Here is a 52,048-nt window from a genome sequence, read left to right as displayed (position 1 = left end):
GCCTACTGATTGACCCTCTGCCACTGATCTTGAGAGCCCAACTAAGAACCCTTGGCATCATTGTCCGACGCTCCCATTTTACCAAAGTGGACATTGAGGCCCAGAGTGGGCAAAGGCCCTGGTCAAGGTCACGTCAGCACCAGACCTGCTGCAGGGGCTCTGAGGCTAAACCTGATGAGCCCAGGCTCGGTAGAGGTAGGTGATGCCCGGCGGCGAGGCGACCGGCTAGGCGGTGGGCGGGGCTCGCCGAGGCCCCGCCCCGCCTCCGGGCTGGGGGCGGGCCTTGCTCCAACCTGCGCCGCTCCAACATGGCTCCGCGGCTGTGCAGCATCTCTGCGGCGGCGCGGCGGCTGCTGGGGAGCCCGAAGCCCCGCGCCGGGGATGTCGCGGCTGCTGCGCGGTGAGAGCCGGGTCGGGGGCCGAGGAGTGGCGCGAGCGCGGGGGGCGCAGGGCCGGCGGCCACGGTCTGGGGCTGGGGGACCGGCGGACTCCCGCTTAGAATCTCTGGGTTGGAGGCGGGGCAAGATCTAGGCCTGGGGAGGGGCTCTCGGCGAAGAATGGGGGAGATGGGGAAAATATGCGCAGGGTCTTTGTCCTAGTAGGTACCTGGCTCTGGACGGAGAACGAAAGATGGGGTGAAGGGGAGGGGCTTGTCCTGCGCCCTGGAGAGTGGCAGAGGGCAGGAGTGGCCCCTTCTCTAGAAGGGATGATTGTGAAATAGTACCCGCTGGGGGCTTCTAGGAGAGGCAGCTCCTCCCTTCGGAAGTTCTGGGGGAAGAGGTACGGGGAGCAGTGCGGGACTCCTAAGGGCCATGGCTGCACAGACCCTTTGCTCCCCAATCCTGAACAGTACAAGTGGGGCAAAGGAGGCCTGGGAAGGGATGGGAGTTGCCCAAGGTCATTCCCTCTGGTGTCTCCATGTCTCCTGACAACCAGTGCTCTTTGCACCACAATTGGTGGCCTCCAGGGAGAAGGAGGCTGGCTTGGCCTTGCGCTCAGCCTGGGCTTTTGTTTGGGCCCCGCTCTGGAGTGAGGCAGGTCTTGGACTTCTTGACCCGGTCTGGGCACCCCCTCCCCCCTCCATCTCCAGGGTCCTGTACTTTCCCCATACCCTCACCCTCTAGACACATTTGCCTTTCTCCCCGACTGACTGACGTGTCATGTCATTTATCTGTTAATCCAGCCCCTACCACAGGGTTCAGGACAGTATACTCGAGAACGAATTACTAAAGAAGTGAAGACACTTCTCTCCCCACCTGTGGAAAGGAAGCAGCCCAGGCATGAAGCTGCAGAGTTCGGTTAGACCTTGCCATGGGATCCACTGTGGCTCTTGGCCATTGGGAAAGAGGAACCAGGCCTGTGCCCCTTCCCCAACTGCCCAATATTGGGGAGAACCCTCCTCTCACGGGAAGATCCTGGAGTTTGTCTGGGACCGGCAAATTTAACTCAGCCTTTCTCAATGGAGTGACCTTGGGCAAGTCATTTGGCCTCTTGAAGTCTCAGATTCCTCAGCTGTAAAATAGGATTGATAAAATAGTATGTATCTTATAAGAGTGGAGGGTTAAAAAAGACATGTCACGTATGTGAGGCTTCTAGCCCCTGGTGAACTTGCAACAGATGTTGCCCTTGTTCAAAAAGTTTCTGAATGAACCCCTTATAATATTAGGGCTCAAATGGCCTTGGGAAAATCATCTTTTTTTTTTTTTTAAGATTTTATTTATTTATTCACGAGAGACACACACATGCATAGGCAGAGACATAGGCAGAGGAAGAAGTAAGATTCCCTGCAAGGAGCGTGATGCGGGACTCGATCCCAGGACCCTGGGATCAGGACATGAGCCAAAGGCAGACACTCAGTGGCTGAGGCACCCATTCGTCCCTGGGAGATCATCTTCTGTGACCTCCTTGCTATCCAGATGAGGAAATTGAAGCTCGGGGTGGGACTTCACTTTCCCAGGGTAACAAAATCAGTAGAGGGAAAAGCCATTTGTGTGACAAATATGCAGAGGCCACAAAAGGAGCATGGAACAAACAGGCAACCTGATGCTCCTCACTCACTTGGATGAGGCGCTGAACCTCTGTGAACCTTGGTTTCCTTTTCTGTAATTGGGGATGATAAACCCTATGGCGGATTTTTGCAGGATTAATGTGAAGGCACTTGAATTAATACCAGTTCACTCAAGAACTGCTTCATAGTTACTTCTATTGTGGTCTCACTTTGGATACCTGCGAACATACCCTCCTGCTGACATTTAGCCTGTCCCATATCTCTCTGGAGTCCGTAGAGGGGTGGGCAGCAGCCTTTCTGTCCTCTTAGGTTTAGGGGCTGCTGGGGCGGAGACAGAGTGTGGGCTTTCAAGTCAGATGGATGTGGATTGCAATCATCTTGATCATTAATTAACCATCTGTGAGGGATCCCTGGGTGGCGCAGCGGTTTGGCGCCTGCCTTTGGCCCAGGGCGCGATCCTGGAGACCCGGGATCGAATCCCACATCAGGCTCCCGGTGCATGGAGCCTGCTTCTCTCTCTGCCTGTGTCTCTGCCGCGCTCTCTCTCTGTGACTATCATAAATAAAAAAAAAAAAAAAAAAAAAAAAAATTAAAACCATCTGTGAATAAGGCATGGAACACCTCTGAGCCTCATTTTTTCTCAAAAACATATTGTGAGGATTAGTTCTTAGCACATAGTAATTGCTCAATAAATAGTGGCTGTTATTGTTGCACCAGTAATCCTGTTAACAGGACTTTAGTTGTTTTATTTTTATTATTAGTAAGTAAGTTCTGCGCCCAGCATGGGGCTTGAACTCACTACCTTGAGATCAAGAATCACATGCTCTACCAACTGAGCCAGAGAGGCACTCCAGAACTTCAGCTATTTTAGTTCTCCTGGAAATCTAGAGAATCTAGAGAACATTCTGGAGTGGTTTCATGTTGGGGGCGTCAGACTGTTGATCCCTATCGAGAGTGCAAATGTGACATTTACTGAAAAGTTCTCATCCAGGACAAATAGTTGTTGAGCAACTCCCATGCCCAAAGCACTGTGCTATGTACCATGGGGGGATGGGAGGACATTAGCTAGTGACTTCCAGTGTGACTGGGGAGTCAAGACATGAAAATGATAAAAAGGCTGATGGGGAAATGTGAGACATGTTTTTGTGGAAGGGGCTAAACTGGTCCATCTGGAGCAGCTCCTTCCCATAGATTGCACAAAGCTGCATTGTGTTTTTCTAGGTCTAGAAGCTTTCTTAATATAGTTTAGATACAGAATCTTTGACATTTCTGAAATGGCATGGGGTGGGGAAGAAAAGAAATTGGGGCTACTCTAGAGCAGTGATTCTTCAACTTGAGCAGGAGCCAGAATCCCTTGGTGGGCTTGCTAAAACCCAGATGCTAGGCCCATCCCCAGGATTTCTGTTGCCATGGGTCTAGGATGGGGCCTGAGAATTTCTCTGGTGACATTAACACTGTGGGTTTCAGAATTGCTGGGATAATGAACCCTGGCTCTATGGAGAGCTTGGCAAAGTACGTAAGAGATAGAATTCCAAGTGGAGACATCCAGCCTTTGGTACACAGTGGGGAGCCATAGAACACTTTGAGCAGAGCAATAGCATCACCAAAATGGTGCCTTACAAAGATGGATGGGCAGATTAGGAAAAGTAGGGAAAGAGTGGGAACCAGGATATCAGGAAGTTTGGTAAGAACAGTGATATTAGCTGCACTGCCGTGTCAGGCAGACCCTTTCTCTAGAAGACCCATCCTAATGTCCCTATTTTACAGATGAGGAATATAAAGCTCAGAGAGATGAAGCTCATCTGAGATTAGAACCTGGATTCATCCAGAACCTGTGCTCTTAAGCACTAATTCTGCTGGTGATGGTGGGGAGCATAAGGGGTCCTGAACCCTATGTCCATATTCTGAGCCACTCTTTCTCTAATTTCTTACCTTCCAACATTTATCGTATATAAGCAGCTCTGTCTTAGCTCCCCCGCCCCCCCCCTTCATTTACTTCCCAGATGTAGACTGAGCACATGCCAGGAGCCCAGCCAGCACTGTTCCAGGCACTGGGACACATGGGACAGACAAGATCCCTTTCTTTGGGGCTGCTTCTAGTGGGAAGACAATAAATGAGGCACATAAAAAAAAACAAATACAAGGAGCTATGGAAAAATAGAGGTAGGGTAAGAGCGGTGGGGAGTTCAAGGGTAGGAGAAATGTTGTGATTTCACTGAGAAAGCGAAATTTGAATTCTTGAGAATGTAAGCCTGTGGACACTGCTTGAGTTCAGACCCTGACCTGGGATCTTGGATAGGTCCTGTCTGGGGTTCTACCTGTAGAAAAACTCTGTAGAGATAGGCTACTCCAGCTTGCTCATTTGACACACGGGGGAACTGAGGACTGTAGGCATGAAAGATTAGAGTTGGGGAAAGAGATGGGAGCTCATCAGAGCTCCTGGATTCCCTTGCTATTACCCCAGAGTGGAGAGCATTCTAGCCCCCCTGCTCTCTCTCCAAGGCTGGTTTCCTGGCTGTTTATCTTGGTCAGTACTGATGTTAATAAATTACTCAAAGCCCAGTCCTGGAGCAAAGGTCTTGGCTACAAGTAAGTAGGAGCCACTGTTTTCCCTGCCACCACCCCTTGCAAGGGAAGCATCCCCTCTACATTCAAACCAAAGGTCAGATCTCTTGGCCAGTGGCTTTGTTGAAATACGTAATTCTTCACAGTATCTCCCTAATGTTCCCCAAGTCAGTGCTCAAACCCAAGGAGGAGGCTGGCTTTGAAGCAAAGAGTTCTGGGTTGGTTCTTGCCTCAGCTCTGCCCCTGATTTACTATGTCACCTTGGGCAAGTTCCTTAAACCCCCTATTTGCTCATCTCAAAAATGAGGATGCTAATAGTATCACACTGTATCAACATTATGTAGATGTAGGATCATGCTTCTGCAGAGCTGATCAGAGATCCCTGACACAGGATGTCCTCAGATGCAGTATCTATAGCAAAATCCCCTTATTCTGGTTACCAAATTTCGTAGAACCACACTGGTGATCTGACAATAATCGTCTTTTTGGTTTTTGCTAATGATACAAATAGATGCACAACAGAAAGCCTGTGAATTCAGAAACACTTAAAGCAATTTTTTTTTTAGCTTTACAAAAAGCTATAATGAATAAATAAAAATTTAACCATCTCTCTCCCCTATCCCAGGTAAGCAGCATTAGGTTTGGGACAAATCGTTACTCATCTTTCTCTGTGTTCATACAAATGTTTTACTACTTTAAGATGCTTTTATGATTTCATTAGTCCCAGTGGCCACTCCATATTTTGGAAAAAAATAATACTTTGATTTACAAGACAATTATTTTTATTTTAGCCATAGAAAAGAATTGAAAAAGGAGAGGACTTACTGGCACTTAAGACTCCCACTGCCAGGCTCCCTGGCTAGCAATCATCCAGCAAGAGACTAGCTTTTCAGGCCTGACTACAAATTGTATCACTGCTGCTAAGCAAAAAAATTTATAGCTTCTGGCAGCCTAAAAAGAAGTCCCACCCCTGCTGGGACCTTGTGTAGGAAGTATAGTTAGGTCTGGCAAGATGCAGTGGCAGGTCCTCTGCTCTGAACAGAACATTTCATTCATCCAGTCAGTCATTTTCAAGGCACCTTAGTCAGATGCACAGGGTAGATATTTGTCAATTAAGTGTTGCCTGGATGAATGAATGAATCTTGCCTTGCAATGCCTTTTTACCTCCTCTATCTGCTGTTACCTGCTAAATCAGCTCTGGAGATTCAGAGACTGGTCAGACCACCTCCTCTGAGAGTTTGCCCAGACTGCCAAAGACTTGTTCACCTAGGCTCTCCCAGATACCTCTGGCTACAATTATATTCCAAAGCCTGCTTCTTCCAGTAGACTGTGACTTCCTCCAGGACAAAGTTTAGTTTTCCTTGGCTTTCTATTTGTGGGGGCTGGGAAGGGGCACAGGCCGAGTGTAATGTGAGCACTGGAGAGGACGATGAGTATAGGCTTTTGTCATAAGGGACAGAAATTGCAAATAAAGCACTGAGTAAAAGAGCCTGGCATGTTCAGGGAGGAGCAGATCTGGAGAGTGGAATACATAGGTTGGGGGTGAGGGGACAGCAAGGAAGGCTAGCAAGATAGGTTGGGCTGTTAGGGGTTTCAGACATCAGGCAAGGTGGGTTTGGGGATGATCCTCTTGGCAAAGGGCTGCAGATATGTGCCCCAAGTAGAGCAGATGTGTGCCCCAAGGAGACTGTTGGAAGGGGGATAAGTAGAAGCAGGGAGGCTGGAGAGAGGTGGGAAGTGGGCTGCTTCTCCTGGCCTCTTGAGGCCCTGCAAAGGTTAAAGAATCTCTAAAAGAGACCGAGTCTGCTCAGCTGGCTCCAGTGATGTTTTATACTCCAGAGCCACCACTGGATACCATGGCCCCATTCCTAGAAATGTGGGTCATCAGGCTATCTGAGGGATGGGGGAGCAGGACATCTGAGCAGATGGAAGAGGCAGAGCTATCTCCACCTCTTTTTGTCCTCCTGAACTCCTCTGTCCTGCAGCTTCTATTCCAAGGACAATGAAGGGAGCTGGTTCCGCTCCCTCTTTGTGCACAAGGTGGATCCCCGGAAGGATGCCCACTCCACCCTGCTATCCAAGAAGGAAACCAGCAACCTCTACAAGATCCAGTGTGAGTGGCTGCTGACCTAGCCCACCTGCCTGCCTGCCCGCCCTGCCGCAGCCTCTGGGGGGGCCTGTGAGGCTTGGGCTGGGACACCCTGAGCTGTCCTGGGAGCCCTGGTCCCTCTAACCCAGCTCCCCACAGACACGCACACCCCTTGTTTCACCTCCCACTCTCTGTTCTCTATTGCAGTTCACAATGTGAAGCCTGAATGTCTGGATGCCTACAACAGCCTGACGTGAGCCTCCTCCTCCATCTGCTTGTCCCATTCCCTGCCTGGGTGTGAGACTCCATCCCAGCCCCATTCTCCTTGCAGAAACCTAGGAGATGTAGATATCAGAGCCAAAAGTCCTAGGGATTAATTGTCCAGCCTCTGCATCTTAGAGATGGGGAGACTAAGGCCCAGCCCTGAGGGCCTGAGTTGGAACCCTGATCTCAGGGGCCCTGGTGGCTGGTGTGAGCATTCCCCCCCCCTTTCTGTCCCCCTCTCCCCACCCCAGGGAGGCTGTGCTGCCCAAGCTGCACCTGGATGAGGACTACCCCTGCTCGCTCGTGGGCAACTGGAACACATGGTACGGGGAGCAGGACCAGGCAGGTGAGGTGCCCACCTCCCCAGTGCCGTTGCCACGCAGCCCAGGTCTCTGGCACCTCTCATGCCTGGCCACCCTCCACTCCCTCTCTGCATCGGCACCCAGAGGGATTTTTTTTTTTTAAGATTTTATTTATTTATTCATGAGAGAGAGACACACACAGAGAGGCAGAGACATAGGCAGAGGGAAAAGCAGGCTCCATGCAGGGACCCCAATGCGGGACTCGATCCTGGGACTCCAGGATCACTCCCTGGGCTGAAGGCAGGCACTAAACCACTGAGCCACTCAGGGATCAGAGGGATCTTTCTAAATGCAGTCTTCATTGGTTCACTCTGTTGCTCTTTCTTCTCATGGGCCTAGAGTGCCCTCTCCTATTGGTCCTCATATGAGGTTTATCCCTCTTCTACCCGCCAGCATTCCTGGTGTTGGCAGACTTCCATCCATACAGTATTTTTGCTGTTTCCCTTGGGAAAGAGGCCTTTAAACTCTAGGGTCAGACTATTTTGCAGACAAAAAAATCAAGACACAGATGGAGTCAGAAGGCAAGTAAGGGATAGGCTAAGAGTGGGAAGGAACAAAAGTCTGAGCTTCCAAATTGCTGTTCAGCCAACTGCCCTCAGCTCTAGCCTGCCTGCCTGGCCCTTTGGAGACCCTCCCTCAGCCCCAGCCATGCTCCCAAGGATGGCAAGATTGTTTGCTTTCTTCCTTCCCACCTTTATTATTGGAAGGTGTAGTAGTTTCCTATGGCTGCCTTAACAAAGTGCCAACTTCTGGTGGCTTAAAACAACAGAAATTTATTCTCTCAAGTTCTGGAGCCCAGAAGTCTGAAATCCAGGTGTTGGCAGGACCACACTCTCTCCACAGGCTCTAAGGGAGAATCTTTTATTGTCTTTTTCCGGCTTCTGGTAGTTGCTGGAAATCTTGGCTCTTCTGGGCTTGTAGATGCATCACTCCTGTCTCTGCCTCTGTTGTCACATAGCATTCTCCCGGTGTACCTGTGTTAACATGTTACCTTCTTTGTGTCTGTGTCCAAGTCTCCTTCTTCATATGAGGACACCAGTCATTGAATTTAGGGCTTACCCAGTGTGCTGGCATCTTAGCCTGACTGCATCTACAAAGATCCTATTTCCAAATAAGGTCATATTCTGAGGTTCTGGATAGGTATGAACTTCAGGGAAGAGGGACACCATTTGATTAAAGGGGCTATAATAATTCAAACAGTACAAAGAGTTTTTGGTGAAAAGCAAGCCTCCTTGCCCACTATCCCCAGGCCTGTTCTCTGCCCCAGGGGCACCTCCTGTCACAATCTCTTGGATCTCCGTTAAGAGATGATCCATAGACCAGCATCTCTGGATATGTGCCCCTACCACTAAACACATGTGCTAACATACTGTGCATACTGCTCTGGTCCTTATTGTTGTTGTTGTTAGTGTTTTTTTTTTGTTTTGTTTTTTTAATTCACTGTCTTGGAATGTTCCATCTCAGCCCATCAGATCTACTTTCCTTTTGTCCAGCCTATCCGTCATAGGCCTGGTGGTCAGCTTCATGTGTGTTGTTACGCCTTGGGTACAAGAAGACATCTGATCCTCTTGTGCTATTTAAGGAAAGTTGGGTGGAACTATTATTCCCATTTTCAAGATAAGAACATTGAGGCCCAGTGGGGTCTAAAGCCACCCAGCAGACCTGGAGCTCAAACCTCGGCCTCCTGGGCTTATGTCTGGGGCTATCCTCCACCAAGGTAAAGGGAACTCAGAGAGTCGTGGTGCTAAGGGGATGCAGCTGGAGACTGCCTCGTTTCATATACACTTAACTAGTCTTGGGGTAAGCAGGCTCTGACCTGTACCTCCTGTTTTCTCCCCTGTGCAACAGTACACCTGTGGCGATTCTCAGGTGGCTATCCAGCCCTCATGGACTGCATGAATAAGCTCAAAAGCAACAAGGTATGTGGGCATCTACTCCACAAACTTCTCTGAATGTTGGCTCTGGCTCTACCTTGTGTTGGGGGGCTGCCACGGCTATCCCACGGGGACATACCACCAAGGTGGGCAGCTCTTCATGGCCATCATGCCCAAACTGCCATGCCCACAGGAGTACCTGGAGTTCCGAAAGGAGCGGAGCCAGATGCTACTGTCGAGGAGAAACCAGATGCTTCTTGAGTTCAGCTTCTGGAATGAGCCACAGCCCAGAGCAGGCCCCAACATCTATGAGCTGAGGACATACAAGCTCAAGGTACGTCCCTGCCACCAGATCCCTGCCCGCCTCCCTCTTTCTCTGCTGTGGTGCGGCTCTACAGATACCCTGACATGGGGCAAAGGATGGTGGGGCGGTCCTGTGCTCCAACACTAGGCTGGGTCTTCTGGCCTCTCCCTCCCTCTGGGCTCAGAACAGAGGTGTGTACATACAAGTGTATACATGCACACCCAGGTGTGAGTCAGGGCTCCTGAATGAGGCCAAATGGCCCCTGGGGCTGGGGAGACATGACAATTTCCTATCTCCACCTAGCTGTGACATTTGGAATCTGAGATGGAATCTGAAAATAAAAATCATTTTATTTATTTATTTATTTATTTATTAAAATATTTTATTTATTTATTCATGAGAGACACACAGAGAGAGAGGCAGAGACATAGGCAGAGGGAGAAGCAGGCTCCACATAGGGAGCCTGATGTGAGACTTGATCGCGGGACTCCAGGATCATGCCCTGCCAAAGGCAGGCGCTAAACTGTTGAGCCACCCAGGTGTCCCTGGAGGCTCATTTTAGTTCTTTCCTCTCGTTCTTTTTCAGCCAGGAACCATGATTGAGTGGGGAAACAACTGGTGAGTGGCAGTGCCAGGGGTTGGGGGGGGGTCCCTGCCTGCCTGCCCTGCCTAGTTCCTGGCATGCCACCTTTCCCAGGGCCATATGGTGGGGGGCCTGGCATCCTCTGCCCCTCATGGATCCAGGAGAAGGATCCAGCCAGGAGGTGAGGGTCTCCTAGAGGGTCATCAGGCCTCCCTCAGTAGAATACCGAGCCCCCTGCTATACCTCTGTCACCCCCTTGCCTGATAATCTCTGAGAGCTAAGGGTCCTACCTCTGGCTCCTCCCTTGAGGTGTGGCTGAGAAATCAGCCTGAGGACACCTCAGAGGGCCTTTTGCACTGGCCCTGGCCTCTCTTCCACACTCTTCTGCCATCCCTAGGGCTCGGGCAATCAAGTACCGGCAAGAGAACCAGGAGGCAGTAGGTGGCTTCTTCTCGCAGATTGGAGAGCTCTACGTTGTACACCATCTCTGGGGTAGGCTGGGGACCCTCCAGGGGCCCTCTGCTAGTTCTCTTTCTCCATTGTCACTCTGTATAGACCATGTGAATAAATTAGTGGCCTTTTGGAGCTTACATTCTAGCAGAGAGAGACAACCTCAGACATAGACTAATTAATGCAAAAACATAATTTCAGATTATTACAAATAATGAGGCAGGGGAAAATGATGAAGAAACACATGGGAATGGATCACCTAGACAAAAAATTCCTCTCTGAGGAGATAAAATATTAGCTAAGCTAAAGGATGAGAAAGAGCCAGCTTCTGAATGGGCAGGGAAGGGCATTCTAAGTACAGGGAACAACATGTGCAAAGGCCCTGTGGTGGGGAAAAGGCCTTCAATATTTTGAAGCGTACAGAGGAGGCCAGTATGGAGAGAGGAGTGTGAGGAGACAGGGACATGCCAGATCAGGCCGGGCCTTGGAAGCTATGAGGATAAATTGGGATTTATTCTAAATGCCACAGGAGGCTGCTGCAGCATTTTAAGCAGCATGACACGACCTGATTTGTGTTGCAGTATGACTCTTCTGGTTGCCATGTGCTTTGCCGAGAATGCTTTGTTGGGGAAGAAGAGAGGAAGTGGGGCATCAGAAGATTGTCCTACTAGTTTGCTCAGGAGACTGGCGGCCTGGCAGTGAGGATGCTGAAGGCTACAGAGAGATTCATTGGTCTGGAGGTGGAGCCAATTGTTTGTGTGGGGAGAGGCAGGGAGGGGAGAACTCCAGATTGTTATTTGAGCAGCTGTTGTGTCTTACTGAGACCCTAGGCAGAGCAGGTTGAAGGGGTCAGGAGTGTAATTTTGGCCCTTGGAAATGTTGCATTTAAGATGCTGACACATCCAAGTGGAGATGTCAAGTGAGCACCGATACATGGGTGTGGAGCCTGAGGGAGAGTTCTGGGCTAGAAATAGAAGGTTGGGAGTTGTCAACAAATATACTGATTGGATGAGATTGTCAAAGCAGACAGTGTTTGCTAACAGTACGCGACACTGGGAACAGACAGCAGGACAGGATTTGGGGCAATGACAGGAGGGCCCTGTGCTAGGCATAGGATCAAATCCTTTGTGCCCACGGAATGAGCCAATGCCTTTCCCACAGCCTATAAAGACCTGCAATCTCGGGAAGAGACTCGAAATGCTGCTTGGAGAAAGAGAGGCTGGGACGAAAATGTCTACTACACAGGTGGGTGCTGCCTCTTGAGGGTCAGCCTAGCCTTTGGAGGTCATCTGCCAAGAGCCCAATCTGAGGATGGAATCCCTTCTGCAAGGAGATCAAGCCACACTTGATTACCTCCAGTGACAGGGCATTTACTCTTAAGACAGTGAGTGGGTTTCTCCCCTGGTGGCACACTCCACATGATCTAGGCAGTGGCTGAGTGTTTCTGGTGATGAAAACACAGGTGGTCCCTATGCACTGTGACCTCAGGCATGGTTCTTTACCACACTGAGGCTGTTTCCTCATCTCTAAGATGGTGATTCTTCCCTCAGAAGGTTGGAGGGAAGATTCCAGGAGCTAAGTTATGAAAAGTGCTTCACTCAGACTGGCACAAAGCAAAATTTTTTTTTAAAATCTTTTTTTTTTATGTTTATTTATTTATGATAGTCACAGAGAGAGAGAGAGAGAGAGAGAGAGGCAGAGACATAGGCAGAGGGAGAAGCAGGCTCCATGCACCAGGAGCCCGATGTGGGATTCGATCCCGGGTCTCCAGGATCGCGCCCTGGGCCAAAGGCAGGCGCTAAACCCCTGCGCCACCCAGGGATCCCATAAAGCAAAATTTTTGAGCAAGTTTTTTTTCTCTGCATTTGCCACCTTGCTGAGACCCCTGGAGAACCACTTGGGGTCAGCAGTTGAGCCCTCACTGTGTGCCAGGGACTGCACTTGGTGGGTAGCTAGGGGACACAGAATAAACAGGATCCTGTCCCTCTCCTGAGGAGTTTCCAGTTAAGTGTCCACATTTACCAGCTGGTATGGGGAAGAATGTGCCTCCTGAAGGAGTTAGTGGAAACCTCACTCATAAAAGTGTAACATTGAATGACAGTATCAGTATTTCCTGGAATCTTGTTAGAAATGCCAAATCTCAACTCCCACCCCCATCTGCTGAATCAGAATCTGCACTTTATCAAGAACTGCAGGTAATTTGTATGCATGATGAAGTTTGAACAGCTCTGAGCAAGAGTAAAGAGTTTGACCGCCTGGGTGACCTTGAGCTGACTTCCTGGGGGCTGCAGCCTCCCTAGCTGAAAAATGAATTAGTTGAACTAAAATAGTGTTTTTCAAATCTTAGCCACTTGAGGACACCCTCAGAGCTTTTGTCCTACCGGTATACTATGGCTATGATTATTTTCTTGATATTTTTCTTTGAATCCCCCTACTTTTTTTTACACCTAGCTTTGTCCTAAACAGTATTATCTATGCAATCACTTTTTGCTCTGCCACTTACTCTTTCACATCACAGGAATGTAAATATATAATTATGAAAATAAAAAAATGTTGTGTCTTTGCACCACCCCAATCCCCTCTTATCCCACAATTGGGTGCTCTCTATTCCAGGAGGCAGTGGGGCTTTCCCTGTCTCAGCATCCCAGGCCGCCTCCTCCTTCAAAGTCCAGTTTTGGGGTGGGCTTGCCTCTGCTCCCTCTGTGACCTCTGCCTCTCTCTCCACAGTCCCATTGGTGCGACACATGGAGTCTCGGATCATGATCCCGTTGAAGATCTCGCCTCTCCAGTGATGCTGCCTCTGCCTCCGCCTCCTTCCCCTTTTCCCTCAGGGCAGCCATGGACAGAGGACCTCCCGTCCTGCTGTCTTGGTTTTCTCTCAGATCTGGGAGGACTCTGGGGGTTCGTGCTTAGCTCAGACAAGGGGAAGCTGAAGGATGACAGTGTTCTGAGGTCTTGTTGCTCTGCCCAGACCCTTCCCACCTTCCCTGTTCACCCCATCCCTTGTGCTGGAAGCAATTTTTAGTTTCTCTGAATGAAGAACAGCAACCTTCTATGTCTTCTCACATTTCCCCCTAAGATTCTTCATCTCAAGGCCACCAGTCTCCAGTTATCACCATGGAAGGCCTCAGTTAAGCTTTAGTTGCACAAAATGTAATGTGTCCAGTGGTTAGAGATGAGCTAGCCAGGCCTGGCTCTCTGGAATTCCCTGGTCTCCACTGGGCCACCTACTGGTTGTAAAGTCTGAGCCAAGTCCCTCCTGTCAGGGAAAAGCCTAAAACTGCCTCAAGAAGTAAAAGGGAAAACCTTCAATTTAGCACCGTCAGGACGAGGTCCTTCATATTCCACTTAGAAAGGCTGGGAAAGAGGATGGGAGCTGGGAATAATCTGGGTCACAAAATTGGACATGTACCTAGAAGGTAGAACAGAATTCAGAATTTGGATTTGAACTGCAGAATTTGGAAAACGGAAACAGGAAAATAGAATAGAGGTTACAGAAGACCACCAGAGGAGAGGTTCCTAAAACAAGGACAGTTGGAAAGAGGCCCATCTCTCCCAATATAAGATTGAGAACTTGACTGTGTAGTTTCAGCCCTTCTGTGTAGGGAGTCTCCTGCCCTTTTTTTTTTCATTCCTGCAGGTGAAGGAAAAGGCTGGGGCCTATTTCCTTCACCATGCATTCCTTTCTCTCCTCATATTCTATCAGCCCAACCCGCATTCTACTGGGCCACTGGGTATGTGGCATGGGGTCAGTGACTTTGGGAGCCTCCTTGGTGATCCCTACACCTCATGAACCTCTAGGTCGCTTGATTCTGTTTCCCTTTCAGGAAAACTTGTAGTGGAGTCACTGATGGAACCAATTAAATATTTACTATAAACCATGATGTCTTTTCTTCATCTGCAAGGAATTCTATCAGGTGCTAGAGGCAGGGCCCGTTTCCTGGTTCCACCTGATTTACTCTGCCCATCCCCACTCTACCCCTGAGGGTAGAGTGTTCCCTGAGGATCTGGGAGGGCCTACCCCCATGGCAGAAGGCATTCAGGACATCGGTGTTACTACCTCCAGATAAGTGGAATTTACACCAAAAGTCTTGAACTCTACCTGTAGAAGTCATACCAGGGGTGGAAGAACACTTGAAGCTGTCAAATGCCGCATAAGAGTTGTGACTCTGCCCATGGCAAATCGAATAGAAACTATTGATGTGGAAAGAAACGAGTTTAGGAGAATGAATGCCTTTCCCAGACTTGCTGCCCTCCGAAGTGTGGGATGTTTGGGTGATTATGACATTGGTTAAGAATACAGGTTATGAAGACAAATCCACAAGGGTTCATATCTTGGCACTACCACTCTCTCGGGTTACCTCGGGCACACGACGAACCCATTCACTCGGCTAACGCTAGGCAGAGCGCTTGTTGGCTGCTGAATGTAGCTGTAGGCGCTGAGGAAAGACTAAACGAGGCTAATCTGCCCTTCCAGCCTCGGTTTCTTGGTGTTGGAGGACAGCCTGAGGGTGTTGGCAGCTGGGACCCGCCCTGAGAACCCCGGAGCCACAGCAGCTGTTCCCGCGCCGCCCAGCTGTTGCCGGGACCACGCGTCAGCCGCCGTCTCGGACCTCCGCGTCTCGCTTCCGGCCTCCGCGCCTCGCTTCCGGCCAGCCGCTCTATTCTTCCGCTTCTCTATGGTGTACAGGAAGAAGTCTGTCTGCCGCCGGAAGCGGCTCGCTGCCACCGCGGGTTCGGGACTCCGAGCTGTGAGTAGGGCGCCGGGGATGCGGGGCTTGCCGGAGGGGCGGGGCGGGGCTGGGCGTTCCGGGGTCGAGGTGCAGACGTCCCCAAGCTGGGGGCCGAGTCGAGTTCTCGGTGCTCACGCTCCGGGGTCTCCAGCCGCTCGGCGCCGCCTGATTAATCTCTTCAGGTGAAAATGTCGGGCTGCAGCTGCGTCGGGCCCGGCATGGGAGCCTGTAGGTGCCGATGATGTCGATGTCGGAGGTGGTGGTGGTAACAGCTCACATTTATTGTGTGCTTGCTTACGTGTGCCAGGCTCTCTCTACTGGGTTTCCGAAGTCAGGATTTCCCACATTTCAGCCTTTCGCGTCCCACCTTCGTGGATTTTGCCCAGTCAATTTACTGTTTAAGACTCTGCTAAAGGTTTTTTTTTTTTTTTTTTTTTTTTTTTTTATTTATGATAGTCACACAGAGAGAGAGAGAGAGAGGCAGAGGGAGAAGCAGGTTCCATGCACCGGGAGCCTGATGTGGGATTCGATCCCGGGTCTCCAGGATCACGCCCTGGGCCAAAGGCAGGCGCCAAACCACTGCGCCACCCAGGGATCCCTCTGCTAAAGGTTTTTAATCGAGTCGCCTTTTACTTCTTAAACGTGAATTTCCTTTAAGAGAAATTTTAATGTTTCTCCCCTAAATGGAGACTTGTCCTATGCAGAAGGTAATGATAAAATTAATATGTTTAACATGAAAACATTGTTGATTTTGGCTAGATTTCATTGTCTAAGGCTCTGAGAGTCCTTTTGTTAACAAAGGAACATTGGTGTTCATAGACGTTAAAGACAAACTAGGGAAATGAAATGTTCTCCTTGAAGCAATTGGAGGTTTCTCAAAAGAATTGAAAAGGGATTAACTTTCTCCATAGGTGTTCAGCATTATTTCAGATCGCCCATGTACCATCTAAAGCCCCACGCCTAGGTCATCTTCATCACCTTCCCCAGTAGAGTGCCTCCTGTGTCAATGTCCACAGCAACCCCTGAGGTAAGGACTGTTATTCTCATTTGATCTGTGCGGAAGCAGGCCCAGGACTCCCAGCGGTAGAATGGTAGAGTGGAGACTCCAACTGGGCTTCTGTAACTACCATGAGCCATTGGTTCCTTCAGTAAATCTTGGGGAGAGATTTGTTGGGCTACGGGGGATTGTGCTGCCACCTCGGGGCTGTGGTGACAACCAGAAAACGTAGCAGGGGGAGGATGCTTTGTGACCCTAAAGCCCCATGAAAAGTAGGTTTTATTCTTTTAAATCTTAGGGCCATCTGGAGAGTTGATGGCATTGCCGGGTAAGGTGGTAGCAAGACACACTGGTGTCACAATAATATAGTTGTTGAGAGCACTATTGTGGCATTAGATGGACCCAAGCTTAAGCATACTAGCTGTGTGACTTTCGGCACCTCATTCACCTTTCTAAACTTCAGTGTTCTCAACCATAAAATGGTACTTGTTCTATCTGAAAGGTTTCTTACAAGGATTAAGTGAGAACATACCCTTAAAGTACTTAAATCAGGTCCAGCACACAGTGATCGATCGATAGTATTGGGACCAGGTATATATGCTAGGCTGAGGAGTTTAGTCAGGGATGTGGTTGTGGTGCCTTTAAAGCGGATGGAGCTGGAGAAGATGAGTTTGTTTGGGTCAGGCTGAGGGATGATTCCTCCCTTTTCTTTGAGAGGGACAGCTCCGAGTGTGGATGGGGGGAGGGTGGTGCAGAGGAAGAGAATCAACTCCACTCCTAGCACAGAACCCAATGCAGGGCTTGAACTTAGAACCCTGAGATCAAGTGTCAGCCACTTAACCAGCTGAGCCTGGGCATCTCATTCTCCTTTTTAATTTTTTTTAAAGATTATATACATTCATTGGAGAGGGAGAGTGCATGAGCGGGGAGGAGGGGCAGAGGGAGAGGGAGAAGCAGATTCCCCACTGAGTAGGGAGCCCAGTGTGGGGCTCCATCCCAGGACCTGGGAACCCTGGGACCATGACCTGAGCTGAAGGCAGGGCCTTAACTGACTGAGCCACCCAGGCAGCCCTCCCCATTTTTACAGAGGATTAAACAGGCTTTGGAGGGTTCAGTGACTTTTTTTTTTTTTTTTTTTTTTTTTTGAGTTACCAAGGGCGTAAGTAACCAGAACTACTAGTTAGATTTCAGTATTCTGACTCCAGGAAAATCTTTAACTCTAAAAAATCTTAAGTTTCCTCTTTTTAACAGGTCTTTGCTGTTTCCTTCTGACCTCACCAAACAACCATGTCATCAGAATCGAGCAAAAAACGGAAGCCCAAAGTGATCCGAAGTGATGGAGCTCCAGCTGAGGGGAAGCGTAACCGATCTGACACAGAGCAGGTGAGATCAGCCAGGGCTGCCACACTGCTAAGAAATTACAGCTTGTGGCCAGGCACCTGTCTATGAGTTTGCAGCAGCTGAGGATCACAGGGACAGCCTCCCAGGTAACCTGTGCTTGACCAGGTGCCTGGAATTCCCTTGGTTCTGCAAACCTGAGTATTCACATCTGGTTTAGTTATAGCATCCCAAGAACCAACAAGCCTATATTAGGCATGAACAGTCCTGAACAGAGAATGCATTCTTGTATGGTGTATGTCTCTAATTTTCCTGATGGTCAGAAGAAGCCAGTATCTGTAGCATACCACTGGGATTGGGATCCCTCGTCTGCTGCTAAGACAGTACCAAAACAACATCCCCACAAAATCTCTTCTGTAGCCTGAGAGCACATGTGGTCAGCAGATGAAGACCTACTGTCTTAGAGACTTTCAAATGTACAATATAGTATCGTTAGCCATAGGAGACTCTGTCTTCAAGAGAAGTGTTCTGTTCATTCCAAAGGCTGGACAACCAATTATGATACTTTAGTCTCTGCTAAAGCTTGATTTGACTAAACACTCATCAGTAGGAATTTGGTTAAATGAATTCTGATTCATCTATTTAGTGAATCATGTGGCCATTTTGATGAATATTTAAATTTATTGGGATGAGAAATTGCACTAAATAGCATGGGCAGTATGATCCCGTCATGTTTAAAATTTGTGTTTATCCATAGTATTAAAAATAGTTATTTGAGGCTGGGACATGAGATTACAGGCAACTTTTCAATTTGTTTTTGTTCTCACTTCTCACTATTTCTGAATCTCTGACACGAAATATGCATTACTTTATAATTAGAAGAAGAGAGGAATTCTTCTCCATTTTGAAAAGAAGAAAAACATTTGATTTAAGGACCAGATTTTTTAGAGATCTGATGTGGGGTTTCATTGTTCCTGATTCCAGCCAGGTGTCCTGATCCCAACAGGGAAACTTTTATTCCCCACTCAAGGCCTGTCTTCTTGCCTCCACAGGAGGGTAAATACTACAGTGAGGAGGCTGAAGTGGACCTGCGGGACCCTGGCAGAGACTATGAGCTGTACAAGTACACGTGCCAGGAGTTGCAGAGGCTCATGGCTGAGATCCAGGACCTGAAGAGCAGAGGAGGCAAGGATGTGGTAAGGAATGGGACTGGGATTGGGCAGACATCAGCCTGGTGGGTTTGCATGGATGGACTTGTTTTGCACCCGTCAGAGAGCCCTTCCTCATCTTGGTTGTCGTCATCGTCGTCGTCTCCTTTTTTTTTTTTTTAAGATTTTATTTATTTATTCATGAGAGGCCAAGACAGGCAGAGGGAGAAGCACACTCCATGCAAGGATCCCGATGTGGGACTTGATCCCGGGACTCCGGAATCATGCCCTGAGCCAAAAGCAGATGCTCAACTGCTGAGCCACCCAGGCATCCCTCATCTTGATCTTCTGTACTAGTCATGATCGGGTGGTTGGAGTTTGGGGGCTCCAGAGTCATGCCCATTAATTTATTGGAATTTATTTCATCACCACCCAACCACCAATTACAGTAACAAACGTACAGGACAATTAATTTTTCTCATAACTGCAGTTTGATAATTCATCCAACTGGTGTTTATTACTTGCTGGGCACTTTGCTAGGTGTTGAGAAATGATAATACGTGTAAATTTCTTTGCTGCTTTAAGAATGGATATGCATAAGTATATCATAGAAACTAGAAATGAGGGACCCCTGGGTGGCTCAGCGGTTGAGCATCTGCCTTTGGCTCAGGGCTTGATCCCGGGGTCCTGGGATTGAGTTGACATCGGGCTTTCTGCATGGAGCCTGCTTCTCCCTCTGCCAGTGTCTCTCTCATGAATAAATAAATAAATCTTAAAAAAAGAAAAGAAAAGAAACCGGAAATGAAGTTATTAACATTAAATGAATGGGATAAACACAAAACATGTTTCCAAGAACCTCATTTAGTTGTGCCTACACTGGCCAATATTATTATGATTATTATGCCATAGTTATAGTTTACAACTATAATCCAGGGTTTATAGCTATAATCTTAATATTTTCACTTAAGTTATTCTGTGATGTTATTCACAGAGGTTAAATTATATGGCAGGGTGTTGCTATAATCTTCAATCCCTATTACTTCAGTCCGAGCAGAAATTATTATTTATTTGTCTGGTAACCTTAAGCATTTCCCTTACAGTCGTTTTTCCATTTCCCACTGACACTTTTCTTGGTTCTGAGCTTCTTCCAGTATCTCTTTTTGGCCCTGGATAGGGATGGGTCAGCAGTGAGGTGCCAAAGGAAGCTCAGCCAGCACCTGTTGACAAGATTTTTACCAGTTTTCTTTGCCTACAGGCAGTTGAGATTGAAGATCGGAGGATCCAGAGCTGTGTGCACTTCATGACTCTAAAGAAGCTTAATCGATTAGCCCACATCAGGTTGAAGAAAGGAAGAGATCAGACACATGAGGTAGAAATTAAGAGGTTTAGTCTTCCTTCTTTCTCTTTCCCACGTTCCCTTCTTAATCCCCTTTACCTCTTCCTTAAGTTTGCTACTGCTCTATCTGACCTGACTTGCCCTACTCACCTCTGACCTTGTCTTCCTTTCAGGCCAAGCAGAAAGTAGACGCCTATCACCTGCAGCTCCAGAACCTGCTGTATGAGGTGATGCACCTGCAGAAAGAGATCACCAAATGTCTGGAGTTTAAGTGAGTTTTGGAGACTTTAGCAAAATTGTCTATTGGTAACTGCTTTTTTCCTATATAGCTCAGTGTGCACTAGTCTCCTTAAAAGGAAACCAGATAGGCTTGGAAGCTGCAGGATCTGGGACAGGGTGAATAGATCACTTTGAGTGGGACAACTGGAAGCAGTGTTTTCAGGCTGCACAAAGAACCTTGGAAACATGTCTGACTTTTTTAGGTCTTGAGCTCTGCACCTGGTCAAAAGCAGTTGTCTTTCTCTAGCTGGGGCTTATACATTACCATTTCAATTCCTGGGCACCTTGCATGGGAGTAACTCCCTTCTAGTCAAATCCTTTTAACCTTCTGGCCCAGTTTTCCTCTCCAAAAGTTCCAACCATTTATTTTTGCACCTAGATTTTATTCCTTAGAATCTGAACTTCTAAAAAAAAAGAATCTGAACTTCTTGCTACGTGGCTGCCTTCAGGTGACCAAACTGTAGTTTATCAGTGTCCATCTTTAAGTGTAATGCCTCTTGGCAAATCTAAGCTGAGAGATGAGGAAAGCGTAGACAGAGGAAGAGAAGGGAGTGTATGGTTGCTTGGCCAGACCTATTTGTGCAAACTGAAAAGTCAGGTTTTATTTGTAATAAACTTGGAATGAGAGGGGCACATCAGTAATTGAGTCTGGTGCATTTTTTGATAATTCTGCTGATTTTTAAGAGGCATCTTTATCTGCTTTACAAATTCATCGTGTAATAATAGTTAAATACTAATAGAGGTGAAATTCACATCAAACTTGCACCTGATGGGATGCCTGGGTTGCTCATTGGTTGGGCATGACCTGCCTTCAGCTCAGGTCATGATCCCGGGGTCCGGGATAGAGTCCTGCATCGGGCTTCTTATGGGGAGCTTGCTTCTCCCTCTGCCTGTGTCTCTGCCTCTCTTTCTCTCTATCTGTGTCTCTCATGAATAAATAAATAAATCTTAAAAAAAAAAAACTAGCACCTGAATTAATAGTATCGCATCATCATCGTTTCCTGGTTTTGATAGCATACTACGTATAGGTAAGATATTATTATTGGGGGAACCCAGGGGAAGAGTACAGAGGAAATATATGCTCAGTACTATTTTTAAAACTTCTTGTGTATCTTAAACTGTTTAAAAATATTAAAAAAAAGAATGTGATGCCCCAAGCTATAATCATCACTCAGATGAAAGCTGACAAATGTAGAATTCAATAGAATCCTGGCCTATGGAGAGACAGATGACCACCCTTGGCCTTAGCCTGGGTTCAAATCCCAGCTCTACCACTCACTAGCTGTGTGACCTTGGGCAAACTACTCAACTGTGGAAGTCTCTATCTCACTTGAAATATGGCGATAGAAATCCCCATATGTAAGTTTTCATGAGAATTAGGTGGGGTGAAGTTGGCGTATCGTAGGTGCTTACTCCCTCATAGCTGCTGTTATTACCGTCATCTGTCCACAACTTGTGCACTACTGTGTTAGTGCAGGAAGGAGCATTGTATTTTCTTTTCTTTTCTTTTCTTTTTCTTTTTATTTTTTTAATTTTTTTTTTTAAATTTTTATTTATTTATGATAGTCACAGAGAGAGAGAGAGGGGCAGAGACACAGGCAGAGGGAGAAGCAGGCTCCATGCACCGGGAGCCTGATGTGGGATTCGATCCCAGGTCTCCAGGATCGCGCTCTGGGCCAAAGGCAGGCGCCAAACTGCTGCGCCACCCAGGGATCCCCTCTTTTCTTTTATATACATGCATCACTCTACATAAAATAGTTGAAGCCTCTAGATATGCTGGATCTTCCCTGTCCCATGCTTAGGCAGTTAATGTTTTGAACTAAGCACAGACCCTTATGTTTTTTCCTGTTAAATGTCCAAGAATTTCAACCTGGCAGTCTAGGCCTAGACTGTAATGTTTTTATTGACTCTTTCAGATCTTAGTTCTTGCTAAACTTGGGACATCTGTAAATTTGATAAGCATCCCTTCCAGGTCTTCAGCTAATTCATGGATAAAACAGTTGGACACCATGGATAAGGATCCTGTGGTATGTCACCAACTACCTCTCTTCAAAGTGAAACGTTTACTAATGAACGTTTGCTGGGAAGACTGGATTCTGTGTTCCTATTGTAGACCAGGGCTAAGTGAGCATACATGGAGGGAACTGTGGGCCCACTTAATCCATGGTTTGGGATCCTGAGAACAGCAACTTGACATCTAGTTTTTGCTTGCAGGTCAAAGCATGAAGAAATTGATCTGGTCAGTTTAGAGGAGTTTTATAAGGAGGCTCCTCCAGATATTAGCAAGGCTGAAGTCACGATGGGAGACCCTCACCAGCAAACCCTTGCACGTCTGGACTGGGAGCTGGAACAGCGGAAAAGGTTGTGTACCCTCCTTCCTGACCTCATTAATCTGTGCAGACACAGACCTTTAGCCATGGAGTGTTTTGGTATGACCCACAATCAGACAGCAAAGCTCTGTGGAACCAGCAGAATGATTTATTACCAAATCCCATTTTGTAATTCACACCTAGACCAACAGGATTGTGGATGGGGATGGAATTGCTTAAGGCTGTTAATTTTTGGAATAACTTTTTTTTTTTTAATTTTAACACTTGAGACCTAAATACCTTTTGTATTTTAAATCTTTTTTTTTTTTTTTTTTTTTTGCATTTTCCCCTGCCTCTAATACTGTCCATGTGGTATTTTAAAGGTCTGCAGACATCATTTTAGAAGGTTAGAGAACATTCCCGTGTATAGACAAATTATAATTTATATAATGTTTTCTCTGTTGAAGTTACCACTTTTTGCTCTCATAAATTATGCTTTAAGGCACACCTTTGTGACGCCTGGCTGGCTCACAAAGGACGTGATTCTGGAGTTCCGGAATTGAGTCCTGTATTGAGCTCCTGCATGGAGCCTGCTTCTCCTCCTCCTGCCTATGTCTCTGTCTCTCTCTGTGTCTCTCATGAATAAATAAATAAAATCTTAAAAAAAAAAAACAATAAAACACATCTTTACATATAAAAAGTTTCTTGTACTAATAAAGATATTGTTTATTAATGTAAATACAACATTTATGCTGTATAATTTAATCTAGGTCTTTTTAAGAACATTATGTATTTTTCATAATGGATTTTTCATGGCTGCATCCCTTTCGTTATAGTAACTTTCTTCCCCTATATTTGTATGAGAATGCTAGAGCTTTTCGTTGACACATCTACTCTGTTTTCCATTGGAGAAGCAGGTGTTTTTGTTCCTTTTTTTTTTTTTTTTTTTAAATAGAATGTATTTTATGCCTTCAGTCCATGTTATGAATTCAATAAACACTAAGTGTGGTTCTTATGGAATTGGTGTTAGGTTTTTAACAGATGGGGTGGTCCCATCCCTCCCCTGTCTGGTATAATGCTTGTGTTGACACAGGCCAAACCATGAGTGTTGTATTCCTGTGGTGCAGAATCCATCCCCACCCTGCCCCACTCAGGCCAGTGTGTGGGCCTCATTTGTGTCCTCTGGTTGCTAGATCCATGTGTTTGTGTAAGTTTTGGCTCTACACCCTAGAGGCAAGAAAGGGAACAGGAAATGACATGACTATATCCCCTAGTGGCTAATGGGCAGAGCCTCTGGAAATGGACAAGCATGGATTCAGAGCCCAGCTTTATACGTGCTCTTAGCTGAGTTACCTTGGCAAGTTACCTACCTCCTTTAGCCTTTGTTTCTTCCTTTGGGGAAAAGAAGAGTTCCCATCTTCCAGGATTTTTTTTTTTTAAGATTTTATTTATTCATGAAACACAGAGAGTGGCAGAGACATAGAGGGAGAAGCAGGCTCCCTGTGGGGAGCTCAATTCAGGACTCGATCCCAGGAGCCCAGAATCACACCCTCAGCGGGAGGCAGACATTCAACTGCTGAGCCACCCAGGCATCCCTCTTTCAGGATTTTTATAAGGATTAAATGCAGTAATGCTTATGAAGAGTTCTCTAAGTACTTGGTACATAATAAGTGCTAGGTAAACAATTAATCATAACTGCTACATGGAGACAGGTAGGTGGATTAGGTAGATTGTGACAGTCCATAGGTATGTCGGGAGATCTCAGGAGTTTGATTGATTGATTGATTGATTGATTTATTATTTATTTATTTTTAAGATTTATTTATTTATTCATGATAGACACACACAGAGAGAGAGAGAGAGGCAGAGACATAGGCAGAGGGAGGAGAAGCAGGCTCCATGCCGGGAGCCTGATGCGGGACTCGATCCTGGAACTCCAGGATCGCGCCCTGGGCCAAAGGCAGGCGCTAAACCACTGAGCCACCCAAGGATCCCCCATCTCAGGAGCTTTAAGTGACAGTGGTCTGTCCTCTCCCAATAGACTGGCGGAGAAGTACCGAGAGTGCCTGTCCAACAAGGAGAAGATCCTCAAGGAGATTGAAGTGAAGAAGGAATACCTGAGCAGTCTCCAGCCTCGCCTCAATAGCATAATGCAGGTGAGAATCTCCCCTATACTCTCTAGCATTGGCCTTTGCTTTGCCTTCAGCACCCAAGTAAGACCTTGCTGACCTGTAAGACCTTGCTGACCTGTGGCCTCCAGCAGCCATGTCTCCCTTGGGTTTTGCCAAGTCTGTTACCCTAATGGATGTCAGAGCCCAGTGCAAGGATGGTCCTGTTGGCAGTTTCTGCCCAGCCAGTATAATAAGGTGTCCTGGGAGGAAGAGATGCTGCTGGGTGGGCTCAGGAACACATTTACCTGGGATATTTTCTTTTCACCCAGAGTTTCTTCCAGGTAAAATACTTTTGCAAACTCTAGGTTTAGTTTACCCCCAGAATGGTTTTAACCAGCCCCACAGTCTCCAGGCATCTAAGCCTGCTTCTGTGGATATCTGTTACAGTCCCTAACTGATTTTGGGAGAAGATGTTCACCAGATGTCCTCTGAAAAGAACTTTACTCATATTCGAAAGGCATTAGGTACCATCAGAGGAAAAAGTCCCCACTTTAAAATGTAATATAAACGGGATCCCTGGGTGGCGCAGCGGTTTGGCGCCTGCCTTTGGCCCAGGGCGCAATCTTGGAGACCCGGGATCGAATCCCACGTCGGGCTCTCAGTGCATGGAGCCTGCTTCTCCCTCTGCCTATGTCTCTGCCTCTCTCTCTCTCTCTCTGTGACTATCATAAATAAATAAAAATTTTTTAAAAAATCATTTAAAAAAATAAATAAAAAATAAAATGTAATATAAACTGTAATATTTCTACACTTTCTACGTAGGAAACCTGATTTTTGTTTGCTCTGTGAGGCCAGATTTGCTCTAAATCTTTTACAGTATTTTTTTGTTTTGGTTGTTGTTGTTTTAAAGATTTTATGTATTTTTTTTTTTTTAGAGAAAGGAAGCACAAGCAGGGGGAGGGGCTGAGGAAGAGGGACAAGCAGACTGTGCTGAGCAGGGAACCTGATGGGCTCGATTCCCAGAATCCTGGGATCATGACCTGAGCCACAGGCAGACACTTAACCAACTGAGTCACCTATGCACCCCTGTTTGTTTTTGTTTTAAATAAACACTATGCCCAGCATGGGGTTTGAGCTCAAGACCCCAAGATCAGGAGTCCAGCCCGGCACCCCTCTAAATTCTCATAGTTTTACATAGCAGAGTAAATGGTAAAATATGGAGGAACTTTGCAAAAAGACCCTAGAGAAAATAAAAATTCCCTTTCCTGGGATTTGGAAAGATCTGCATTTCCTCCCTTCAATTCTAGGCATAGAATTAGAATTGTTAACAAATATTCTCAGTAGCACTTCATAGTAGGACAATAAGAAAACAAACTAAAAGTTTGAGTTGTACTTTATTCTGGTTTTTTTTTTGTTTTTTTGTTTTTTTGTTTTTTTTAGATTTCATGTATGTATGTATCCTGTTTATTTTTTTTAAGATTTTATTTATGTATGTAGGTATGAATGAATGAATGAATGAATGAATGAATGAGAGGGTGTAGGAGGAGGAGCAGAGGGAGTGGGACAAGCAGGCTCCATGCCCAGTGCAGAACTTGATCTCGGTCCTGAGATCATGACCTGAGCCCAAATCAAGAGTCACATGCTTAATGTATTGAGCCACCCAGGCATCCCTTAATTTTTCCTATTAACTTGGAATCTCTAAATGTGCCTGAATAGGGTACTGGTTAAATAAATTATTGTATGGTACAGCCTTACAGCTGTGATAGAAATATAAAGCATCCTATCACTGATAATTGGATAATTGGACAGAACAAAGACTTATCATGTAATTAAAACAATGCCCATTGTAAAACAAAGTATAATTTCATTGTATATCTTCGTTGATAAAGTATCCATATGGGTATGTACATGTGTGAGTCCAGTATATGCTTAGAGGAATCACTAAGTCATTAACAATTACTTTTGAGTTTGGGGACTGGGAGGTTTGTTTATTTTATTTTTAAAGTAGTCTTCGTCCAATGTGGGTGTCAACTCATGACCATGAGATCAGGAGTCCTATGTTCTACTAACTGAGCCAGTGAGGTGCCCCTGGAAGTTTTTGCTTTATAAACTTGAATACAACTTTTTATTTTTATTATTTTTATTTTTTAGTTTTATTTTTATTTTTTTAAGATTTTATTTATTTATTCATGAGAGGCACACAGAGAGGCTCCATGCAGGGAGCCCGACGTGGGACTCGATCCCGGGACTCCAGGATCAAGCCCTGGGCTGAAGGCGGCACTAAACCGCTTCAGCTTTTTATTTTGCTGAATAATAAAAAGTGCCCCAACTTTTTATTTTTATGTAGGCTCCACACCCAGTGTGGAGCCCAGTGTGGAGCTTAAACTTATGACCCTGGGATCAAGACCTGAGCTGAGGGGCACCTGGGTGGCTCAGCCGGTTAAGCATCTGCCTTCAGCTCAGGTCACAGTCTTGGGGTCCTGGGATCAAGCTGTGTGTTAGGCTCCCTGCTCAGCGGGGAGTCTGCTTCTCTCTCTCCTGCTGTTCCTCCCCGCTGCTTGTGCACTCTCTTTCTCTCTTAAGTAAATAAAATCTTTAAAAAAAAAAAAAAAAAAAAAAAGACAGTATCAAGTGTTGGTGAAGATGTAGGAACAATTAGAACTTCCAAAAAAAAAAAAAAAACAACATAGAACTTTCATATGGTGCTGGGGGGGAATTTTGTAAATCAGTGCAATCCCTTTAGAAAACTGTGTTTCAAAAAAAAAACAAAACAAAACTGTGTTTCAGTTTTATTTAGTTTTTATTTATTATTTAGCCAAAGCTAAATAATATGCCTACCATATTTATTCCCAACAGTTTCATCCCTGGGAATATATTTAACAGAAATATGTACACAAGGGCAACAAAGGACAAAGAATGCTTGTAGCAGCATTATTCATAATAGCCCCAAACTGGAAGTACTCATATAATCAAATACTAAGTATCAATGAAAATAAATGAACTCCTGGTGCTCACAACAGTATAGACGAATCCCACGAACATAATGTTGAGCAAAAAAGCCAGACACAAGAATATATATTATATGATTCCATTTGTGTAAGTTCAAAAATGAGCCAAACTAATCTTATGATGTTAGAAGTCAAGATAACAGTCACTGGGGATGCGGGGGTGGGAGGAGTTAGTGACTGAGAGGGGAAATAAAATAGCTTCTGGAAAATTGGTAATGGTCATTTTCTTGATTTGGGTGCCAGTTAAATAGATGTGTTCACTGAGCTATATGCTTATGAACCGTATGCTTTCTTTCCTATACATAAAATTATTTTTTAAAATATAATATATGTGCATTGTTTTAAAAAGTTATATTAGAAGGAAAAAAGTTATATTAGAGATGCTTGGGTGGCTCAGTTGGTTAAGTGTCCAATTTTTTTTTTATTAACTCTTGGATTACCTCGTTTATAAAAGGCTTCTTCAAGTCTTTTGCTCATTTTTCTGTTGAATTACTTGGTCTTTATATTTTCTGGACATGAGTCTTTTGCAGATATTTTTTCCATTTTGTGACTTTCTTTTTCACTCTCAATGTTACCTTTTAATGAGTAGATGTTCTTAATTTTCATATGATCTAATTATCAATGGTCTCCTTTAAGGTTAGTGTTTTCGTGTCCTTTTTAAGAAATCTATCTCTAGGGGCACCTAGGTGGCTCAATGGTTGAGCGACTGCCTTTGGCTCAGGTCGTGATCCTGTGGTCCAGGAATTGAGTCCCGCATTGGGCTCCCCACAGGGAGCCTGCTTGACCCTCTACCTATTTCTGTGTCTTTCATGAATAAATAAATGAAATCTTAAAAAAAAAAAAAAAATCTGTCTCTGACCCAAGGTCATGGAGATATTCTCTTTTTTTTTATTAAATAAAATGTTTAAAGATTTTATTAATTTATTCATGAGACACAGAGAGAGAGAGAGAGAGAGAGAGAGGCAAAGACACAGGCAGAGGGAGAAGCAGGCACCATGCAGGGAGCCTGATGTGGGACTCGATCCCAGGATCGATCCCTGATCCTAGGATCAGGCCCTAGGCTGAAGGCAGGTGCCAAACCACTAAGCCACCCAGGGATCCCTTTCTTGTTTTTTTTAAATAGAAGCTCTTTTGTATGTCTTTCACATTTAGATCTCTAGGTTTCCTGGAAGGAAATGTTGTATGTAGTATGAGGTAAGAGTCAGATTCATTTTTTTTTCCCCATGTTAGGTATTCAGGTGGGCCATTTATTGAAAAGCTCATTCTTTCCCCACTGCTGCAGTACCACTTTTGTCATAAATCAAATGTCCATGTAGGTTTGTGTATGGTTTATTTGTCTATCCAGGCATCAATACCACACTGGCTTATTTACCGTAGCTTTATCAGAAGTCTTGATGCCCAGTAGCATATATCCTCTAGCTGAATTTTTCAGGATCATCTTGGTTATTCTTGGCCCTTTGCATTTAACAAAATAAATTTTAGAATTAGCCAGTCAATTTTCACCTGCTGGGATTTAGAGTGGGATTGCATTGAATCTGTAGATTGATTTGGAGTGAAATGATTTCAAGACAATATTGAGTCTTCCAGGCCATTAACACGGCATATATCTCCATTCATTTAGATCTTTGATTTCTCAGGCCTTTGTGTAGAGACTTACATACCTTTCACTTATATATGTTTAGGTTAGTTGAGGGTTGGTTTTTTTTTTTTTAAGATTTTATTTATTTATTCATGAGAGACAGAGAGAGGCAGAGACATAGGCAAAGGGAGAAGCAGGCTCCCTGTGGGGAGCCTGATTCAGGACCTGATTCCAGGACCCTGGGATCACGCCCTGAGCCAAAGGCAGATGCTTAACCACTGAGCCACCCAGGTGCCCCTAATTGATGTTTTCTTGATGCTGTTGAAAATGGATCTTTTTTTAAGTTCATTTTCTTACTGTTCACTGCTTGTATAAATAGAATTTTTTGTATTGACCTTTTATCTACCTATTTTGTTAGCTTATCATGTATTTTTAGTAATTAAAAAGCTATTTTGGTAATTCAGCAGCCACCTCTTCACATGTGTACTGCCTAAAAAGAGAAAACAAAAATCCTTCTTTTCTTGCACACAGGCTTCCCTCCCAGTGCAAGAGTACCTGTTCATGCCGTTCGACCAGGCTCACAAGCAGTATGAGACAGCTAGACACCTGCCACCTCCCCTCTATGTCCTCTTTGTCCAAGCCACTGCATATGGGCAGGCCTGTGGTGAGTACGGGGCTTGGTGAGGAAGAGGGGCTGTGGGAGCAGCAGCCTTGGCCGTTTGAGTCATTTGGAAGCCCTGCCTGCTGAGGAAAGCTCCCTGGTCCTGCTCAGAAGCCCACAGGTGACAGATGCTACATCCCTGCCGCACCACCCAGCATGGCTGCTTTGACCAGCTGGCCTGAGGCTAGACTAACCTGGTAGGCATTTCAGAATGGATGGCTTTGAACCTTTGATGAGCCTGGCTGGTCACCTGTTAGGTGCAGTGCCCAGGCAGCCTGTCTGGGCTCCCAGACACTCAGCCCATCAAGGCACAATTGGCAGGTGGATCGGCACCTCTTGCCCCTCTTCAGAGAAAGGACTTCGTAAACACAGATCCCAGGCAGCTTTCCTAGGCTTTCACCACGCCCGAACCAGCTGCATGTCACTACAGTGAATTACTAAGTGGGAAGATGTCTCTGCTTTAAGCTTAAGGGCAGTCTTTACTTCATTAGGATTTTGAAAAGTTTTTGGAGACCTTAACTTTTGCCCTACTGCAGCTTTCACCCAGCATCTAAAGTTTTCTTCTTCACCCCATCGCATCAGACAGACATGTTTCGCACCAGCGCATGCTTCTCCCAGCCATGGGCACCGACACATTACTGTCTCTCTTCTTGTGTCTTCCTGGTCCTTCTGGTCCTCTCCCTCCCTTTTGTTCTCCTTCTTGTTTCCATCATCAGCTCATATGAAATCCTCCCAGCCCCCTAGACAGGGTGAGTAATTTTATTTTCTTTTGTGTTTAAACCCATCCTGTTTCCTTTCCCATTTTACTGTAGAATTTCAGGATTAAGCTACCCAAAAGAATAGTTTGGTATTTGCCAGTGGTTGGTGGGGGCAGCCAGTGTGTTTGGGGTGAGGTATGTTGGGTCATGCAGAGCATTCAGAGACCAGTGGCCAGCCACCTGGGAGTATTATCTCAGTGGTAGAGGAAGTTTGCCACCCCTCCTTAGTGCAGTTGATCAAACCATTTCTGGCTCCTGTGACTACCTGTAATCTGTATATACCCTTTTGAATGGAGCAGGAGGAGTGGTGGTTTGTCTTGACCTTCCAACACTAGACGTATGGAGTTCTATAAAGGCAGGACAGGTGTGACCTAGGGAAGTCAGTCCTGGTGCATGAAACAGCCCACTTACATTTGTGCTTGAGACACTGGGCTCAAGTTGAGTAGACTTGGTCTTGAATCCTAGCCTAGCTATACTTCTGGCTATTGTATCTAACTTCTCTGAGCCTTAATTTTCTCAGTTCGTGGCTATAATAATGGTATGGCTCTCATAGGGTTGTTGTGAAAGTTAAACATGAATTTGAAAGAAACAATTTTTTATAATTTTAAGCATCAGCTCATTTGGTCTTCACCACCCACTGGGCAGCTACCATTTGTCAAGGCAGAATTACACAGATGCAGAAAGTGGGGCTCAGAGCAGTGACATAAATTTCCAGATGTTTAGGAATTGATGGGGCAGGAACTCAGATCTGGGACTAGACTACAGAGTCCAAGTTCTGTCCAGTGCCCTGCCTCCCCAGTTAAATGTGACCATGCTGGCCAGATGCTAGGTGTAGTACAGAACAGAGAATAAGCCCTTAGAGCCACTGTTTCCAGGATAATTATGGGCTTCTGGATCAGAACCTTTAAGACAGTTGGCAGAAGGTATTTTGTGGCTTTAGGCCCTAGATTGGGATTGGGCATTTGTGTAAGCCTAAAAGAGAGGCGTTCACTGTAGTCTCGGGTGGCGCTTGTCCCAAAAATCTGCACTTGGGTTTTTTTTTCTCAGTAAACAATGGAAAAAAGACTTAAGTTTGCTACCTTGTTCCTCTTCATCTAAAGAAAGGGCTTTTGCCCTCCTAACTCCCAGTCAGTAAGTTCCTGTGACAAAGGCAGAAGAAATGTAGTCCTAGAGATAGCCTGTTTATGTAGCTTAGCTCCTTCTCTCAGCAGCTGTCATATGAAGCTTTTTCTTGCTCACAGATAAGACGTTGTCTGTGGCAATTGAAGGCAGTGTGGATGAAGCCAAGGCTTTATTTAAGCCTCCTGAAGACTCCCAAGGTAATTTAGTTGGTATCCTCTCCCAAGTCTTCCATAGCTGATTCTAGGAGCACTGGGTCATCACCCAAGGGCATAGTGCTAGTCCTTTGGAAATTAGCTGTACTGGTTCTGAGTATGAGAGAGCTTGACTTTAATGACTTAATGCTCAAGGGTAGACAGAGAGAAACCCTGCTTGTGGATTTCATCCCTGTCACTCACTAGCTCACTGGTCCTGGGAAAGCTCCTTGACATTTCTGAGACTCAGTTTACTCACCTGTCAAAACAAGATAGTAATACCTCATATAGACTATCGTGGATTAAGTTTGGTCATGTGTGCAAAGTCTTTAGCATCATTCTGGGCTCATAGCAACTCCTCAAATTGCATGAGCTGCTACTGTTGTTATTATTTATATAACTGTTGCTGCAGCCACCACCATTACCAGTGGAGGGGCTTGTGGTCCATAGGATGACATTAAAAAGTATTTTCAGAAATGAGGGGTTGGGGTGGAATTATCAGGCATTTCTCTGTTTTTTCCTTGCATCACCGTGTCTTCCATACTGAATAAGCAGCAGCAAATTCATTTATTATGTATTCTAAAGAAACCCATTTACAAATGACACAGAGTCTTGGCCCCTTTATGCTTCGTGGGTTGAGGCACTTTAGGGAGCATTGGGACCCCCCTCCCCATCTCTAGATGCTTTTTTGTGGTTGCAGATGATGAGAGCGACTCGGATGCTGAGGAGGAGCAGACTACGGTGAGAGCCGTGTCCCCCACGAGTATGCTAAGCAACTGCCTGCTAGTTGGCAGGTGCCATTCTCCCCAGAAGCAGAAGAGAAAGGTTGGAAAGAAAGGGCTGCTGGGGGCCTGGCAGCCAGATACCTGAAGCAGCAGGTCCCAGGCAGCAGTACCGTGGCCCTGACCTGTAGGGAGAAGGAAGGGGAGATTCATGTGACCGGTGCTTATCTGCTTTGATCTTTCCTTTGTCCAGAAACGCCGGCGACCCACACTGGGAGTTCAGTTGGATGACAAACGCAAGGAGATGCTGAAGAGGCACCCGCTATCAGTCATGCTGGACCTGAAATGCAAAGGTCTGGTTTTCCTTGTTCTGGGGGACCCCATAGCATCTAAAAGTTTGGCTAGCTGCAGGTGTACAAAGTCCAGCAAACCAAAGTCCTCTTTGACCAAGAAAAGATTCTAGTTTCATATTTCTGTTTTTCCTCATTGTTTTGCTTAGAGTTTGTTTCATTTTTTTGAAGTCGTAACCATAACAACAAAACCAGGCACATAATGAATGATTGGTAGAATTACACCAATTTCTGAATTTGTTAAGTCAGATACACAGAACAAGTTGCAAGAGTATGCAGGTTTTAGTTTAGTTTTGTTTTTTTTTTTTTTTTTTTAAGATTTTATTTATTTATTTGAGAGAACGATAGCACAGGCCAGGGGGAGGGTCAGAGGGAACAGGAGAAGCAGGCTCCCCGCTGAGCAGGGAACCCAGTGTGGAGCTTGATCCCAGGACACTGAGATCATGACCTGAGCCAAAGGCAGATACTTAACTGACTAAGCCATTCAGGCACCTTGAGTATGTATATTTTTGAGTAATATGACCATTGTGCTTAATATAACAGACATAAGTAGAGGTTTGTATTCTGTAGAGAATATATGTTTTTTTTTTTTTTTTTTTTTTTGATAGAGAATATATGTTTTGAAACTAGTTTTGTATGGATAAAAAAGCAAATGATAAAGCATTCTAGGAGTATAAGAGTTAACAGTTACATGCTAGTTTTTCTCTCACCTGAGACTCTCAGACTCTGATCCTTGGTCTTACCTCCAAGGACAACCATTATGACACATTTCTTATGTATTTTCTAGAACTCTTCTATGCATTGAGAAGCTTTTATACAAGTGTGTATTCTCTTTTCCTTTTAGTTTTTATACAAATGGAAACATACTGTACACACTGGTCCTCTCTATACTTTTTTTAAAAACTTATTATTTTTAGGTAATTTTAGACTCCATAATAGAGTTCTCATGCTCTTCACCCAGCTTCTCCTGATTGTCAGCATTTTACCTAACCACAGTACAATGATCCACAGTACAATGACTGAGATTATGGATTTTGGGGAGGAATACCATAGATGTGTCATCATCACATCACATCAAATCAGGGGTAAATGGTGTCACTGTGTCTTATTACTGGTTACGCAGACCTGGATCCACTTGGTGATCACTTGAGATTACTTGAGCAAAGGCCTCTGGGCTGGGAGTCTGGAGCTTGTTAGAAGGAGCTAAGTCCAGCCCACACTCAAGAGGAAGGAAATAAAGTTCCCCCTGTTGGAGAGAGGAGTTACTAAGAATTTGTAGACATTCTTCTTTTTTTAAATCAATATAAAATTGACGTTGAGTTTTGTTTTTATAGTAAAAGTTTTTAAAGGCCTTGCTGACTTTTCTGTTCCATTACACCATAAACTGTTCTCATGTTCACCTTGTACTTGCTTTTCTTTTCCTCCTCCCCCTCCAGATGACAGTGTACTTCACTTGACTTTCTACTACCTCATGAACCTCAACATCATGACAGTAAAAGCCAAAGTGACGACCGCCACGGAGCTGATCACCCCCATCAGTGCAGGGTATTGGGCAAGCGCTATGAAAAGTGGGGGTGGCTGTGAGAAGAGCCTCAGTGTGGGCTGCTCCTGGTTCCTCACGCTCTGAGGAGGTGCATGACTATGTTGATTTCTGTTGTCACATCCACATGGCCTAGAAGTCTTGGCGCATAACTGATATTTAGGAAGCACTTACTGACTTTAGTTGGTCCTTTTACTACATAGTAGATGATAAAATGACTACAGTGTATGGCAAATTGAGTAGGCAGGGCAGAGCACTGTTTTTATAAACAGTGGAAAGGCATGAATGGAGTTTGGCAGACATTATTAGGTTGACAAATTTAAATTTAGGCCATCCTCTTCCTTTACCTTTTCTCTCCCAAGGTGCTGGGATTTTTGTTCCACAGCTCAACTGGTACCAGGTTGTCCTTACCTGGTGGTGAGAAGAGGTTTTGAGGAAAGTGAGCAGAGGCATAGTAATCATTGCCACAGGTCGAGTATCCCCAGGAAGCCCCTGACTGTGGTGGTCTTGTTCCACAGCTAGGAATAGGAAGAAGGCAAGCGGACCCAAGAGAGCCTGGATGTTAAATAGCCTCACTTACAAGAGCACTAGCCTGGCCTAGCAGTCCTGCACACTGAGTCCTCGAGTTGGCTGTCCAAAGACCACTGAGTGTGGCAGGAGTCTAGCTCCTGCTGGGTTGTGGCTCTTCCTGTGGCGGCTACCTGATGGTGTGGTGTCCTTGGGTTTTCTACCCTGTACTTAGCGTTCACATCCCCTTCAGGCTGCAGTCTCAGTCCCTGTGTTTGAGAGTGGTGTTTGGTCACCTTTGGGTACTCGGGATGAATTGACCCTGTTCTCACCTGGCCCCAGCAGAGGGAGCCCAGGGCTGGCTTCTTCGGGCTACACTGCCCAGCCAGAGCTCTCTATCTAGGAGCTTGAGGCAGTGGTGGAGCTTCTACATTGTGCAATGATGGGAGCAGTGCTGCTGACTGCTTACCAGCTGGACTCAGAACCCCTGTGTGTCCCCAGTCTGCCACTTACAGCTGTGGGTGCACCTACTGAGTTTCCTGTCCACTGAGTCTGCTTTCTCGCTCTGGTCATTAATTGTGATATCCCCTTTGAGGGTGTTCATGAAGGATCGGGTTCAGTGCTTAGTGTAGGTGAAGCACTTGGTAAATAACAGTTGTGTTTATCATCATGAATTTGCTTAACTCTTCACAACAATTTTATAAGGGGAGGAAACTGAGGCCTGTGTACCTCTGTACTGTATGCCTGTCATTGAGAGGTGGGCTGTGGCCCCAGAAGAGAACCAGGATTATAGCAATTGCATCTTTATGGGCCTTCAGGTATGTCTAGTTCATCCCCCTCTTTTCCAGATGGAGAAACTGAAGTTCAAAGGGTATATGATCAATTATGGAAGCCCCTAGCCTAGGGCTCCAGACTCCCAGCCCAGAGGCCTTTGCTCAAGTACCTCTGCTTTGGCCCCTGGAGATACCAGCCTGGTATATGGTTCTATTTGTTTATCCACTAAACATAAGGATACTTTTTTCTCCCTAGTATAATCACAGTCTCACACTAATTCTTTAATATCATCCAATATCCAGTCAGAGTTCTGATTTCCCTGATTTTCTCACAACTGTTTGTTTTTACGTTGGGTTTTGTTTTTTTTTGTTTTTTTTTTCTTTTTTTGTTTTTTTTTCTTTTTTTTAATTTTTATTTATTTACTTATGATAGAGAGAGAGAGAGAGAGAGAGGCAGAGACACAGGCAGAGGGAGAAGCAGGCTCCATGCATCGGGAGCCTGATATGGGATTCGATCCCGGGTCTCCAGGATCACGCCCTGGGCCAAAGGCAGGCGCCAAACCGCTGCGCCACCCAGGGATCCCTTACGTTGGGTTTTGAATCTGGATCTCTGTAAGGTCCAGATGTTACAATCGGGTGAAGCTTCTCTCAAGCTTCTTTTCATCTGAATGTTGCTGCCATGTGTTTATTTGTTGAGGGGAATGGGTTGTTTGTATGTTTCTCCAGTCTGGATTTTGATTGCATCCCTACAGTGCAATTTAATGAGTAATAGAATCTTTCATGTAAAATTTTAGTCAGATTTAGAGGCTTGATCAGATTTGGTTTTTTGTTTGGTTTGGGTTGGGTTGGGTTGGGTTGGGTTTTTTGTAGGGGACAGGAGCAGGACAGTATCATAGATGCTGAGTACTTTGATCAGGAGGCACAGGTGGTTTATTTTTGTAGCATTAGCATTGACAACCATTGCCAGGATCTATTCTTTATGGAATTGATGTTTTTTTTTTTTTGGTTTTTTTTTTTTTTTCAAAGATTTTATTCATTTATTCATGAGAGACACACACACACACACAGAGAGAGAGAGAGAGAGAGAGAGGCAGAGATAGAGGCAGAGGGAGAAGCAGGCTCCACGCAGGGAGCCCGACGTGGGACTCAATCCCGGGTCCCCAGGATCAGGCCCTGGGCTGAAGGCGGCGCTAAACTGCTGAGCCACCTGGGCTGCCCCAAGTTTGTTGGGTTTTTTTAAGATTTTATTTATTTATTCATGAGAGACATGGAGAGGGAGGCAGAGACATAGGCAGAGGGAGAAGTAGGGAGCTTCTGATGCTGCACTCGATCCCTGGACCCAGGATCACGCCATGAGCTGAAGGCAGACGCTCACCACTGAGCCACCCAGACGTCCCACAGAATTGATGTTCTTAATACAAATGATTTAATGTTTAACCAACCTTGCTAAATATTCTTCAAGAAATTATTTTCCAGAGGTGCCTGGGCATGATCCCAGGGTCCTGGGATGGAGTCCCATGTTGGGCTCCCTACTTGACAGAGAGTCTGCTTCTCCCTCTGTCTCTTCCCCCTGCTTGTGATCTATCTCATACTCTCTCTCTTTTTCAAATAAAAGATAAAACCTTTAAAAAACAAAAGAAAGAAAAAAATTATTTTCCAGATGATCTCCATTAGGGCATTTTAACTAATCAGTTCTTCCACTTTTAATTATTTTCCACTTTTACTTTACCAAATTTTTAATCTTTTAAAGTTTATTATTATTTTATATCAAAGATTTGAGTAATGGGGCAGTTTTTGTTTTGGTGTTTTTTTGTTGTTGTTTTTTAAAGATTTTATTTATTTACTCATGAGAGACACAGAGTGAGAGGCACAGACACAGGCAGAGGGAGAAGCAGGCTCCATGCAGGGAGCCCGACGTGGGACTCGATCCGGGGTCTCCAGGATCACGCCTTGGGCCGAAGGTGGAGCTAAACCGCTGAGCCACCTGGGCTGCCCTTTGTTGTTGTTTTTAAAGTAGGCTCCGCAACTAGTGTGGAGCCAAGTGCAGGACATAAACTCACTACCCTGAGATTGAGACCTGAGCCAAGATCAAGAGTTGGATGCCTAACTGAGCCACCCAGGAGCCCGTTGGTGTATTTTTATGACTATATATAACTCTCCTTTTACATCCATTATTTTAACCAAATTCATTTGTCCTGAACCACGCTTATATTTATGGATATAAATTTTGTCAAGAAGATTTAATTCTTCCATCGTGTTTTGTTAATTAGGAATACTTTATTATGCAACTTTAGCTGTTCTGCTCTGTTTTTGTTGATTCGTTCTATTAGTGATAGTCACTAAATATTGGCCAAAAGACTGACAGGTTTGTTTGTTTGTTTTAAGTTTTATTTATTTATTTATTTATTTATTTATTTATTTATTTATTATTTATTTATTTATTATTTATTTATTTATTGGAAGGGGAAGGGGCAGAGGGTGAAGGAGAGAGAAAAGTCTCAGACTATGTGCTGAGCAGGGAGCCCAACTCAGGGCTCAGTCTCAGGACCACAAGATCATCATGACCTGAACTGAAGTCAGACACTTAAAACACTTGAGCCACCCAGGATCCCCTAAAAGACTGATAGTTCTTATTTATTTTTTAGCCAATTCTCCATGAAAGGCAGTAAAGGGGCAGAGACCTTGAGGAGGGGAGAGAATGTAGGAGAGACAGAACAGGGAAGAGTCCAAAGCTGCCACTGCCCCGTTGCTAAGTTCTTAAAGGCATGCGGGGGTCTGAGCAGCAGGATTAGTCCGTTCTGCCTGAGTTGCTCCTGATGCCTTACCTGAAAAGGTGAAGGAGAATCCCCTGCTGGTTGAGGGAAAGAATGATCCTTGTCCTTTGAGGTCAGCTTATTCCTCTCCCCTCCCATCCCTTCTCCACTTGTCATGTTTATTACAGGCTATGCCCTAACCATTCCAGGTGGGTGGCAATGGTGCTGTCTCTCTGCTTATAGCTCTGGGTCACCTTGTCTCCGCATGTGATAATGTCTTTTTCTGGGAACATAAAGGGGACCTTTCTCTGTGAGTAGCATCAGATTTGGTCAAAGTGAGATACACGTACCATCAAAGCTCTGCACTTGTTCTTTTAGAATAGAAAGGAATCTCTTATGCCCTTATGAAAATTGTGATTATTTTATCTCCAGTGTCATAGCGGTTTGCTGCCTCGAGGAAAGGCCCTGGTCACCATAAACCTCTTGAAGGGATAGGATTTTCAAAAATTTGGCAGTTAGGACTACTACTGTCTTTGATCAGACAGTGCAAATCCCAGTTGTAGCACTTACTAGTAGTGTGATCTTAGACAAGCCATATCTTTCAAAGCCTTGAGTTTCTTCTCTGTAAAATGGAAATGGTTATACTCCTTCAAAGGGTTGTGAGGATCTGGGGACCTTAAGTATAAAGGGTCTGGTCCACAAGAAGATTCTGGAAATGGTAGCATGATCATCACAGTAGGTGGCATTATCATCCCCAGATGACCAAGTCTGCCTTAAGGTGTTGGCCAGCGTTTTCACTGCAGTCTTTTCCCTTTTCCAGTGACTTGCTATCTCCTGACTCAGTCCTGAGCTGTTTGTATCCGGGGGATCACGGAAAAAAAACTCCAAATCCAGCCAATCAGTATCAGTTTGATAAAGTTGGGTGAGTCAGCAGTGTTTTCTCCTCTCCCAGCCTCTCTGCTTTGGAGTTTCTCTGGCAGCTCAAGCCCAGCGTTGGGGAGCTGTTAGAGCCAGAGGCCTGTCAGCAGGGAGTGGAGACCATATGGAAGGGTGGGTGGAAGGATCAAACTTGAAGGACATGATAACATGTGATACAAAAATATGGTTTAACATTTTAATTTTCTAAAAAAAAAAAAAAAAAATTTAATTTTCTGAGTATTAAAAACTTTTAAAATGTTTTAAAAATTGGTAGGCTAGTGAAGAGATCAAGGGCACTGCCTTTTTATTGAGATTTGTTTCTAAGTTGGGGTGGAAAGAGAAAAGCAAACTTGGGAGAGGTGAAATTCACAATAGGGAGATTATGAAGTTTGGAGGCTTTGCTGGCAACCTGGCTTTAAGTGTTGCTGAGCCTATAGGACCAGCCCATTTGTGAGTAGAGGGGGATAGGAGGAAGGCTACCCTGGGACCACTGAAGAAAGGACATAAAATCATTTTATGCTGTGTTCTTTTCTGTAGCATCCTGACTTTGAGAGACTATGTACTTGACCTAGGTCACCCCTATTTGTGGGTACAGAAGTTGGGTGGCCTCCACTTCCCCAAAGAGCAGCCCCAGGTGTGTACACTGATCCATTCTCCTTGGCTAAAGATCTTTACTTCCTCACCTCCTGTACAGACTCCAGAAAAGCTTCTGATGGCCTCTGGGGGCTTTGAATTATTAGAATGCTTTCCCTCCAAGCTATGATTTGTCCTCCCTCCACTCAGGATACTAAAATGTCTGAGGCCTACAAGTGTTCAGGTATCTTTTGCCTTCTCCCTGAGCCCAGTAGCTGTCTTGATCAAAGTAACTTGGGTCCTTGCTCTGGGTGCAGCATAGCTCCAGGCTCTGCCACCCCTCAGTCTTGGGTACAAAGATGCCAAAAATGAGGTGTCAACAGAATCCCAGGGGATCTGGCATCTTAGCAGAAGTCTTTCTTTCTCAGGAGCTGGCCAGTCCTCTTAAGAACCCAGTAGCTTGTATTGTTCCTCCTGGAACTAAGCATCAGGCCTGTCATAGCAGGCAAACCCTGCCATTCCCATAAGATACCCATCTCAGGGTGTGGGTGGTACTGGCTACCACAGGCAAGCAGGGCCTAGGAGAGAGGCAGTGCCTGGAGGAAGGGATGGAGCACTCAGGCATGCTGCTCACTGTCATCCACAGCACACAGTGATTGCTGACCACTCGCTGAGTGCCAGCCACATGGAGACAACCATGAAACTGCTGAAGACCAGGGTACAGTCCCGCCTGGCCCTCCACAAACAGTTTGCATCCCTGGGTAAGCTAATGTTAGGGCTGTGGTTTAAGGACCACTTGGACAACACAGAAACTAAGATGACTTTTCCTTTGCTCTGATGTCTTAAATCCTGGTGACACATCAAAGAAGCCTTGGTTCCTGGCTCTTTCTGAGCAGAGGTGTTGGCGGGACCCCTGGGGGAGAGCTACCAGCCCATCTAGACAGAGATCTGAGCTCCTCTCAGGGCCGTGAAGGCTGTCCTAGCTCACAAAAGAGGCCCAAAGCCTTCTGGGTGGTCCAAGTTAGTGGACTGGTCAGGAACAGCTTATTCTAGGTTAGTGCATGTCAGACTTTGGTATACATTCTACAGATATTAATAGCCTAGGTCATGCTTTGTAGAGCTTACATTTAGCTTATTTGAGTATAGCTGTTCAGGGAACCACCCCCTCATTCCTCCCCTAAGACCTATTGAGCTAGCATCCTCCATGGTGAGGCTGAACCTTAGTGTTTTTCATAAGCTCCCAGGTGATTGTGATGAGCCATTAACTAAGGTGGTAGCCAAATGGGTGTTCCTTTTCATTCATTCAGTAAATACTTGTCAAGGGCTTACCATGCATAAGGCACTTGTGGAATAGTGAGAATTTAGATCTTTCTGATCTAAAATAGTCACTGTCAGGAAAGGCATTGTATTTCTGGGACCCATCTAGAGACTGTACCACTCTGGAGCAATTCTTGTACTACACGTGGACCCAGATGTCTCCAGGGCAGCATTACTCCTCTGTCGGGCTTGCTCCTCATCAGCATTACTGGAGTTTTATCCCAAGGTTGTATGATTGTCATCCTGGACAGCGTTTACTGTGTTGGCATATTTGCAGATTGAAGTGCCAGCAGGAATTTGCCCTGGAGCAGTTCTTTAGGTCTCCTCCCTTAGAGGAACTGACACAGAACACTTCAGTCATTTCCTCCATCAAGGTCAGCTGTGAAAACACAGCCCTCTCGGCTATTTGATCTAATTAACAGTCACTGCTGCAGAGGCCCTGTCACTGGTTCTGATGACCTGAGGGGGGGGGGTGTGGTTGTTTCACTAGCCATCATTTGCATTAAATGTAATGCACCATGAATGCTGGTGCTAGGTCTGGCAACAAGCACATAGCACCAGCTGAAGGTCAGATTGGTGTGCCTGCATTCCTGGCACTTGTTGACCAGAGCATCTACTGAATGCCTTCTGTACCTGGACAGCTGGTAGGGCCAGCTGAGCCCTCCAGATGATACCAGTTACCCAGTGCAGCACCTGATTTCTACTTGTAATGCCATGTATCTTGCTCTCTTTTAGAACATGGCATTGTACCAGTTACCAGTGATTGCCAGTACCTATTCCCTGCAAAGGTGGTCTCCCGCCTGGTGAAGTGGGTGACAATTGCCCATGAGGATTACATGGTAAGTGGAGGAGTGACAGGTCACCCTTGCTGTCCCAAAGACCCACATCACATTTCAGCTCCTGCCCTTCCACCAGAAGTGCAGGTGATTTGACTAGACAATACAGGAGTTCTCTCCTCTGTGGTGACTTCTAGGAGCTGCATTTCACCAAGGACATTGTAGAGGCGGGACTGGCTGAGGACACTAATCTCTACTACATGGCACTTGTGGAAAGAGGCACAGGTAATTGCTCTTCTCATCACAGTGGTAGGCAAGGGTAGCTAGTAAGAATAAAACATTCCTGAGGGTTGCCCAAAGAAAGCAAAAGATCCTGGAATCCTGCTGGGGTGACTTAGCAAATAGTAATGATTGTAAGACCTATCATTCAGTGAGGACTTGATCTGTAACACAGCCACATCCATGTTTTGTCTCATTTAATCCTCATGACAGTGCTGGAAGTAGTAATGCAGGTATCCCCCATTTTCCTAAAGTTTGCATTCCACTTTGCTTTTACCAAAAAAACTATATTAATACCTGTTTTCATTAACCAAAAGAAAGAATTTTGGGACACCTGGGTGGCTCAGCAGTTGAGCATCTGCCTTTGGCTCAGGGCCTGATCCTGGATTCTCCAGGATCCAGTCCCGCATTAGGCTCCTTCCATGGAGCCTGCTTCTCCCTCTGCCTGTGTCTCTGCCTCTCTCTCTCTCTCTCTCTCTCTGTCTCTCATGAATAAGTAAAATCTTTAAAATTTTTTTCACTTTTATCAAAGAAGTTATTACTGTATTAATGTAGGCTTTTATTAAATAAAGTGGCATTAATGCTCAGAATGTGGGGGATGCCTCTTGCTTTTTGCCCCTTTGGCTTATGAAAGGTTTCATAGGAATGCTCTACTTTGGATAATAGGAGAAACCTGTATTCCCATTTTATTTTATTTTTTTTTTGTTTTGTTTTGTTTTGTTTTGTTTTGTTGTTTTTTTTTGTATTCCCATTTTATAGGTGACATTTAGGCTTAGTCACAAATGCAGTTTGACGTCTGAACCTGAGCTCTTAGCCCTTTGCTTTATCGTTCTCTAAAAGCAGATACCGGGATCCCTGGGTGGCGCAGCGGTTTGGCGCCTGCCTTTGGCCCAGGGCGTGATCCTGGAGACCCGGGATCGAATCCCACATCAGGCTCCCAGTGCATGGAGCCTGCTTCTCCCTCTGCCTGTGTCTCTGCCTCTCTCTCTCTCTCTGTGACTATCATAAATAAATTAAAAAAAAAAATTAAAAAAAAAAAAAAAAAAATAAAAGCAGATACCTGTTCCTCCTCTTCACAGAAGGGGTGACATGTCACTCTCAGGTTATGAAGTGCAGAGTGGCAGGACCTTCCTCTCTGTCTGGTGTTCCTGTACTCACTTTGCATCGAAAAGTGTTGATTCATGATTCCTCACAGCTATCTTTGTGTCTAATTTGCCAAGGCTTCCTGTGGAGCCACCCAGGTGCTGCCTGTGGAGCTGTTTTCTGGCTCCTGCCTTGCAAGCCTGGGACTGCCCACAGGATCTGACCCTGAGGCTGAGTGCTCTGGCCACAGAGCTGAAGGAGTTGTCTGTGGTTCTAAGACAGTGTGAGAAATATAAGGAAAGGTTGCACTCTCTGATGTTAGTTTCTCTACCCTAATATCTTCCATTCTTTTTTCTTTGTGTGTTTTAAAAATATTCTAAGGACATTAAATACTTTATAGATATAGTTGAAGTTCCCTGGTTTCTACTTCATTCTCTCCCTTATAATTGGTGACTGCTATTTGGAATTTGTACATTTGCTTCCCATCCTTTTCCTTTCTAAAAATACTTTTATCTTGTCCCTAAATAACCTAGAGTACTGTTTTGAAAGGGCACAAAATATGTAGTTCAAGAAATTTATAAAGCTGCAAGTGGAAGTCGTCACTGGAAGATGTCACTATGCTTCCTAGTTGAGCAGATGAAAGCTTGTAAAGATAGTAAGTGTTCTAGACCCATCAGAATAAATGTGATAAAGTTTTCATAAGATGCATTATAGAATTTGAAAATTCAAGAGTGAAATTTAAATGAATAAGTGGGCAGCAATTCCAAAAAAAGAAAAAAATATATATATATGTATATATTAACAATCCTAAAAAAAAAAAACAATCCTTTTTTTTTTTTTTTTTTAAAGATTTTTTTTTTTTAATTTATTTATGATAGTCACAGAGAGAGAGAGAGAGGCAGAGACACAGGCAGAGGGAGAAGCAGGCTCCATGCACTGGGAGCCCGATGTGGGATTCGATCCCGGGTCTCCAGGATCGCGCCCTGGGCCAAAGGCAGGCGCCAAACCGCTGCGCCACCCAGGGATCCAAAAAAAACAATCCTTAAGTCACTTTACAACAGATCAGTTTGAAAACTGATGGATTAAAAACAGAAAATTGGTGAATAGAGGTAAATCCGGAAATATATGCTAACTGTTAGGACAGAAGCCACAACAAAGAAGGGACTTCTTATTTTTTATTATTTTATTTTATTTTATTTATTTTTTTGGGGGGGGATATTTTATTTTATTTTTAAATGTTATTTTATTTAAATTCGGTTAATTAACATATAGCATATTATTAGTTTCAGAGATAGCGTTCAGTGATTCATCAGTTGTATGTAACACCCACCCAGGGCTCATGCCTGTGCTTTTTTTTTTTTTTTTTTTTTTTTTTTTTTTTAAGATTTTATTTATTCATGAGAGAGAGAGGCAGGCAGAGGGAGAAGCAGGCTCCATGCAGGGAGCCTGACGTGGGACTTGATCCCCAGTCTCCAGGATCACACCCTGGGCTGAAGGCAGTGCTAAACCACTGAGCCACCAGGGCTGCCATGTGTGCTCATGTGTGCTCCTTAATGCCCATTCCCCCACCCACCTTCCCTCCAGCAACCCTCAGTTTGTTTGTTTGTTTGTTTATTTTTTTAATATTTTATTTATTTATTCATGATAGTCACACAGAGAGAGAGAGAGAGAGGCAGAGACACAGGCAGAGGGAGAAGCAGGCTCCATGCACCGGGAGCCCGATGTGGGATTCGATCCCGGGTCTCCAGGATTGCGCCCTGGGCCAAAGGCAGGCGCCAAACTGCTGTGCCACCCAGGGATCCCCTCAGTTTGTTTCTTATAGTTAAGAGTCTCTCTTACAGTTTGTCTCCCTCTCTGATTTCATCTTATTTTATTTTTCCCTCCCTTTCCCTATGATCCTCTGTTTTGTTTCTTAAATTCCACATGAGTGAAATCATTTGATAATTATCTTTTTCAGATTGACTTATTTCACTTACCATAATACCCTTTAGTTCATCTACATTGTTGCAAATGGTAAGGTTTCATTTTTTTTGATTGCTGAGTAATGTCCCATTGTGTACATATACCACATCATCATTATCCATTCATCTTTCAGTGGAGATCTGGGCTCTTTCCATTGTTTGGCTGTTGTGGACATTGGGGTGTAGGTTCCTCCTTGGATCACTATTGTATCCTTTAGGTAGGACTCACTTTTTAATAAATGTAATTGAAACTATCAGAAAAGAATTCTCTTAACTTATACTCTCTTATCTTCTGTTGTTTGAATTAGTGGTGTATCAACAGTTCTTCTTTCCCCATTATATAATGAAAAAGGAATGACATACTTAACCCGTTGGTAGAAAGGGTAAATGTCATCCTGTGGAGAAAGGCAAAGGCTGTCACCAGAGAAAAAATGAATATGCTATAAAATGCAACTATTTTCAGGGGCACCTGAGTGGCTTATTTGGTTAAGGATCTGCCTTCAACTCAGGTCATGATCTCAAGGTCCTGGGATCGAACCCTGTGTTGGCCCCTGGCTCAGCAAAGAGTCTACTACTCCCTCTTCCTCTATTCCTCCCCACTGTTTGTGCTGTCTCTCTCCCTCACTCAAATAAAAATAAAGTCTTGAAAAATACATGAGGTGCCTGGGTGACTCAGATGGTTAAGCATCTGCCTTAGGCTTGGGTCATGATCCTGGGGTCGTGGGATCGAGCCCCACATCAGACTTCCTGCTCAGTGGGGGATCTGCTTCTCCCTCTCCTTCTAACCCTCCTCACTGCTCATGTTCTCTCATGCGCGCACACACACACACACTCTCTCTCTCTCTCTCAAGTGAATAAATTCCAAAAAATAACTATTTTTTAATGAGTATGAACACAGCTTTGATATCAGACAGTTAAACTCAGCACTGCTGCTTTGCAACAGTTTGATCTAAGGAAGTTTCTATCAGAGCTTCAGTTTCTTCATATGTAAAATGGGGATGGTAATAACGGTACCCATCTCATAGAATCATTGCTAGGATGAAATAAAATGTGTGTAAAGAGTTTATTTAGCACAGTGCTTGGAATACAGTAAGTACTCAATAAATGTTGGCTATTAAAAAGTTTCACATAACAAAATTCATAAGAAAAGGAATATAGAAAATGTATATGATGTAACAGCTAATACATAATATTGTTGGAAAGAAAAAACAGATAGTAATTCTTCATGTGAAAAAAATCCTTAACTTACCGGTAAAAAAAGAAATGCCAGTTAAAACAAACTTCTGTCAAAGGAGCAAATAGAACTCTTGGGCAGACCCAGTGTAGACCAGACTCCGGGGAGTCCAGACAAATCATCCTTGGAGGAACCAGAGTTAACAGGACCTCACTTTCTGCAACTTGACAATTCTACTTTGGAGATTCTAGAACAAAAATAAAAGTCAGTTAGTACCAGAATGTGTTGTGCAGTACTTGAATTAATATAAGACAAAGAGGGGATCCCTGGGTGGCGCAGCGGTTTGGCGCCTGCCTTTGGCCCAGGGCGCGATCCTGGAGACCCGGGATCGAATCCCACATCGGGCTCCCGGTGCATGGAGCCTGCTTCTCCCTCTGCCTATGTCTCTGCCTCTCTCTCTCTCTCTGTGACTATCATAAATAAATAAAAAAAAAATTAAAAAAAATATATATAAGACAAAGAGTTAGGGCAGCCCAGGTGGCTCAGCGGTTTAAGGCCACCTTCAGTCCAGGGCCTGATCCTGGAGACCCGGGATCGAGTCCCACTTCGGGCTCCCTGCTTAGAGCCTGCTTCTCCCTCTGCCTGTGTCTCTGCCTCTGTGTGTGTGTGTGTGTGTGTGTCTCATGCATAGATAAATAAAATCTTAAAAAAAAAAAAAGACAAAGAGCTAGCCTCAGGGGTCCATTAGGGTTGATCCCTGGCTGGCAAACTCTGTCTCAACTGATTCTTCCTCATTCCTCCCTTCCCAGCCAAACTCCAGGCTGCTGTGGTGCTGAACCCTGGCTACTCCTCCATCCCACCCATTTTCCAGCTCTGTCTGAATTGGAAAGGGGAGAAAACCAATAGCAATGATGACAACATTCGGGTAAGGCCCTGCTGGGTTGATGGGAGAAGCAGGGTGGACTGCCCTTGGGAGGGGGAGGGCAGTGCCAGAACCTACTGCAGCTGAGAGCTTGGCCACTGGCATAATTCCAGGGACAGAGGGACCTGCCAGGATTTATAGAATTTGCTGGAGGGTGTGTGATAATAGTAGAAGAGAAAGCCTAGACCCATATTAACCACTTACCTAGCTTGGGGTCACCCCATCTTAAAATGGGGATAATATAAATCCTTGCCTTAAAAGATTGTTGTCTTGGGCTTCTGTGGAAATGTGAATAAACTCAGACACATGGAAGTGCTGAAATGAAATGGTGTGTGAGATCCTAATGGCTTAATTATCATTATACCTGTTAATTTGATTCTGTAGTGGTCTTCTGGCCATCGTTCATGTTTTTAATGCTAACACCTTCTGATTTAGCTCTTAAGATTCCTTCCCTACACACCTCCATCTTCTTGGCTGTGCGAATGTTGGGCAGGGAAAGTTAGGGGTCAGAATCAGGAAGACCCTATTCTACGGACAGGGAGCCTCAGGACAAACCCATCCAGTTTGATCTGGTGTGACCTAGCTCCTGCAGAGGCCCAGCTACAGTTTTTGTGGGGCTGTCAGACCCAACCAGTCTGACGGTAGTGCTGAATTTCTGGCTTTCCCACTTCTTAGGCCATGGAGAGTGAGGTCAACGTGTGCTATAAGGAGCTGTGCGGACCCCGGCCCAGCCATCAGCTCTTGACCAACCAGCTGCAGCGCCTGTGTGTGCTGCTGGATGTCTACCTGGAGACTGAGAGCCACGATGACAGTGTGGAGGGGCCCAAGGAATTTCCCCAGGAGAAGATGTGTCTGCGGCTTTTCAGGTGAGAAGAGGGTGGGAGCACTGGGGTTCTGGTGGTCTCCAGCCCTGCCTCTCACAGGGACTTGGGGAGAGATCAGAGCCTGGTGTGGAGGGTATGCTTGTTCTCAGGCGTACTTGTCTCTGTTCACGGGATAAATTAAAATTCTAGCCAGATTTTCGGGGGAGGGCTTGCTCCCTCTTTCCCGAAACTTTCCCTACAGCCTACTTCCTACTGTCCTGGTCCAGTTGTTCTTCACAAGCACCCCTGAAGATGGGCCACCCACTGAATGAGCAGTACCAGACCACGAACCAAGAGGATTTAGCTGAACTTCCTGTGCTTTTTTTTTTTTTTTTTTTTGGAAAACAACAGGATTTGCTTTTTACTGTCCAAATAAGCTTTTAAAACTGCATAGAGCCCCACCAGGCCCAGTCTGCCATAGTCTCCCTAGGGTGCAGCTTTATGTAGTCGGCATCATGGAAGGAACCAACTCTGAAGTTAGACAGACATAAGTGCAGATTGCTGCTTTGTTGCTCACCAGCTGTGTGACCTTGACAGAGTCACTTTAGCGCTGGACCTATTGCTGAAGGCTGACATGGAAATAAACTGTCTGGCTCATGGTAGATATAGAGAATTATTAGAGGTAATTCATATAAACTATGAGAATCATTCCTGGCACAGACGGGCTCACAGAATGCCATTAGGTCCTGACAGCTTGATGTTTGGTGTATCTGTGCTCATGGCACTCTAGCTACTACTCTTTTCACTTTGGTCAGGTCCTTTCTCTCCTTTTCATCCCCTCATGTTCTTGTTCTTAAGGAATCAGTTTCAAAACTCCAGAGTCCACACTGTTCAGACATGTCCTTCCCTTTTAAGCAAGCAGCTGGGGAGGAATGGTGTCTGGTAGAGGGGAAGGGCTATAATCTGTTTTTAATTAGGACATCCCCCTCTTCCCTGTCAGTCTAAAGGTGCCTTACCTGCCCCTCACCTTCTTCTCAGATAGCCAGTCCCAGCCTCTGGAAGCTGTGCCAGCATTCTCCCACCTCCATCTGGCACTTCCACCTGGCCTGGTTCTTCATGTTATCTGATAATAACCAGTTCCAGCCCCCAAGTGGCTGCTGAGAGGCGGAGCTGGTGGCTAGATGTTGGTAGCTTCTAGGACTTGCTCTCCCTAGTGGGTCTATGTGAGAACTCAGTTCTTCCCACCGTCCCAGCCTGCTATAACACGTTTCCAGGATGGAAGCTGTCACACGGCCAGTGTTTATTTTTTGTTATCTAATCGGATCCCAAAGGATCCATTTCCTGAAGTGCTTTGTGTGTCACCCAGGCTGAGCTCCTCTGTCAGAGCATTCTGGGATGTGCTCCTTTGGCTACTCAGGCGCAATTAACTCCATGACTGCTGAGATGTGAGTTTGTTGGCCTGGAGTCCAGCTGACCACTGGTATCAGGCCAAGGAGCTGGGCTACAAAGTGCTAGCCTGGAAGCAGGAGACTGGAGGTCTGGTTCTGCGTATGGCTGGCTGCTTTCAGGCTGTGGGTTCTTCATTAGCCACAAGCCTAGACTTGCCCAGGTGATTCTGTGCCCTTCAGATGTTGGGAAGTATGTGTCATTGTGTTTACAAATAAGGGCTTTGGGGCCAGAAAGACATGGGTTCAAATTGCAGCTCTTACCTGTGTGATGAGGGTCTACACTTAGCCCCCGAGCTTCAGATTCCTCATTGGTAAAACAGTGTCCACCTCAGGCATTGTTGGGAGAATGAAATTAAATCAGATGTCTTGTATAAAGTGCTAAATATAATGCATGCAGAGTAAGCCCTCACTTAAGTAAGTGGTTGCATTGGTGTTGGAATTAAAACCTTTGTCCTGGGATCCCTGGGTGGTGCAGCAGTTTGGCGCCTGCCTTTGGCCCAGGGCGCGATCCTGGAGACCCGGGATCGAATCCCACGTCAGGCTCCTGGTGCATGGAGCCTGCTTCTCCCTCTCTCTGCCTGTGTCTCTGCCTCTCTCTCTCTCTGTAACTATCATAAATAAATAAAAATTAAAAAAAAAAAAAAAAACCTTCTTTGTCCTCATCTCTCCAATTATATACACATACCCCTCCTTCAGACCAAGATCTAGGGTGTCACTTTTCAAGTTACCACTGAATGTCAGTCATAGGCAGACAAAAGAGGCCCTTTAGCTGGACATCATTCACTGTGGAGTTGTGTAGAAGAGGCCCCTGTGTGAAGTTCTGCCTGGGGGCCAGGATTATAGCTGAAGCACCTTAGCTTCATAAGGTTGACGTTTTGGCCATAATTGCTTGGTGTCAGACCTGGTTTTGAAGTTAGGCCTTGTACTTTCTGACCATAAAATCTCAGGCAGTTTACCTCCCCGAGCCAATTTCTTCATCTGTAAAATCTATGAAGTGGTAGAAATAGTATCTAAGAGGTAGTAAGTATAAAGCACATAGTTCTTGGCAGGCACTTAGTGCAGATTCTTTTCACCTCTGCCTACATGGAAATTTCCCTGCAAAGGAGGACTTTAAGTTTTTTTTTGCTCTATTCTACTTATTATGGAAATAAAATAGAGATGCCTGGGTGGCTCAGTCAGTTAAGCATCTGCCTTTGGCTCAGGTCATGATGCTGGGGTCCTGGGACCAAGCCCCACATCAGGCTCCCTTCTCAGCGGGGAGTCTACTTCTCCCTCTCCCTCAGCCCCTTCTCCTGGCTTGTGTACATGCTTTTTCTCTCTCCCCCTCCCAAATAAATAAATATAAATATAAATATAAATAATATAAATATAAATAGATACACACACACACATATATATATAAAACAAAGAAAATGTGAGGGTTCCCAGAAGTGCCTGTTGTTAATGAGGGCCTTTCCAGGTTTGTGTTCATGCATTTGCAAGCATACATTTTCACCAAAACAGGATCACACCTTACATATTGTTTTATAGTCTGCTTTTCTCACAATGTCATTCCCCCTCACCCCCACCACTCCAGCAGCTGCATAGTTTTTTCTCATGTGGATGAATTGTAATTTATTTTGTGAGCCCAAAGGGCATGGTATTAACTGATCTCCCTTCTCCTGTTTCTCTAGGGGTCCCAGCAGGATGAAGCCATTTAAATATAACCATCCTCAAGGATTCTTCAGCCATCGCTGACCTCCCACTTCGCCTGTTGTTGCTCCTTATGCCTGAAGTGCTGTGCCTCTACTTTCTGCTTTGGCCCACATGGGGCTCTTGATATTCTCCAAAGACAGTTTTTTTTATTTCTAGTCTATTAAAGTGTCACTTGACCAAGTGGCCTTTGTCTTGTGGCTCCTTGGGGAGGAGGGAGGTGGGTTTGCAGTCTGGAAGGGCAGTTGGGGGCCACAGTACAGTGTGAAAGAGCTTTTGTGCATAGGCTTTCTCTAGGTGGCCAAGAAGAGCAGAATGCAGAAGATTCTGATACTGTAGAAAGATGCTGCCCTCTTAACCCACTCATCTTACTTGTTCTTGCTTTGGG

The 52,048-nt window shown here is 45.3% G+C and overlaps 2 protein-coding genes across 6 annotated transcripts; both read left to right on the top strand.

Moving 5' to 3' along the window:
- Positions 1 to 261: 261 nt before the first annotated feature.
- Positions 262 to 14,377, top strand: NIPSNAP1 (nipsnap homolog 1). Of its 2 annotated transcripts, none has more exons than XR_007406081.1 (10): positions 262 to 400; positions 6,559 to 6,686; positions 6,870 to 6,915; positions 7,178 to 7,272; positions 9,137 to 9,207; positions 9,356 to 9,496; positions 10,053 to 10,084; positions 10,447 to 10,541; positions 11,081 to 11,239; positions 11,661 to 11,744. XR_007406081.1 is itself a non-coding variant. In XM_025474480.3 (10 exons), exons 1-10 carry the CDS (start codon positions 309 to 311, stop codon positions 13,289 to 13,291), a joined length of 849 nt encoding a protein of 282 aa, XP_025330265.1. In that variant the 5' UTR covers positions 262 to 308; the 3' UTR covers positions 13,292 to 14,377. The 2 variants fall into 2 exon arrangements, 1 of the variants encoding a protein (XP_025330265.1); XM_025474480.3 differs by lacking the exon at positions 11,081 to 11,239 and adding an exon at positions 13,227 to 14,377.
- Positions 14,378 to 15,093: 716 nt separating this feature from the next.
- Positions 15,094 to 51,843, top strand: THOC5 (THO complex 5). 4 transcript variants are annotated; one of them, XM_025474475.3, is made up of 22 exons: positions 15,094 to 15,250; positions 16,144 to 16,259; positions 17,481 to 17,612; positions 18,620 to 18,763; positions 19,971 to 20,084; positions 20,225 to 20,322; positions 22,545 to 22,691; positions 24,681 to 24,795; positions 29,869 to 30,001; positions 30,715 to 30,747; positions 31,998 to 32,075; positions 32,770 to 32,810; positions 33,045 to 33,144; positions 34,578 to 34,686; positions 39,535 to 39,636; positions 40,170 to 40,266; positions 40,852 to 40,966; positions 42,258 to 42,361; positions 42,496 to 42,583; positions 47,605 to 47,720; positions 48,393 to 48,583; positions 51,642 to 51,843. In XM_025474475.3, the coding sequence occupies exons 3-22, from the start codon at positions 17,517 to 17,519 to the stop codon at positions 51,703 to 51,705; spliced, it is 2,085 nt and encodes a 694-aa protein (XP_025330260.1). In that variant the 5' UTR covers positions 15,094 to 15,250; positions 16,144 to 16,259; positions 17,481 to 17,516; the 3' UTR covers positions 51,706 to 51,843. The 4 variants fall into 4 exon arrangements, with proteins under 4 accessions (XP_025330260.1, XP_025330264.1, XP_025330262.1 ...); XM_025474477.3 differs by lacking the exon at positions 15,094 to 15,250 and adding an exon at positions 15,396 to 15,414; XM_049101529.1 differs by lacking the exon at positions 15,094 to 15,250 and adding an exon at positions 15,702 to 15,841.
- Positions 51,844 to 52,048: the final 205 nt, after the last annotated feature.

Source organism: Canis lupus, chromosome 26 (genome assembly GCF_003254725.2).
Source record: "Canis lupus dingo isolate Sandy chromosome 26, ASM325472v2, whole genome shotgun sequence".
NCBI classification, from domain to species: Eukaryota; Metazoa; Chordata; class Mammalia; order Carnivora; family Canidae; genus Canis; species Canis lupus.
This window is presented reverse-complemented; position numbering and strand designations above follow the sequence as displayed.

Coding starts and splice junctions, on each gene's coding strand:
- NIPSNAP1 (XM_025474480.3), top strand. CDS start 309: ATGGCTCCGCGGCTGTGCAGCATCTCTGCGGCGGCGCGGCGGCTGCTG. Junction 7,273..9,136: donor CGGGGAGCAGGACCAGGCAG/GTGAGGTGCCCA, acceptor CCTGTGCAACAG/TACACCTGTGGCGATTCTCA. Junction 10,085..10,446: donor ATTGAGTGGGGAAACAACTG/GTGAGTGGCAGT, acceptor TGCCATCCCTAG/GGCTCGGGCAATCAAGTACC.
- THOC5 (XM_025474475.3), top strand. CDS start 17,517: ATGTCATCAGAATCGAGCAAAAAACGGAAGCCCAAAGTGATCCGAAGT. Junction 33,145..34,577: donor GCTGGACCTGAAATGCAAAG/GTCTGGTTTTCC, acceptor CTCCCCCTCCAG/ATGACAGTGTACTTCACTTG. Junction 42,362..42,495: donor TTGCCCATGAGGATTACATG/GTAAGTGGAGGA, acceptor GGTGACTTCTAG/GAGCTGCATTTCACCAAGGA.